Here is a 72,089-nt window from a genome sequence, read left to right as displayed (position 1 = left end):
CTCCAAATACACTGTTTTCTGGAATGACTTGGCCATGTCATGCTTTTCCAAAAACCAGCTCTGTGCTCCTCACCCTCTCTTGACCATCTTTCAGAGAAGAACCATCCCTCCCTTGCAGCCTGCTGTGAAATATCTCCCATCTGAGGCACGTGGCTGTGAAGGATTCTCATAGAAACTCTTGGAAACTTGAGCAATAACAAAAAGTGTTTAAACCCTTTTATGTAGCAATGTACTACAGTAATTTTATGCCAAATTTCCAGTTGCTTTCAAATCATTAGACAATGGTTTAGTGAGCTCTTTTTCATGTGGGAAAAAACACTTTTGAGGAATTTTTGAGGAACCTGCAGCCCTGGCCCTGATACTGAGCCTCTCTCTGTGCTGTAAGGCAAAATTACCTCTGCAGCAGTAACTGCAGTCTGGTTCTTGAAACTCTTCAACATGCTGCATTTTCAAAAGCTGTTTTTTAAAATAAAACTATACAGGGTTTTGGAGGGGGGTTTAGGTGGTGGTTTTTTTTTTTTTCATTTCAGTAAACACTATGCCACTACTACAGAGTTTAGATAAATTATGGACAGATGAATTATGTACTTTGAGCATGAAGATGGCTTTGTCCGGTTGGATTCATTTGTCTTCTGGAAAGCAGAAGAATGTAAGGAGGTCCTGTATTCATTTCTTCTGTTCACTGACAGTGGAAGGCATGGGACTTATCTTGAAAAAGCTCAAACATACATATCTGGATTACAGAACAGGAGGTCTCTTATATGTAAACTAATATCCTGATCCCTCAAGTGAGAGCATCTGCTTCAAATTTTTATCTACTCTTTCAAGTAAAGAAAATCCTGACACAGTGTCTATCTTTACATCCAGATTTTGATTAATAAGGCTCTTTGATTTTAGGGACTACAAATCCTTTGATTTTAGACCTAAACACTAGCTATTTTTTAGAAACTGAAGAGAACCAATTCTGATAAACAGACAACATTTGTTTCACTCTGGAAATGAGACAAACAATTTGGGCAGTGGTACTTTCCTACCTCAGTCAGAAAAAAAATAGCAGAGTCAAAATAACTCTTTTGCCGGTTTTTGGACGATTTCTGAAATATGTCTCTTTACAAGAACCTCTGTGTGTTTTTCAAGATTTAGAAGCTGCCAATTCAGAAAGATTACCATATTCAAACCTTAAAATACTGTATAAGTTTGTTGTTCCCTCCATTCTCCCCCCACACCTTTTTTTACATAAATCCATGAGTCAATTCTATTACCTGGGACCAAGATTCTTAGCCTAATATCTATTCAAGTAGACGGTGAGATGTCCACTAAAGCAAGCAGCTATTTTCCTTGGGTTTGTGAAGGATTTTTCTTTCCATAAGGAATTTCCAGTCTATCCTATTCCAGTCTATCTATACTGGAAGCTCCTGTAACTTCAGGAATCACATTGGCATGCAGCCCCTCAGCTGCTCGAGGTGCTGGCACCAGACACCTGTGCCTCATGAGCTCTCCCTGATGTTTTCCCTTGCATCCCATTCATGATCCTTTTAAGGCAGCATCCAAAAGTGGCCTGGGGAAGCCTTTCCTTTGGGCCATGGGGATGGGCCTTGCCCCCAGACTGTAGGGCCAGCCACCCTCCTGGCACAGCCTCTGGAAGAGGCAGATCAAGGTGCTCATCCATCTGCCAAAAATGGGTGAGCTTCCCCCACCCACCTTTGTTCCTTGATTCTTTGCCTGCATGGATGAGAGGCTTTTGTCACATAACTTAATTATTTTGTGAAGAAGGGAAGAGTTTGTGAGAGAAATCCAATTACCAGGATATGATTAGGTTTTTCAGATAGATTCATTAGTGGACTGAACAACCATAAAGTTATTTCACATGAAAGTCAAATAACGTATCAGAACAGATTCTACTCAAGCTGAATCTAAACTTACCAAAATAAAGTGAATTTCTATGATACTGCATTACCCTCTGAGCCGTGAAAGTAATCTCATTTCAAAGTATTTGTAATCATTTCTGGACACTGTTAAATTTTGTAGAAAGCAAATCAGTTACAGTTGTAGAAAAAAAATTTGAAATGTCAACAATGGAATCTTTTTGTTGATTGCAAAAGACATTTTCCATCTGGTCCCAAGCATGAAAATATCCTGAAGTGACCTGCATATGCCAGAGCTCAGCTGAACAAAATGGTAATGTAATCCTGCAAAAGTCTCCAAACAGGGGAAAGCCTTTTAATTTAGGACTAGCTCCTTCTTCCATTGAAGACAAAGCAGAATTTGGATTGACTCAGCAGGACGGGCCTCAAAAACATCCAGTAAAATTGCTTATGGTATGCAGCTAGACACACAGAGAAACTCTAGGGAGAAATTATACTTGGGGCAAACACTTGGCAGAGATAAAGGAATCTAGAATAGCATTCCATCCCATTGATATCTGGAGTTTACAGTCAGAATTCAGCCAAGTTTATACAGTGCACTGAAACTGTATGAGCTACAGTTAATAAAAAGGATTTTTTTTCCCATTTGCAGGGAAAAGGAGTAAGAGTTACAAAGTGGTTCTTAATGATACACATTTTTCCCCTCCTTATAGCTATAATTACATAAAATCACAATACATTGCCTCCTACAACATGCACACAGCAAAACCCACTAAAAGTAAGTCTGACAAAAATGCTCATAAGCACACCTATCTTGCAATAGTTGCCAAAAATGGATATAAAAATCTTCCTGTCAGCCACTGCACAGGTGGACTGAGACAAGGGTTGCATGAGCCTTATGGATATAACAGATAATATTTTTAGATATTAAAATGAGAAAATTAACTGTCATAAATAATAAGGCCTTAAATCTCACCATAATATAGATTTAGTGAGCTACAGTAATTTCTTTTTTTTTTTTTTTTTTGTCATTTTAGGTCATATTTTGAATAAAATTTTACATTTTTCAGCTCTAGCTGAAAATCTTACCAATTTTCCCAATTTTTTTCATTTTCCAAGAGTTTCATAGTACTGCATAGAGGACACAGCAGATGGTTTAGAACACAGTGCTTCTAAATGGGAAGAGACAGTAAATTTCTTCCCATCATCAGCAATGAATGATTATTTTCAAAGTATAATAAAACACAGATGTGCATTTGAATGAGGTATTTTCTTCAGAACTATTTTCTGCTGAATTTGAAGTACTAGGTTCCATATTTCTAAATTCAATTCTTTTCCAAAGTTGTATTAGAAACTGTGTGCTCAGAAGCTGCAGCACCTGTGCTTTCATAGACTAACCCCACACTGCTGAAGGCTGTATCACACCAAAACTACATTAATTGTTTACATATGCTTAACTAAAGAAGCAAGAGCCAATCAAGCTTTCTGATCACTCAGATGAGAAATAAAGATGAAAAACATAAAATGAAGTGACTATGAAAATATTCATCTCATCTATTATGATGTTACTTTAATAAATTGTTAATTGCAGGGTAATATCCCATCCCTCCAGGCATAGCCTTTGGAAGGATGTGGGATGTGTGATCAGTGTCCTGGGGGAAAAAGAGGCACAGCAGCCAAAAGCTTAATGAACCAGGCACGTACCCCTGAGACTTCCATCATGCTTAGGAAGGACCAGCAGGAGAAAATCAGAAGCATTTTTTGGGGTAGTACTCTTTGGAATCCATGCACAAATTTCCATGTACATGGGCTGACACATGGAAAGGCAGAACGAACTCCATTTCTCCAGCATTTTGTTTTGTGAACAATCCAAGTATTTGACATTGCCAAGACTCATGTCAAGTTCCAGTGCTAAAGGTCCTGGTAATTCTTCCATAGCTGTGTGAAGTGAGAGTTTTTCCTCCCTTTGGAGTCAGTCACAGTTAAGTTCTAAATTCATAACTGGAACATAATTCACACAGCAATTTACATGCACCAAGAGATTATGTGGCCTCACTCTGGAATGCTGCACCACAAAGGAAGTTTCTATAGTTATTTAAAGCAAGCAAGCCTTTCCCCAGCTATTAAAGAAATTTAATCTTCTTATCCTTATATGGAAGAAGTCTTTGTTTATATATATTAAAAAATCCCCTTGCAATGTCTTATCCCTTCACTATTAAGTTTTCTGCTCTTTTCTGCTTTGGCAAAGAAATTGTGAAAGAATGTGAAAAACTTTTATTAGGTGTTTATTATCAATTACCAGATAATGAAAACCAGCAAAGCTAATGGAAAGAAGTTATCCATGGATTTTGGGCTAGATTTTCCTTTTCCCATGGGAAACCCTGTAAGAGAAGGACAAAGGGGAAGCAATCTGCGAGGTTTCTCAGATGGTTCCAGTGAGGCTGACAGCTGGACAGAGTTATTTTCTACTCCCCTCCCTCGCTGAACAATTGGGGAATCTGACCCCTGTATCTTGTAAGCTGTCACATGGAATCAGGTGTATTCTTCAGCAGAATTAGCTCAAGCTTCCAGCGCTTCCTCCACTGGCTCTCAGAAGACCAAAGCACAAGGCAAGGCTGACCACCAGTGCCACAGGCAGCAAACAGAAGAACCTGCTGGTTGCTGTTAAATTCCCTCTTTGGCAAGTGGGCAAGGAGAGTGTTGGCAGGGAAAAAGACATGCATAAATGAATAACTCTGTCCCCAAAAAAGCTTCCTTGTAATACCTTTTATCTTGATTTCTCAGTGAGTTTGAGAGATAGATTGCCAGTTATGAAATCAGAATCTCTCTTGGATGTTTTACTAGGAATTGTCCCAAATGCTGTGTTTGTGTACAGACAGTATCCTTAAACCAGTGTCCCCATTACTATAAAGACAGACACAGTAAAAAGAATTTGTCATCTCTTCCACAAGAACTAATCATACCCTTCAAATACATCTCTTTTTTCAGATAGCTCATCTTGGAGATTCCTGCGATACTCCAGCACAATTCCAAGGAGAAATTCATCTTCTGTGCAGAGGAAAAGATATCCTATTTATAATAAAATTTCCATAACAAAATACCAAAAAAAGTGACCAATAATTAGAATCCAAAGTGCTTGGGAATGGCCATAAGGCTACAGGTGCGTAATCAAGATGTGTCCACTACTAAAGCTGATACTAAAAAATAATCTCTTCTATCAGAAAGATTCACCTTCAGTCCACTGGGTTTTTAACACTAAATATGTATGAGTCAAGGATCCTGCTTAAGAGATGAATGTGTTTTGGAGTTTTATGTAGAGTGGAACAAGAAGCAGTACTTGAAAAAGATCAAGCTCCCTTGACATCAGCACCTTTATAGACACAAAATGTTAAATCAGACACTAATTGTTAGGCATACCAAGGGGGAAAATAGCAAAGTGGAATTATTATGACATTGTGTGGATATTTTATTTCACAGATCAAGAATTGATCAGAGCTGAGATCGCTGATGTGAAAATATCTAGAAGGCATGTTTTACTTCCCAAATATTTTAATTTAGGCAATAAAAATTTTATCTTGATATGCATATTTTATTTTTATAAAGGGCAAGAGGTCCATATGCATTTCTTATCATATCCATATCCAACATTATTTCCCTAGGGATGAAGGGTCACAAGCCATCACCAAAAATAAAATGTCATTCTGAACATCTAGGATCTACAAGTCATTCAGAAGGGATCATCATGGGTTTCCCCAGGTGTAATAATGTAAGTTATGTTGATGGGGTTTTTACCCTTTATTCCAGTCTCTGCAGATCAGAAAATTTCGTTCTCTGCTGTCCTTCATGGTCTGATCAACTATTTATCAACATCAGCAGAAATAAACTATTTCTAGGCTTTTTGCAAACTGACATGATGTCTGTTTGATAGAGAAGACTGTTCTCATTAATCCAAGTTTTTCTTCAACCACCTCAGTTAGGAAGGATTTCCCTTTGCCAATTTCTGTCATCTGTGGCTGGCTACTGTTTCATTTGACATTTGGACTGCAAGAAAAATTATTTAATTTTCATCTAATAAGAGCTGAATGATAATAAGAACTAACAGAAAACAGGTAGAATAATTATATGATTGTAGGTGGGTGCTGCACTACCATGAAAGGCTTAAAGTATCAGGCTTGTGAGGAAGTGGGAGGAATCCCAGCCCTGGTGGGTGGTGTAGGAAAGGAGGGAATAGAGAGAGCTGTGGTGGGAGGCCAGCACATGGGTTGGTGGGATCAAAGGCACTTGGTTCCCACTGCAAGCATCCGACGGGAAGCAGCTGGGGCTGGGAACGCCACTGGAGGAAGGCTGCTCACAGTGACAAGTAACAAGGGATTTGTTCCATGGATCTCGTGAGGCTCTGGTTCTTGTCTAGGAAAGGAAGTGTAGTGGTTACTCACCACCAGCCCTGGTTGTGCATTACTTCTACCAGTTGGGCTTAATTTCACTTCTACAAGTACGGTTTTCTCCAAGATATACATCCTTCGTTTTCAAGTCAATAAGGGTACTTATTTTTGCATATCTTAGAGAACTTTCTTCAGGAAAGAAAATGGATGGTTACCAAAAATACATCTGTTAATATTTAGAGCTGTAATTACAAACTCAATAAAGAATGAACAATTACATTAAAACTGTGCATCCCATAGCCCAAACTTATTGATGGATGCTGCTTAGGTATGACGAACACTTCATCTCAGCTATACCTGGGAGACAAAGTTCTTAACAGAAGTAATACAGACTATTTGTAACCCACGAGATGTTTCCAGAGAACAAGAGTTCCTCCCAAAATCCCAGCCTCCCTGGGGGAACATGGTTGTTGCTGCAGGCAAGCCACAGGCCTGTTTCTGGTGTTAGCCCACTGGAGGTATTCAAAAGTCAAAGCTACAGTCACTATTTAAAACACTTGGGAACTCTTAACAGCAGGGTGATGTCAGAGCAGTTGCAGCAATCCCCTATCTGGGAAATAAAATTATCACACTCTCTGTTATAAATATAATGGGTCAAATGCACAGTGCATAAAAATACATTGCAATACATTTAATGAGGATGTTTCCCAGTGTTGTAGTGCCACATGTGTTTATGTTTTCTGGATGTCAGTCCACTTTTGTGCCTTACATTATTTATTCTTTCCCTTCCTTTTATTTCCCCCAGTCAGAAACAAAGGCAAGTAATGTCATGCAATCAATTAGCTCCTTGAGGATCATGAGAGAATGTCCCACAGATGGTTTGCAGACCAGTCACAGTAGGTTATGTTCCTTCCCCTCCACAGCTCAGAGCTGCAGCAGTCCTCGGCACACACAAACTTCCCAGGGAGCTTCCAGGGGTGTTGTTCCAATGTGGCATGTTCACTGTGCCACAAACACAAAAACCAACACGACATGTTTGCTCTGGCACTTGCTGCTCCATCCCCTCTTGGAATACAAGAGATGGAAAATGCAATGGATGCAGGGAGAGAGCCACTCTGCACCCAGAGCATAAAGAGACATAAACCTCGTGTGAGCCCCCTGCACTTGCTCCCTACACCCTTGTCATGTGCTTCCTTTTTATTCCAACTTATGGGGGCATCAACTGGCACAGAAGCTGACTTGGCACATTTCCTGTGAGGATACACTGCCAAGAGTACCACGTCCCATTTCTCATCTCCCAGCTCGCTTGTGCCCTTACACCATCAGCTACATGAAAGAATACAGGGTGATGTTAGTGATGCCTTGTGAAGGATGACCTAGAACAGAGACTAGATGGAGTTAAAGAATAAAGTAGGTATTTATTAAAAGGTCTCAATGGATTCACCTTGGGCAGCACAAAAGCCCAGCCAGGGCTGCACCCAAGATGAACCCAAAATGGTCACAAATTGGACAACCAGTCATGAAGTCTCACAATTTTTAAGTTCTGGTCCATTTGCATGTTGGAGTTAATTGTCCAATTATAGCTTTAGGTTATAAAGTCCCATCTTTCTTGTTTTTCTCTCCTCAGTCCGCATTGTTTATGGTCTTGGGCCTGAAATTTGGATTGGCTGTCCTTGGTCCCCAGCTAGAGAAGGAATTGTTTTGTCTCCCTACTCTGTGACAAGAGCTCACTATCCCCTAATATGAAGCTCAGACCCACGCACTAAAGCAGTACAGTATCTGAAAAATATAAAAGCTAAAACCTGAGGCATCATTAGTGATTGCCTCTATTTCAACTCAGTGTGACTTTGCAGTGGTTTGTAGTGGGAGTAAGGTGTCTGTAACAAATCAAACATAAATATATGAAAAGTGAGAAAAATCTTGTCATCAAGTCAACCTTCAGAATTGGAGCAATATAAAGCAGTTTCTGGTCATTTTGGAAGGAAAGAAGCCTTCAAGTGTGAGGGTAGAGTGCCTTCCACATCTCTCTTCAATAGAATATGGATGGCCAAATAGGATCAAATATTTGCTCAGTTGCTGCTCAGCACTGCCAGGGGAGGACTGTGCTCTCTCTCTGTAGGCTCCACTGTACCCAGAGAGTAAGCCAGTGTTTCAAAAGCATCACATTTTTTCATTTATTGATTTCAGAATTTGTCTTTATAAAATAAAAATTGCAGTTTGTTTCTCTGCCTGATTTAGCTGTTGGTTTTCTTGGGTTTTTATTTAATACTGTTATCCCATCCATCCCTCCCACAAGTAAAAATAATCTGAAAAATATTTGCAGCCCCACTGCTATTGTTTTAACTCTCAGACACCTCATCAGTATTCCTAAAATGCAGAGACATTGTGAAGAGATGTATTATAAAATGAATCAACCTTTCAAGGGAAAGATGTCAGGATTTGGCGTGTACAAACATGGGAACTTTCAAAGTTGTGTGTTGGGGTTTTATCTTCTTTCTTTAAGCTGGCTTCTGTCACCAATTCATCCCACATATGGTTCTTGGGTAAGCCACCTTTTTGTTGTTCTTTTTTGTTCCTCAAAAAGAAAATCTGTACCTATCAATCTATGCACAGTATCTATTTAATCTATGGCAAGGATCCAACTTTTTTGTACACAGCTTTCAGTTATTCACAGCTTGCTGTCAAGACTAATGCATGCCTATCAGTTTCTATCAATGCACAGTGGATGAATATGACATTGCATTTTTCCCAAATGCCACCAGGTTCAGCAAGTAAAAAGCTCAGAATTTAGGCTAAGTTATAGAACCCTGGGCTCAGATTTGCATAAAGTTCCTTGGAGGGAGGATGTGGGAACTCTTTGATAGCGCTGCCATAGCACTCTGCTTGTGATTTATTCCTTGGACAAGCATGAAAGTTTTGGTGTGCTGATTTGGGGCACAAAATCAATGCACCCAGGTATGTGAACCCAGGTAAAGTGCCTTGGGGAAAAGGTGACAGTTCTGCTTTCTCTCTCTCTAAACTGTCAAGGACAGAGGGGAAAGTGCCACACGGTGGAGATACTTTGTTCTTGTTGTGTCACAGGAAATTGCTTAAACCTGATGCCTTATTCTTCATCTAGATTCCAGATATTTCCTACTGGTTAGTTCACATTTTGCATCTCTCCTGTAATCTCATTCTGTTACATGCAGTAAGCGATGACTTCTGGTCAGTTCCAGAGATCTTAGTTGAACGGAAGTTAAATTCCTATTTTAGGGAATTCCTTCAGTTCAGTCTTTTTATATTGGGTCGGGATAGCTTGAGGATATTCATGGAGATGCAACTTTAAATGATAACCTATGAATACATCAACTTCCCTTCATTATTTGTTGCAATATTTCTACATTCAGTAGAACAACATGGAGCACAGAGATAATCATTAGTGACAACACTGATAATTTCTTCAGTAAAAGAAGTAAAGTGTAATAATTTTTAATAATTTTGATTAATTAATTATAAAAAATAATTTAAAACTTATTCCTAGTTTTTATACGCATCAATAAAAGGTTTTATCTTAGACTAACCTTATTTATTTATTTGTTCTTTTGCTTAGGTACTTTATTTTTTAGTTTGACTCCAGAAAGTCAATAAAGTCATTACACTAACTGGGAGAATAATTTGAAGAGATACTGTAGGGAATTCTGATAGAACATTTAATTGCACATAATTAAAATAAAGATAGTAAAACTCATTTGGTTGTAGCTCATGTAGTATTTCAGGTGTGGGAAGCATAAGCCAGAAAGAATAACCCTTTCTTTTACTGTATTACTCAACAAAGTATTTGGGGCTCAGGGTAAGAAACAAGAAGGTAAAGCTCTAAGGCCTATGGCTACCTCAAATTTGGAAAGAGTTGCATAAACCACCACTTGATGCAATACAGAAAGGCTGAATTTCAGCTGGATATTAAAAAATTCAGGCTGCTTTGGTTCTAATTATAGAAGATGAGGGATGCCATTTAAAATAGCTTAAAGGATCATATGTAGGGGAAAGCAGATGGCAGATTTTCCTGCTTCCTGACATCCTTGTTTAGTCTGTAGTAAGCCTTGGGACTTGCTTGCACTGGCAGATGTATGTTCATAGCCAAGGCAGCTCTGGAGCATACAATTCCTGAACAGTAATATCAAGGCACTATTCAGTACAACAGAAAAATTAAATTTATCCGTTGCCCAGAATGTTGAGCTTTAATATCATTCTAATTGTGTTCATCATTCTCCTGTAATATTGTGCTCATCATTCTTTTGTGCTCAGCACCATGGAAGAGCAGGTGGGGAACGTGGTGCTCCAAGGCAGCCTTGGCTGCAGTGCCCATGGGATGGGGTGGCTGGAGATCCCCAGGGCACTGAGGAGTGCACACAGCAAGCTCACTGCCCAGGACTCCAGGAGATCAGGCTTTTGCCTCTTTGAGGACCTACTCAGGAGAGTGAAAAATAATGGGCACAAAGGGAAAGGGGAAATTTAGGCTGGATATAAGAAAGAAATTCTTTATTGCGAAAGTGTTAGACACTGGAACAGGTTGCCCAGAAAGACTGTGGCTCTCCTGTCACTGGATTGGATGGGGCTTTGAGCCATCTGGTCGACTGGGAATTGTATTTAAGGCTCATTCTAATTTTTAACATTCTATGACTCTGTGATTCCTGCAGCCTGTGATGCAAGTAAAAATATTTCTTAAATGTATCATGACATGGCATGATTTCATTCAAGATTTGACACAGTGCCCTCAAAACTTAGTCTTCATGAATATGGCCACTGTGAATACACTGTGCCTTATAATAGTGGGGTATAAATGTATGATATAAATTGGAAAATTTATTTTGAACTTGAGTTTTCATAGTCTGAGGCAGGTTATTACAAAAGCTGTGATGAGAACATGAGCAAAAAGGGGGGGAAAAAGGGTTTCAACATACTTTGTCTTCTCAGTCTATGATTTCTCAAGATTCTGTTTTTAAAATGTACCTTTGCTAATTTGGGTTCATGAGGTTTGTTTCTTTAATTGTACTTCTCTGACATAGAGAATTTCTTCCTTTGCATTTCCAGCTTGTTTTTCAATGCAGATATCTTCACAATAGGAACTTCCCCACTCAAAGATCCATGACTCATTTCTGTAACTCTACACCTGTTTTGCAGGCATCCCATAAAGGAGCTGTTCCCAAGGTACTTAAACTAGCTGCAGTATTCAAAACTTCCCTCGGGCTAAATCTGTTCCAACAAAAATTTCATGGAAAAACTACTAACATTTTCCAGAGGCTATGAAACTATCATGACTATTGGAGTTTCAAAATCAGAATAACAAACAAGCAGAAATTGTAATTTCCTCATCTCCAGACCGAAAAAAAAAAAAAGAAATCTAACAAAAAAAACCACCAAAGCACCAAAACAACCCCAAAAAAGGAAAAGCATGGGTAATTCATTATGTTTCTAGCTTTGAAAATTTAAAGTTAAAAAGACAGAAGATAAACCATTTCATAACACATTTCATAACAAAATTTTCCATTGGATAAGCAACCTAATTTTTTTGTTTGTTGATGTGATCCACCCTCGGGAAAAGGGAAAACAAAAGGTTTTAACTAAAAGGGCAGGGTTTTAACTAAAAGATTTAGGGCAGATTTGGGAGGAAACCTCTGAAGGAGGGCCCTATAGAAAGCAAATTCAAGCGGCCCCGCGCCACTATTGGTTTGGAAAAGATTTCCTTGGAGAAAAGTGGAAAAAACCTGTTTATTTAACAAGCAAAGTACTCACAAACATGAAAAAATGAGTAACATTGAACAATGGAACCTCCCATTGTTCTGAAGAGATGGCAAATTCACCAAGCCTTTCTGTAGATCACAGAAAGTCCTTTTCACAGGTGTGGCCTCAGGTTTGTCTCTGTCTGGGGCTCAGGTCTGGTGTCCCAGCTGCAGTGCAGCTCAGAGAGCCCCTGGACAATAATCCTGGTGTTCCCAAACCGAACAATGGCTGAACAGCTAAAAAAAACTTCTGCCCTCAGATAACTAAAAAAAACCTGACTAAAATCAAAGGAGAGCTCTCTCCCACTGTCCATGCTGCAGACAGCACAGTCTGTGAGAAGGAATGCAGAGGAGCAAGTGCAGTTTCTGCAAACAAACCGCGAGCTTCTTCTCCCCAGCTTCGCTCTCAAAACCAGTCTTAATACCCAGCATAAACAGAACAGATGATTGGAAATGCAAACATCATAAAGTCACCCTAGAACACAGGGACATCAGCCCAGGCAATGTTTATAATATTGGTTTAACAAATAAAAATGAGTTTGTAATTTGTGAAACTGCAATTTTTTTTTTTGCCATGCTCTGTACAACAAGTAAAACTTTGACACAATCAAGTATTCAAATGAAAATGCTGCTATATGTATTAGTAGTTGGGCAAATGTTTATGTGTGTTTTAAATGCCAAAAGTTAGAACACTGTTGATCCTCTCCTTTAATTCAAAGCCAAAATATTTTAATGAAATTCTGTGCTATTTTCCAGTAACAGTCTTAATACCGTATCTTTTTTTAACATGAAAGCACAGTTGTTGTAATTAATTTTTCACTATATAATTATAATTTCCATGAAACTGTCTGTAAAATTAGTAGGCATAGAATACTTTCTCCAGTGCCTGAGTGTCTTGGAAGAATATGTTTAATTTTCAGAAGAGACAGAAGAGGTCAAATCATACTGACTTTCTCAAGGACAGTGACTTTTAAGTCACCTAGAAACTGCTGTCAACAGAAGCTGATTCAGCATACAAAACATCATGAAATGTCAAAATCTGTCTGCAGCACAGCCCTGTTTCTGTTTCTGAAGAAGTTACTCCATGCCATTTAGGTTTAGATTAGGCTCACCCACACGTTAAAACAACACATTTATAAGTGGTCTGGCCACTCTTGTTGACACTTAATGCTAATAAATAGCATATATTACTGTTAAAAAAATTACATTACAAGGTACCTAAATGTTTACATAAACATAATAAGCTCAAGAGAAGATCTGAGATCAAACTGAATACGGACATATGTAAGCAGTACCATGAGGGTAAGGCAGGAGTTCCAGCAATGCAACTGAGACCACTGAAAGGACAAATAGGTTGAGTCTATTCAGAAAAATATTGCCATAATTGCCTCTTTCAGCCACTTCTGAGCTTATCATGACCCAAAACGATTTGGCTGTTAGCATTCTGACATAGTTATTTTAGCAATAATTTTATCCTTGTATCCTAGTAAGACAGAAAGAAATAAGAAACTCAGTGCCTCAGATCTTAAGGCAATATTGTTCTTACCTTCTTTGCCTGAAGTGATTTAAATTGGCTTAAACCTACTTGTCTTCAGACCAGACAGGTCTCAGCCCTGTTTTAAGTTTTCATGTCCCAGATTTGTGTACTGATGATTCTCTCTTGCCATTGGCCCGATAAACTCATACTAATAGAAGAATTAGAGACTTGGAATAGCTGTAAAAATGAAAAAAAGCCCCAAAAAACAAGAACAACAAAACCCAGGACTGTTTGAAAGGTTAAAAGATTTGTTAGCAAATGATTTGTTAATTGGTAATATCACTGCAGATGGACATAATCTTTGTATGCAGCAGAGTTACTCATTTTGAGATGAAGGCTGAGTTACTTATTACAGGGAGGATTGCGATAATCTTGACATGACTTTAGGACTGTTTTTGAAGTTTAGATAGCAACTAAATCAAATATGGCTCTAATATTTCCTCTTTCTGGCATGTTGACATAGTTACAGTTCAAATGACTGATACTGAGTTTCTAACCCATGACAATACAATTCCTATATTATATTTTCCTAAAATGGCAATTTATTTTGTGAAAAAAATTATTACTACAGATTAATACAAATGATGGATTTATAACTGAGTTATACCTGTTCATTCTAACCTAGATCATGCAAAGATATCTGATTTCATATAGATTTGTGTGGAAAAAGAATGAGTTCAGCTGCTGATCCCAGAACTCTGAAAGGTTTACAGTTTCATGGATTAGTTATGAATCTAATAGTTTAATCTTTATGGTGAGATATTTCCTAATTTCTTTACCATTAAAAATATACTTTTTGAAAAAAATGTTTGGCACAGAAACTGTTTGCTTTCCTTAGAAACTCAGAATTTGCACTGAAAAATCTGATACATGGGCATATGTGCACACACACACCCCCACAAGAGTATTTTTCTCATCCCAAATGATGTCCAGGATGCCCTTTACTCTTTTATATGCTTGACTCAAAGTATAGACAATGTATCAATCAAATTTAATTTTCATGGTAGATACAACCATGTAGAATCAATGTAACTGTGATACAACCTTCCCTGTAGATATGAATTATTGGTGAAAATGCTGGCGCATCATTAATGATAATATCTCCTCTCATCCCATTCCCAAGATCACAAAAATGTGCATCTCTCTTACTCCCATGTGGGCAACTCATCAAGCCTCAAGAGACCCAAGCTGGAGAAATTCACTAAACAGATTCCAGGCTTGTTTTCTTCAATCCCCATATCAGGGTTCCTGAATAGTTTGACTATGGTCTTGAATAATTCATACCCAAACCTTTGTTGTTTCATCAGATAGTAGATTTCCGGAGAAGTCTGTCTCTGTTCCTCAGCTGGCTAAAATTATCTCTTGTGCATTCCCATCCCAGAAATATGTTTCTGATTAAGCCACATAATAAGAGTTTCCTGTGCAGGGGAAGAGATGGGGAAAACAAATAGTTTTTGAAAGCTGAAGTTTTATTCTATTTTGGCCTGTTAAAATCAAGCCTCATTCTGTTTAAAATAATGAATACAGAAAGAGAAAAAAAACAACTGTACATATATTTGTTGTTCAAGATGATCTGTAGACTTATCTTTGCCAAGGAACAAAATTCCCTTTCCTGAAATAAAACAGAAGGGCTTCCACCAGTGAAACTTATTTTCCATCACTAGTGGACAGAAAAAAGACCAGAAACATCACTCAAAATGGGCATATGAAACTCACCTGCTGGCTATGAAAGCTTATATTGGAGGATTAGTTTGTTATTCCATCCTTAGAGCAGCACTTAAGAGTGGAAACAGAGGGAGTCTGAGGAGTATGAATGCCCATCATTGGGACTCTAATTCAGCTTTCTAGTATCCTCTGGTTTTGCTACCTTCTGTCACCTACTAACCATTCCCATACTTTTACTTTCCTCATCCTTTGAAAAGCATTTCTTAAGCAATTCAGGAAATGCCAGTCCTACTAAATAGAAAATGGTAAAAAGAAATGACATGGTCCCGATGCCTCAGGATTTTCTTGCAAAACATGCAGCATGAGCTGCTCTTCTCTCTTCTTGATGTTCATTTCCTCAGTAAGTGTTTGCTCATGAAACATGTTTAAGTCATGTCAGATTTGGTTCAGGACTCACCACAGACAGAAAGTTCATTCAAATCTCTGGTTAGTCTAACAATTTTTGGAATACAAAGTTAAAGGAGAATGTAAGTTGTTGAAGTTGTTTTCTCAATCAAAATTCAAACAGGAAGATAATGAAACCTGCTCATCTGTTCATGAATAACTTATCCAGAACACTGTGTTATTCAAAAAATATCCTCTGGGCTGACACACATCCACATGTCATTGTACAGACAGAAGCTGACAATGTCAAATAAAAATATTGCTCTTTAAAAAAAAATTTTAAAAAGAAGGAATTAATACTTTATTTTCATAAGCATGTTATGGTTCTAATAACACCAGCAGAAAAAAGCACACAGAAGGTGATTTTTTTTTAATTTTTATCTCTGTTCCTTGAATTAAGTGCTATTATTTTTTTTTCCAGGAAAACAGTATTTTAAATATATGTTTCATACTGTTACAAAAGGATTCAAGAAATTTGTGCAGGATAGCACAGGGCCCTGCCAAATTAATGCCACCTATCCATATTCCAGGTCTAGTTGTCTCTTATGAGCATCTTATCAAAATGTTCTGATATCCAAGAACTTGTGCCAGTGAACTCTGTGCCTTGGCACTCAATAATTTTGTTGCGTAACACTGACTATATTAACTGCTTGCAAGGTGCAACCAAGTGTTAAAAAAAGAAATTTAATCTTAGACCTTAAAAATTTTGATTAAATTTGCAATAAAGGTTGTAATGAGAAATTCTTACAATGGGGAAGAGTGTATTTCTTGTTGCTACATGCAACTTTAGTATTATGGAGTATATATCTATTTCTGGCCAACTAAGAAACTTAGAGCAAAAGACACTCAAACACATGTGATTTTTTTCACATAAAAAGCAGGACTAGTTGTTATTCAAAGCTAAGTACAAGTGTTGAAAAATTGCTTGATTTTGACTTGATAATATTAAAGAGAGTGTCACAGAAAAGCATTCATCCATTCATCTCTCCAGAGAGTCTTAGATTTCTAAGTAAATGTTTGTTATAAGGAATGTTTTCTTTTGTAGCTTTTTTATCTTTTTTAATCTAATTATCTTTAAGGAATAGGGGAAAGTATCTCAAACATTTTTATCCTCTATTACATGGCCAGAATAAACATTCTTAAACAAGTTCTACCTTACATAAGTAACCCCCTGGGATACACTACAGTTTTCCACTGCCTTCAATGGTTTTGTTTTAAATTTAAGGTACAGAAATTCTTGTTGGTTTGGGGTGTAATTGGCAAAATAGCATTTGGACATGTGCAAAGAAGGTAATTGGTATTTCAATCTTTTGCTATGTGATGCCAAAGCTTCTATTCTGCCACTGTAATATTATAATTTTTCTGTGGTCTCTCATCAGTATCTTCTTACTTAAACATCTACATCTAATGTTAACCCCAAACCAACTGTGTACAGAAAAACATCAGACCAGGCTGTGATTCTTCCAGGAAGCTGTCCTCCTAGGTGTTCCCACAGACACTCTTCCTTCCTTAACACTAGAGTGCTATCAGGTGAGTCATGGTCCCTAACCCTTGAAAGGAACAGAAGGATGTCCAATATCCGAATACAGCTGGAGAACACTGTAATTGGATGTAAGAGCAAGCCAGCTGTCCATTAAACACTACATACAGCTGTCACATTCCTGCATAAGATCAACAGCACATCCCCCAGACCTGTATTTTATTTTGTATTTTGGGAGGGACTAGGAATCACTTCCCCTTTAATCCAACCTTCACAAGAGGCAGACAATTCCCTCCCATGTAATCAACAGTGTAATTAATTATAAGCATTCATTAAACATCACCTATCTAAGAGATGAACAAGCCTGATGTTGCTTATGAGTCTGGATTGGTCTTCAGCAAAATGTAAAATGACTGCAGGCAATGAGATAGAATAGGATAGATGAACTAGCTTGAAGCATTGATAGGTGGCTTATTTATACACATTTAAAAGCAAATTTCTGTAGTAAGGAAGACAAAATGTCAAAATGTAAGTATAGCAAACCTAAAGAGCATTTGGCTTTCAAAACATCTTTTGACTTAAAAAAGTTAACTCAAGTTACATCTCTGTTCTGTATAGAGGAAGATGAGCTATTTGTAGGCAGAGAGAACACACAGTACCTGCTTCCTTGATATATGCAGCTTACTGAGGATCTATGAATATAAAGTCAGATTTTGGTGGCAAGTCTCTCAAGAGAGACTCAACAAGACCATCAAAGGAATTGATAAACCTGTACTGAATTCACTGGCATATCCTGAACCAAATGGGAAAACAAACACAATTTCTTTGTTGTCAATTTGTTGTTACAGCAAACATTAAGGAGACATTTTCATTTAAAATAAAATTCTAGGCAGAGACATCAGTGTTTAATTAGTGAGCAGGAAGTATTGATGTCCTGCTGTTCCCTTCAAGCTTTTAAAACGCCAGATCATGGTGTGACAGGTCATGTTGTTCTGAAACATTGTTATAATGTTCTTTTTCTGCTTTTCGCTGCAACTTTCAGCAGTAAAATCAATGGGAGATTCTAAAAACAAAAATATTAAATGTGAATCTCCTTACGTATATGCAGGGAAATAATTTCAAACTAACCAAAGCTAAACAGTTAACCCTTATAAATTCAAGCCTTGTTACAGTTCCTTTAAATTTCACCAGTTCTTTTGCTTGCAATTACAGGGTCCATCTGATCCTTGAGAATTTCAGATTTTGAGCAACCTGGTCTTTGTAGGCTGTCCCTACTCATGGCAAGGGGTTGGAAATAAATGATCTTTAAGGTCCCTTCCAACCTAATGATTCTATGATTCATCATTCTTTGATTCTATAATTTTAATATAAGTGCCCACTAGGGAGTAGAAGGAGGCTTCCATACCCACAATTTGAATACATTTTTCTCTATGTCTGTCCTAGGAAAGGTCTTGTCAAGTGGGAACTCACTGAGTCCAGCAAGGCATTGCCTGAGGTAACTTCGACTGGCAGCTATCAGAATCCCTGGAAAGAAAGTAATCTACTCTGACCATATATATGAACCTTTTTATAACAGATCTCTGGGTTATTGCTGCACAGATTATGTGGTATAGTTGTGCAACATAAGAGCATTTCAAATAAGAAAAGAGAAAATTAGTTTTACCAGGCTGTTAAGCTTTCTGTTTATACTTGAAGACAGTCCTCTCTAGGTTTTTTAGCTATTTCTTCCTTAAGAAAAAAAAATAAATCTTTTTCATTTAGATGAGGAGATACACCTCTAGTGCTGTACAGTACTGGTCTCTTTTTTTCCCTTGTTTCTAGACCACCCCATGCTTGATAAGCAACATTTCTCTGGCATTCCGTACTCCCAGGGCTGGCTTTCTGAACGTCCCTAAATGCCTACATTTAGCCAAGGCAGGCTTGGGCTCTACTCCCAGAAGATACGGCTCCTCATGAGTGTGTTAAGAGAATCTCCTAGGTCCCACTGCAGAGCTGGAGTTCTGCACACTGTACAAGCACGAACAAACCAAGCCAGAGGTAAAGCCTTGAACAACAAAATCCCAGGGTGGTACCCAGAGTTTGGTTCTGAATGTTTATGAGCAGCACAATATTTGTATACAAAGTTTTTTATTCTGGCCCAGCTCAAGCAGCTGGAGAATGATCCATCCCTATGAGGTCAAGTTAATCTTTTTTGTTACTGCAAGTTACTCTTGTCCTTTATCATATGAGTCTAGATTGCATATAGTAATAAATAAAACCATTCTGTAATAAGGCTAAAATTAAAATTTTACAGTATGAATAATACATGATATAGAAAATACAGTGAAATTGTATAAAATATAATGAGTAGGCCCTCAGTTAACAAACAGGGATCACATCTGAACTAAACTGCCCTTGGCAAAACCAATTACAAAAGTATCTGCAAGGAAATATGCACTCTATTAATTTTGCATTTTGATGAACATGTTTTATGCATTTATTAAAATATCTTTTTTGGCTAAGTAACATTTTAAAGACAAAAAAGAGAAGTAAATTTTTTATTCAAACCAGTTGTGAACATCCAACATTTGCAATATGTGCTATGGGTGATTTAAAATTCATAAAGCTGCTCTGGTTTGTAGAAGAAAGCAACTTTGTTTCATAACAGGGAACTTACTCCAAAAAGTAAAACTAATTATTTTGCCAGTAAAATATCTTAAAACTGATCTATAATATCATAAAATCTGTATTTACATGTCTGTAATAACAGGTAAGGGTTTCTTTTGTATTTTCTTTTGTATTTTTTTTTCAATCACTGCTAAGTTGTGAATATTTGCCAGAATTTCACTGCCTGCCTTCTTCTTGTGCTTACCTCAATCTAGAGAGATTTGGCTAAAAATCTTTTTCAGGGTTGCCAATCTCTCTGCTTGGAGATTTACGTTTGAAGATTTTCCTTCATTTTGTTTTACAGAGTTTACTAAGACCTACTTTTTTTTTTTTTACTGTCTAGTTAAAATACTGTATAGCTCTTTATAAAGAACTATACAGTAGTTTGGAGGTACAGAACCATTGGTCCTGTACCTCCGAAATATTTCTTTCTTCTGACACACTAGAAGTCAGATGAGTATTTTGCCTAGTTTTCCAACATCCCTTAGAAGTCAGTCAAGTATTTGAGGACCTGTTATGTTACACAGTTTTTAAATGCTGTGCAGTTAAACTACAGTCAGATGCTGATTGCTTCCTCCTAACTTTTAGGTACAGCAGGGAGCAATGTTCATGCCCTGGCTGGAGAAACTGTATACAAGATCAGGATTAAGCTGAGGCTGGATCCATTTGGGAAATGGTAATTAGGGCCAGGCAGAATAAACAAATCTAAATCCAAGGCTGACATTTTTAAAAGTTACTTTAGCTTATGAGTAGGGTGAAGGGAGTAGGTTATGAGAGGATGTGTGCATCAACAAACACATGCAGAGGACAGGAGTGCTCTGATTAATGAAAGGCCATTTGTGTCTTCTCTTTAGAAGACATTTAAAGCTGTTCAGCTGTTGCACCTCTGATGCTGAAAATTCAAAAGTTAGAGATGATTTAGACTGTGGATAAAGTTGCTTTAAATAATCTCACTACTGTCTTTACTGAGACTATGGAGTAAGAATTTCTACCTGAGCCCTTTTCCAGGGTGTTTTCTCTGCCTGAAAACATCCACTGCTCCATCTCTCTTGCTCCCTCAGGTCTCCATCAGGAGATGCCATTATGTGTCAACACCAGGGCAGAGCGACACAGGGGTGGTGGACTCAGGTTTTAACCTGCATAATTACACTTTATCTCCATTAGGAATGCTTAACTAGGATACAGTGTTAATTTTTCTGGAGCAGTACTGAATTTGATATATACTATGAACAAAAGAGGAACTGACATTCTCATGGGGACGGTTTTGCAATATCTTAAACATTTCTGAATTTCTTAAGAGAGACTTGTTCCTATGTGAATTGGAGTTTTACAGGCTTTGTGAGACATGTTTTCAGTCTAATCTTAACTGTATTATACAATAAAATGTATATGTATATACATTTATATGGTGTGTATATATATATAGCTTATACACTATATACAGGAGAGAAAATACATGGAAATGACAGTTAGGAGAAAGGCACTTAATTCTCATTTACAAAAGTAAAATATGCTGAAGAGAGCAAAGAACGGTCAGTGTGAAGGGTTGTATGGGACAGGCACAGGTATGGATGAGGGAGACATGAAAAAATTCTTATATGATCTGTATAAATGAAAAAAAGTCAGCATTTTGTAATATGTGTGTCGTTTCTTCACATCTCCATTAGCTAGTCATAGCTGACTGGAAGTTTTCCCTCCAGCAGGAACTAAAACTAATGTCAAGACTGATAAGCTCACATGCACTATGCAAAAATCAGGACTGACCATTTTCATGCAAAATGTCTCCTCCATTGTACAAACAAAGCAAAATTAGTTTGGCTGTCTCTATTTCTGACCTTTGCCTTTTTTTTTCTTCCAACAAAAAGCGGTATTTATGTCAGCAAAATTATTCAGGAATTTTATTTTTGTCATGCATTGTTTCAGATTTTCTTAAAGTGGTTTTGCTCTATTTAAATAAATATCAGATGCAAGAGATTTTCCGTCCTTAAAATTAAGAATTACATTTATTGTATGCAGGGTTGTAAAACACATGCTAGCTTAACAGGGAAATAGTGTGGGGTGAGCAAGTGAAGACTGAGAAAGGCAGCAATAGACAAAGATTAAACAGATGTTTTAGTGCCTTCCCTTCCCACTGCCAGCAAATGAAGTTTCTTTAACATTTAAAGGTGCTGCAGCTTTGTTCTCTGATGGCTCTGTACAACCCCACATCCATCTAGATGTTATTGCAGGCCTAAGATGTGACTGGTTTTTCAAAGCTCTCAATTTTTACACATTGAGACCACCTTAATCATACTTCCAAACGCCTAGAGATCCCAAACCAGACTTTCAGGGTTAAATAGACAGCTCAAGACCTTCTTAGCACATGTGCTGCCAACATTCAGCTGAGGCTGGTTGGATCCTGCCTGCCTGCGCCCCCTCTTGTGCAAGGAAATCACCCAGGTAAGGACATATCTCACACCTGAACACAGAGGTGCCTGGGGCTCTGGACTTCTGCAACTTCACCACAGCCCTGGAGGTGCCAGGGCTCAGGTCTGCTCAACTTTACAGCACAAATTGAACTATGCTATTACTTTGCATTCCAAACAGTCAGGAAAACCTGCCTGCAATTTAGACTTATGACAAGTGCTATCTCAACTGCAAATGTAAATTTTACACTTCTTTCTATCATTTAAAGATTTTATAGTACAGCTATTTTTAAATTAGTGCTCCAGTTCCAGCAATACAGTGATAAAAAAATTCATTTTTTTGTTTTTAACAGGTAATTATTATTAATTTGGCTTAATTATTAATAATTTGGATTAATTTCACAGGATGTTTTCAGTCTCTCCTGATATTTCATTTTTTCCAATGTACACCTGGTCAAATGAAAAATTGTTTTGATCCTAACAAAACATCATACTGCATAGGTACCATGTTAGATTATGTGTTGACTTAATCAACATTTCAAAACCCAGTCTTGTTTCAGAACAAAGTTGGAATGTAAATCATCCTCTTTGCTCCTGTTTAATTTATAAATAATACAAAGAAATTTTTTCATCAGAATGTTTTCATTTCAGTGAAAAAGTACATCTCAAATAAAAGAAATGTCACTTTGGGAAAATTCTGTGCATTGATCCACATGGGATGACTTGCTCAGCCTTCTTTTATAACATGCTCTGTGTCTATAACAGCTTAGTGGTTTAATGGATCAATGATGGTGCATAAGTCAAATATTCTCACAAGGCAATTTTGTCTTTAGTATTTTAAAGGCTGAGGTTTGGTTTTTTGTTTGTCTTAAGTATTTTAAAGGCTGAGGTTTGGTTTTTTGTTTGTCTTAAGTATTTTAAAGGCTGAGGTTTGGTTTTTTGTTTGTCTTAAGTATTTTAAAGGCTGAGGTTTGGTTTTTTGTTTGCTGTTATTTTGGGCAGGGGGGCAGGGAGGGATTCATATACAGGATACAAGCTAGCTTTTTTAAAAAACTCTGACCCAATTTAACCTCGTGGTAGGTTTAAGAAATACCTATTTTCACACTTACAGTGATAAACTTTCCTACTCAATTGCCCCAAAAGAGCTTGAAAGGCTCATTCCCACATGCTGTGCTGTTTTTCAACCTGGGGAGCTCACTGTGCACAGCCCTGCCACTGCAGTTCCTGGAATGGAGGTTTAAGATCACAGAACAAAACTTGACTATAAAGAAGGGGTTCCCTAAATTTCCTAAAATTTCCACGTCAAATGTCAATCATTTAGTGATGGGAAAGCATGAAGTGGGAGTAACCAACACTATTCCTATCCATCTGGAATAGCTGCTCCCCAGAGCCCACAGTGGGAGTGGGGCTGGTTCCTCAGAGCCACAGAGTCCTGCATTTTGGGGCCTCTCCAATTAGTCCTGTAATTTACTGTCACTTAATGAAATGGACCAAGCAGGGACGGAAAAATCCCAGCCTCCAGCTGGGATGGGTGTTCTCGGAGTTAGCCCAGCTCTCAAGCAGGTACAAAAGGCGCCCACAGCTGAAGCTGGGGAGACAGAAAGGAGACCTTCAGCCCCCAATGAATTACACACCAGTGCCAGGCCCCAGGAACAGCAGATCAGCTCACACTTTGAAGGATAAATCAAAGCTTTAATCGGGGCTGTCAGTAAAGCAGGTGTTTTGACTGCCTTTATGGTTCATTTTTATGCAAAAAGGGTTGTTGGCAATACAGAAATCATGGGGGATTGAAAATAAATGGCAGTGACAGCACTGATCCCACCAGGCGAGGGGGCCAAAATTGGTCTGTCTTTTCACATTATGAAATATACCTAACGGCAGACTCTCGAAACCCTGCAAGCACAATGCACCGTCTGTGTGCTGGACACTTGCCTTTCTCTGTCTTCCTTTCCTCCCCCACTTTTTTTTTTTTTCATTTGATATGCCAGGGGCCCTTTTCTATTCTTTGGTAATGAACTGCCCCCAGCAGCCACAGCAGGTTCAGAATGTTAAAGAGCCGCCAGTCACCCGAGCCAACAAAAGGATCCCGCTTCAAAGGGCTGAAAGGACACTGTAGACACTACCCACGGCCCTGGTTTAGGGTAATGTCTTTTTCATCTTGGTTTTCCTCATTCAACGACATTAACAAATGAAACATCATAAAAACGTGTCCATGAAAATCTTCTATCACGGGAGGGGGCAAGGGGGGGTTGCTGTTAGGAGAGAGGTCTAGGCAAGAATGCCACAGGGATGTGCCACTCCAGCTCCTCTCTCCTGCCTTGCTTTGGGGGCTGATGGCGCACCCACCACTACCCAGAGTTTTACACTGTAAAACTGACATTTAACTACACTTAATTCCTAAGTCTCAATATGAATAGTGGGCATAATTTTAAAGTTATTTAAATTAAATAAAATATTTCAGCCCGTGGAAGTTGACGCATTGTGGCATCCTGTAACATTGAAGCTGGGTGACGAATGTTCTAATACAGCACACTGTTCCAGAAAGGAAAAAATTAGGGCCTTTTTCTTTGGTTCTGCTATAACTCAATACTTTTCACACTGTATTCTGTAACATAATTTGAAATATTACTGCAGGGTATTGCCAGTAAATTTCATTTATCATTTGCAAACCATAAAGCAGGCAAGAGAGGGAAAAAAAGGCAAATGCTTCCCTCCTGTAGTTTCACACAGTTATTCATGCCTCACCACTCATAGATGACAGTATTTCAGCAGTTTTACTAAAGAATTGATTCCTTTATCCTTCCACAGAAATAAAAAAATGTATTTATAAAAGCAACATCCATCTTGGAATGTACATCCTTAGAACTAATAACTGAGGATAACTTTTGAAAAACATAATATTGATTACATGTAAATTAAGAAATTCATTATGCTTGATTGCGATCATCCATACTGCTGCTTCTAGCCAGAAAACTTTGTTTAAATGAAAATATAATGGATACATCTTATGGCTTAGTTGCATAGGAAATGAGATCACATTGCCATTTTAAAGGCAGGCTGATGGCCTCAGGCTCCATAAAAGTTTATGCAGTTTTGACCCTCTAAACTACTCCTTGAATTCATGAGGAATTTTAACTATTGTATTAAAGTTAACCTACTTTCATCAAAAAATAGCATTTGTGGGCTTATTGCAAGTAATTTAGACTCTGATTTTCCAAACATACATTATCTTTATTTCTATAACAATTTCACCTAAAATAGTAAGATTTTTATACTTATAAAATACATACTTTCTATTTAAATTATAGGTATTGCACATTAGGACTGACATTCATGTTGCCTTCCTACCAAACTACATTTCAGTATAATTTCTCATGCCAATTAAGTTATTCCATGCCAATAAAATTCCATCTGTACCTGCGGTATTGAGCCTTGAAATTCTAATTTTCTCAAATATTTCAGTGCCACAGTTAATGCAAGCTTTGAAAACAACCAGCTTCCAACAGTTTGCTTGAAGAAAGATGATACCAGTCACTAATCGTGGCAAAGATTTAGGTTCTTGGTGATGTTGTCTGAAAATTCATTAACTTTTCTCTCTGGAAGAGTTGTTACGTTCAATAATATTTTGGATGTTTAGATCATTAGGTAATTGCATCATTTTGATTAAGTGTCTCTTCAGAAAAGCTCAAGAAAATTTAATTAGAGTTAAAAGTCTAATTCAAATTTGCCAAGTCCCAGTTCATGATCACCTGTTTAGCATTCTTGTGAGTCCACTGGCTGTTTGTCTAAGCATAATGTAATAAACAGCAATTAATAAGTAATACAACAATATTTATTTGCATTCATCTTCCACAGCATTGCAATGATTTTCCTAATGAGGTGCATTCTCAGGATCCAGTTTGCAGAGAAACCTACAAGTGTCTGCATTGTCCTGAGTAGAGATTCTTTTGGCATAAGAAGAAGTTTAAACCACTAAACCTTTAGAAATGCGCTGTTAACAAATGCTTTAGCTCTGAACATCATTTGTAATAGTAAAATCAAATATTCTCATTTTAAATTTCAGATCAATTTTTTTCTTATTAGCCTGCCTCAGATTTCTGCTTTCTGTCAAAGTTCCATCTCACTCACGGGTAATTCTGGTAGTGATAGATTCTCATCTACCTTGTATCAAAATGGCAAATGTTTCCATCATTTACCTCCAATAAATTCAAGTATGACTTAGAATGCAGAAATGAAACTTGACTCATATAAGCTAAAATACTGAAATACTGGGGTGAATTGGAGGTGAATATATTGCAAAATTGTAAATAAACTGGGGAATACATCAGTATAAATCTGCATAACTCAGTCTTGAAGACTTTCATAGATATACAAAGACAGGTTACAACTAGAGCTGTCTTTTGCCCACACTACCCTTGGTACAAAGATTTCCTTCTTCTACCTATTTCCTCCCTAGCAGCATGATGTGGCAAGAGTTTCTTTTGATCATGTGTTTGCATTGCCTGTTTCACACTGGAACATCTAGACGCTGCTGAAACACAAAAAATAACGAACAATAGTGCTAAAGATTTAGTCCTCCAATATTCTCAAAATCACTAAAAATTGAAAATTCTGAAGAGCTCATGTGACACCAGAAAAATATTTAAAAAAAAAGAAAAAAACAGAAATAAAAAAACCCAAAAAAAACCCCAAGAAAAAAACAAGAAAACACAAAGCCAGTCTGGAAGAGTGGATGAGGAGGAGAGAGTTTAAGAAACATTTGGACAATACTCTGGGCCACATGGGATGGTGCTGTGCAGGGCCAAGGGTTAGACTCAATGATCCTATGGGTCCCTAGCAGCACAGCATATTCTGTGATGAGTATGTCATTGTTGTTTTGGGTTTTTTTTTAATCTATTTAAGCCTCACAGACCATATTCAAATGTTCATTGGTTTCTAAAAGGATTGTAAATGCTGAGTTTGATTTAAACATATTGAAGTGGACAGGAAACCTACTTTTAAGAGGGTCTACCTCAACTGATAATTAGCACATAATATAGTTATGACCATGATCATCTCCCTTCTTCTAAAGAAAACCAGTACCTGCATTAGTCTCGTTTTTACTTCCTTGTAGAATCAGGAAGCCTCATGTACAGGCCAGAAGCCACGTACAAGGCCAGAAGCTCTGTTCTTGATTCTCAATTTAATATTCCCATTGAACTTGCTGTATCTAGCACAAATTTGTGAAGATCTAGAATGAAAATAGTGATGAGTAGCACCTCCCTCAGGTTTCTCAGAATTCTCGGGGTTTTGGATTTTTTCTTCCCCCAGTGGGGCCCTCATAGCTGTTGAATGTCTAGATATGTTGTGAGGCCAGCTTTTCCTTCCCTGTCTAAAAATAGAGGGAGGATTAGCAACAATAATTTTATAAATGGACTTTGTGAAGACAGATTAATTACAGTTCACATTCCTTTACCATCATTTCATGGGTTCTGTTTACATGCTGATGAATATGCAAAGAGTAGCAGAGAGTTTGCAGATGTTCTTTGGTTGTGTTTAGGCTTTAGTTTGAACAGGATGAAGCTTGCAAGAGCATGTAAGACTTATGGAGAATGTCAATAGCTCACTGACATCCTCAAATGGACAGAACTTTATCTCCTCCTCCCATCAGGTAGCCACGATAGTTTCCATAAACAGAAGCTAAGAGCAATCATTTCCCATAATTCAATTCGCAGTGCATAATGATTTGTACATAAATTTTCTTTCATTTATATTCACATTTGGTAGAGAATGCTGACCTTCCAATTAAAATATAAAATTTGAAACAGACAATGCAAATCAAGTGGTTTCTTTCAAGTGCTATTATGCCTCTCTAAAAACTAATAAAATTATTTCTCTTAAGAGTAATACAATTAAGCAGTTGGACTTACTGTCACAAACATGCTGCCATCATGTCAGAAAGCACAGAGACTTTTTTAGAAATATTTGTCTACCTTGGAAAAAAGCTCCAAGATCATTGAGTTCAACCATTAATGTGAAAAGTAAGACAATAACAGACAGTTAACACAATAATTTTATTTTTAAAAATATTATATATTGATGCCTCATTTAGATTATAATGGAATAGAGCATAGTACAATGAATTTAATGATGAAAAATAGAAAGAAGGTATTTTTGCATATATATTCCAAGTCATCAAATAAAAATCTTTGGCTATTCTGCTTTACCTTCATATTTTGTTTCAAAACACAAAAATAATATGTACATTTACAGGGTTTTTTTCAGACAAATATGTCAATAATGCAATTTGCTACTTATAAAAAATCATGAAAATATAATACAATTTCAACAGCTTTTGTAATTCAAAGTGGTTTGACATTGTGAATATTAGTTTTTTCACTGGAAAAAACTGAATTTTATTGCATACTTAGATGCTTTGGAACATAGACAAACACTAAATGACAAAAAATGTATATGTGGACCACTTAGCTCTCACACACATTCTACTTTCACTTCTATCAGGACACGTTCTCACTAAGAGGAGCTGGTATGTTGTGTGACTGACTATGAAAATAAGCATAAAAATTTTATACCATGCATATTATTCCCCAACTTGTTTGCCAGTTTCTGCTAACATTGCATTTACTTAAAATATTATCCAATTTATATGATGGTGAGTAGCAGTCTTTCTAGCAGTATAAGTCTAACACCATTCTTATTAGTCTGATTCATATCTGTGCATTCTCTGCCATACAGTCCATCTCGTTTTTATTTTGCTTGACCTTTATCTATCTCTTTATAATAAACCAATTGGTAATCTTTTGGGAGAGAAATGAATAGGTATAAAAACCTGCCATAATCTGGTAATAAATAACTAAATCAAATTTGGTGTCTTAGAGCTGAATATTTACAGAGAGCTTAACTAGATTGAAACCACAATACTTACCTGGTTTCATTTCTAATTTAGTAGTTAAAATTACTAATTCATGTTTTACAGGTTAAAAAAAATTCTCCCTATAATAAGATGAAGATATAATTATTAAGTAATATAAAGAAAAAGTGATAGCTAATAAGCATTTATTCTAATGGTCTTTCATCATGTTAGTGTGAGACTATTTACACCTATGCCCTATTTTCACCTATCTTCTCTGCTGTCTTTGTTAGGAGTCCTAAACTGGCCCCAGGAAGAATCAGAGTAAAAGTAAGAAAAAAAATAACATACAATATGAATTTTCTTTTTTAGAACATTCTAATATTAAACAGCTCTTTCTTTTAAGAACACTTTTACATATGCATATTGAGTAGGGATTTCTTGAGTAGGGGTTTGGGGTTTCCATTTTGGGAGGTTTCTTACCCCCATGAGGTAGAACAGTCTGTCCTGGTTTTGGCCGGGATAGTTAATCTTTTCCTAGTATCTGGTGCAGTGCTGTGTTTAAGATTCTGGATGACATCAATGCTGATAACACACTGATGTTTTAGTTGTGGCTGAGCAGTGTTTAGTCTAAGGCAAAGACTTTCCAACTCCTCAGCTGAAGGACACACAGCCAGAATAGCGGACCCAAACTGAAGGGAGGGATACAGTTCTTTCTCTCTGCTCACCACCACTCCAGGGAAAGGCTAAGGCTAGCTACTCATCTCCTGAGGTCAAGAAGGGAACTAAGAATATCCCATCAGACTGTGAGCAACAAGCTGCTTCAGGCACCAGTACAAATCTCCTGTGAGATCATGGCTTGGCTTGGAAGGGACCTTAAGGATCCTCTCATTCCAGCTCCCCTCACTTTACACAGGAAAGCCCTGGTAGAGTATAAAACTCTGAGTAATGCACTGAGCTGTCCTTTCATTCAAAAGTACCTGAGATCAAAGGCCAGCCTTCTCCAAAACACAGCAATAATCAGTTCATCAGTTTGGGAAGATATTGCAGCTGATATAAATCTGCTCAGTGATTATGACTTCAAAGGACACAGGCATTTTGACACCACAAAGATCACACCCACACTTCCTCATAAACTGGCGACTCTCAGATCTCACAGACATCATATGGTAACAATTAAAAAACATTTACTGACTGGAGTCTTGGAGAAGAGTAGAATATTTTTGTCATTAAAAGAAGACTCCAGCACAGTTTGGCTTCCTTAGCATCCACTACTTAACATTTCAAGATGCTAGAGTATTTCTTTAAAAAAAAATGCCTATCAAAAAAAAATTGCCTTAATCTTTTAAGTTGGTAATTAGTTCACGTCATACCTTTCACATCCTAGGATGAATAATTTACATTTTAAAATATTTTATATGTCTCTTTCTTTGTCCTACTCAAACATGCATACCCCATGTCATTTACAGTAACTGTCTGACTCTGGCTGCTTGGGACTGAATTTTAAATGGTCACATCAGCAACTACCTTCAGACAAACAGAGGGGGAGTGTAAGTATAACGGTGCTTGCAAAAAATTAAAACAGATCTGGTGGTTTCAGAGTAATCTGCAAAAATACTTAAAAACATGCATTTAAAAGAAAAAATTACTTGAACAAAATTCAACAGGGAAACAAAAAAAAAAAACCAAAAAATGCTTCTTTTCTGGAAACTGTAGTTGAGTGATTGAAAAAGGCTCACAAAATTACTCAGTCTTGAATTGCTACACATGTGACCTGGCTTTGGTGGCGGTGGTTACAGGAATTGAACTTCAAACCCAGAATAAAAAAAGAGCACAGAGCTGAACAGCAAATAATATGGGACAGAGGCAGGCAGACCTCACTTAGTTTAAAATTCTATTATTTTTAGCTGTCAGCTGCTTGAGGTGAGTCAAAGGGAATTTTCCCCTTTTCAATGAAACTTTCATATCTCTTTCACAATTTTCTGACTACTAGGTCAGAAGAGCTCAAGTCCCACGATTTTTCTGTCTGTTTGTTTGGGGTTTTGTGGGTTTTGTTGTTGTTGTTGCTGTTGTTTTGTTTTGTATTAATTTATTTTCAAAATTTCCAAATTACTGACAAGTACCCTGCTAGAGGATATTCTGGCCATCAGAAATTATCCAGGGCCTCACAGGCACACCCCCAGCATGGGAGAAGTACAACCCCAGGGAGGAAGGCAGAAGGGAAGGGTTTGGTTTGAGCACAAAGAGAGAACAGCTCTTGCAGCAAACCAGATTATCATCACAGCATTTGGTCACTTCGTATGCCGACTGAGTCAATACAAGCACTCAAATTCACAAAGTAAAGGGGTTTCCCATCTGTGTGAGCATCCCCCAGATTTTCCCTCCCAGTTCCCAGCATTTCAGGCACTTTCAAACTGCTTCTGGCTAGAAGTGACTGGGTGCGGCTCCCTCCAGAGTTTATTCATGCCATTTCCGAATATAGCCAGAGGGGACATGAGAGTGACACGGGATGTACTTTCCACTTCTTTCCTTCTCTGCTAGCACTGGAAAATGGCCTGTATAATGTAATAAGTATTTTCTGCCTATAATTTCCATCTTGTTATGCTTTGCAGAAACTGGATGAGCTGCTTATGCAGAGCTCCTTGCCAGTTTCTGGACCAAAACCAGTGTTCTGCTCTTTCATTTCTGCTATTTTTCTTTCTTATTTTTTAATGACTGTCATTTATTTTACTGCCTTTTGCAGTCTTGCAATTCCTCCAAGCTTCTAATTCCTACAGAACTTTCTTGCAAGTCCTGGAATCCTAATTTAAACCGAAGCCTTCATTTAAATTTAAACATGCATCTCTGTTACTCATCACTTCAGTTCCAAATTGCCTCCAGCTAAACAAACACATACAGAGAACACAAAATTACCCTCACTCTGAGTGGTACAGGACTATACCATGAGGATAGAACATTCTTCCTAATGTTGCCCCTGTCTCCTAACAAGTTACCATAATCCATGGTCGCTAAAGCTCTTAGCTGTGATGCTGTTCCATGATGCTGGTCCTCTTGTTCTCTGCTCTCTAACTGGTCAAAATGGTCCTGAGGTCCTCTCTTGGACTGCCAGCTGCTGATAGTCCAATATTCTCTTAATCATGCTCCACATCAAGGAACATACTTGTTTAAAAACAAATTCAGATGTGGAAGGAAGATGAAGATGTGGATTTTCCATTCATAGTAGTTTGGAGGTCAAGTTTCATGTTCAGTAAACCAGGTACCATTTTCCTTGTTACAGTTGTTCTTGAATTTGACCTAGGATACATCCCCTTCATTGTTTCTCAACCTTTGCTTTTACTGTTGTAAATGGGAGACAAGACATTTGAGGGTTTTGGGTTAGGGAACCGCAAAGCTTTTTATAAACTGCATCTGATTAGAGAAAAAAGGAGGGAACTAAAACCCAGTTAAGTGAAGAGTTAGAAGAGTTATGTTAAGCATATGGTCATTGTTCAAAATTATTAGGCACTTTCAATATCCAGCAGAAAAAAAAATATTCTGCCATCAAACCAGCCAAGACAGACTCTTACAGCACTAAACCCTCACAGATATCAATGTGTGGCTTTCTTTAAGCTACAGCAGACTCTGCCCTATTTCACAAAATACTTTTTCTTTAAAAAGGAGATATTTGTCCACTTTGGAGTTTAAAGTGCTGAGATATACTGCATCTGGCAAGTTTTTGCTGGTAAATTCCAGTCCAAAAATATCAAATTACTTCATTAGTAACACAAGTCTGAGGGAAAATTGTGTTTTTCCCAAAAAGCTGTAAAAAAAAATATGCTGCAGTTTCCACTACCAGTGACACTGCTTAGCCTAAACTGTCTTGAATTTTGTTGTGTCTTTGCCATTAATATTGCAGAACTACTTTATCTCCTAGACAACTCTGTTGAAAGAGCTTCTCACCCTGTTTCAAATATGGTTTGGAGTAGAAAGTAACCTGTTCATACATTAATTGTTTCCAGTTGTTTGAACTTCCCTATGTATCAGCTCTTACCTGCAAAACCTGGATTACTTCTTAAAAAAATCTCTCTAGAAATATGGGAATTTTATTCGTTTTTCTGTTAAATGAATTATATTAAAAATATTCTTATTTTATCTCCAGTTGAGCTTTTGTTTTCTCACCTGCCACTTGAAGTGATTGAACTATATTGAACAAAAAAAAAAAAAAAAATATATACATACACACACACATACATATGCGTGTATATATATACACACATATATATACCATTCTGAAAGGGCAAGAAAGAAATCTGCCTCTCTTCTGGTGCTAGCATCATCATAAACAACAAACCCATTTTATTTTCTGATGTAATTGGTTGTTGCTCTCTTTGCAAAACAGTTTCTGTCAGGGGCTGATTTTGTTGTACTGTTTTAAATCAGAGTAACTCGTATGTTTAAATAACCAGTGTATTCCCTCACTGAATCTCTCAAAATAAGCACATTTGAAAAAAGAAATCATTTTTGTAAAATTAAGAAAACATCCAGAGTAGCCCACAGTATTGATGTTCACTTTATGAAAACCACTTTAAACATTTTTGTATTCAGTCATAATTTGTTTGTCCTGCAGCCAATTCAATTTGCCTGGAACATAAGTTCTTCTGATTTTATTTTTGGTCTTTAACATACTCTGCATCAATCTTCTTAAAACACCACGAAAACAAACAAAACCCCCCAGTTCCATACCAGAAAAGCACAACAAAAGTAATCTAGAGAGAATACTCCTCTTACCTAAACAGATTGAACACTTTCTTGAATTTCATGTTGTGTTATAAGTTTGAGTTCTAGCAATACATATATTCTAGGTTATTTGCCCAGTAGATTAAACAACCATGAATATTGAGTGATTCAACCTCACAGCACTCCAGTGCTGGCTAGGAGTGACTTGCATGTTAACTGATCCTGGAGCTTTAGGACACCCCAGAAAATTGTGTCTAACTGAGCTTGCTAAAATAACCTAATAAATGAAATTTTTCTACATACTTAAATTACTGAGACTTCTTCAAAGTGATTAAAGCTCTTCATGGGTCACAGATGAATTTACTAAGGCTCTGGAGAGAAATACTGGGAGGTGCATGAGGCCCTTCCAGAGGGTCATGACTAGACCACCATCCCCAAGGAGGTTAGAATAAGACTGGAAAAAAAATTGTAACTGTATTGCAATTGGAATCTCTCTCTTGTAGATTATCTCTTCTGAAACAAGTATTTTAAAGCCTGAGGAAAAAGAGAAAGGATAGCTATGCTGTCCCCAAACTCCCTCACATTTACAAATTCCTGCAGAGATACCTCTGTCTCCTCTCTATTTCTGCTTTTAGGTATCATTCTTTCAAATTATGCTTCATGAGAAGTTATCACTGAAGTGTGTAATGCTACTAAACATATAATATTACCTCTAAAAAAACAATAGCAGCAATCTATCACATCTTAGCTAATTTCACTGGTCTTGTACAACGAGTCCCAGGCTCAGCATTAAGTAAATTGCCCAAAAACACTCTTGCAAACATGTAATGCATATAAGTAACTCTTCTGTAAATTGTCTGGGAACATACTGCAGAACAACTCTCAAGATGAGAACTAGAGCTGAAATATTTTCCCATGTACCCTCTAGCTGGGTGACATTCCTCTCTCTTGTTCAAGGTTTACCCCCAGCACAACCAAACAGACACAGTCCTTTGTACCCATGTTTGTTTGTGCTTCCCCTCCTGTTGATACTTATGAGAGCTGTTTCTGATACCCTTGAAGCATCATCCCAATTCTGGCAGCAGTTTCTGTGTGTTCAGGTTCCAAGAGGAATGGAAAGAACATAAGCTGTCTCCAAATTGAAGGAATCAATTTTCATTTCTAAAATCAGATGGGCTTTCATTTATTTCCTATTGACTCCATGGAGGGATAATAATAGTGTTGCTGCTTTCAGTGAAAAAGCCCATTACTGAGGACAATGCACTCAGTCAAAAAAGATGCCAGATCTCACCCTTCACTCCCCAATTTACAAGCTGGGCTTTTTCCAGAATCTGTTTTCTACCTGGCCAGCTCAGTAAGAGCCCCGGGGTATAAGGAGGATGTGAATATTTTGGGACATCAGTACAACAAGCAGAGAGGAAATGAGAGACTGAGCACAAGCCTCCAGCGGCAGCTCCCCACAGGAGCCAGCTGCTCCCGTCCCGCCAGCCCAAAGCATCACCATATGTTTGGCTGCCACCCATGCAGCCAACAGCCTTGGCTGGAGGCATCAAATCCATTTGGATTCCTCTTGCTAGTGGTGATGGACACCCAGCCTTTTCAGGCCTCAGCCAAGCTGTAAACAGACTGTGCTGGCACCACTGGGCTCATTGAACCAGCTCTGCAGTGACAGAATCTAGCCCTGTTCTCATCAGCCTCAGACAAATCGTACCTTGGAGGCAACAGAGCCCAGAAAAGATTTACCAGTCTCCATTCCCAACTCCAGCACAGCACCTGGCTTCAGAGCATTTAGCCAGAAAACCATGTTCCATGTCCAAACAGGCTCAGTACCTTCAGGGAGGTACTTAAACTGCAGAGCACAGTTGGCCTGGTCCTTTCTCTGCTCTTCCTTTTTCCTTGGAAATCTAGGATAAAGCAGAATAGCAATTGAAGAACACTATTTGTTTGATCATTCAGTTTTAAAATAAGTTGTTTGAACACCAACAGTGCCTTTTGGAGGTTCTTGTAGAGTTTCAGGGAAATGCTGTCTATTCTCATTCTTTTACAACATGCTAATTAAAGTTGGTACTGATGATACATGGTTTGCCATTCTACTGCAGCTTTATTTTCAATTATGCACTACCACTAAAACCTTATTCTAAACAGCAGTCTTTACGAAGTTTTTAGTCATGGCAATGATACCAAAGATGGACTGTAAGTAGATGAAATAACAGCATTCAAAAACCTACACTTTTTTTTATTTTGCCATAATATCTAACTTTTAGCCTTTTAACAAAGCCGAGACTTATGAGGAACGACTAAGGGAGCTGGGGTTGTTTAGCCTGGAGAAAAGGAAACTCAGAGGTGACCTTATTGCTCTCTACAACTCCCTGAAAGGTGCCTGTAGTCAGGTGGGGTTGGTCTCTTTCACCAGGCAGCAACTGAGGACACGGTCTCAAGCTGCGTCAAGGGAGACATAGGTTGGATATTAGGAAAAAATTTTTCATGGAAAGAGTCATAAAGTTCTGGAATGATCTGCCCGGGGAGGTGGTGGAGTCACCATCCCTGGATGTGTTTAAAAAAAGACTGGATAAGGCACTCGATGCCATGGCTTAGTTGAGGACTGCACTGGACTTGATGATCATTAAGGTCTCTTCCAACTTAGACATTCTGTGAATTCTATGACTATTTTCTCTTTTAGTACCTATGTTTCAATCTAAAAAACCCACTATATTTACTTGCAAAATAGTAGTCTGTTCCACATACAGATTCTTATTTTACATTTGAATTTATATACTTCTCAGAGATTATGCCATTAAGAACTCCATAGCAGGCAGTCCTTCACAAGAACATTTTTTTTTTCTGATTTTCAATTGCATAAAGTTTTCATGGATACCAGTGGTTATGCTTCATATTTAAACTTAGTTTCATTTTAGTGTAATTGCAAAATAATCCTGTTGGCTGTTTGCTGACACATTATATACATGCTTTCTTGTGTCTAAAACCAGCAGTTTAAGACTGCAGTTAATGACACCTGCACACCTTTTCCAGAAAGTAGTTTCACTGTGATATGAAGCAATGAGGTAATTTAATATATGCAAAAGTGCAGAACTATACAAGCCAGAAGCTGTCTCTCTGCACAGTTAACTTGAACTGCTGCATATTCTCAGAGAGTGTTTTGTTGTAGACTTTCATAAACAATGTTGAAGAAATCTGTCTTGAGTAATACGGGGCATCAAAATGGGCTACTTCTGTCCACCCACAATGGAAGGAAGCCACTGAGTCTTCAGTCTACAGATGTTTTCAGTGATAAATCTCTGCTATTTCCCATATGAAGTTATGTACTCCAACATGTGCTGCTCTAAGTGCTACAGAAGTGAGACAAGAACCATCAGAGATACCTGAATTTTGGCTGCCCTTCAACAAACACATCTACATTTGGGATTTTGTTTCACAGGTTTTTAGGATCATAAGGCATAATTGGAATGGCATGACTTGGTTCCTTAAACCAGTGCAAACCCCATTCACATTTTGCACCACTTAAACCCTAGATGCCCAAATTATATCCTCTTTCTAACAGTACTTAAAAGCTTAAATTACAGGACTTTTCACAGTCAAATCAGACACAACCACAAAAAAAAAATCCAAACATGAGGATGTATAAGGATTGTAATATCAGTCTCTAATATTTTGAAAAGATTATAAATAAATCATTTCACCACAAACATTTTTCCAGCCTGGATACAAATCAGCATGCCCTTTCTAGTTAGGTGACCTAATTAGTGCAAGAATTTAAGAAAGCCAGATGGGTCAAAACAAGCCCAAGTGATCTCAAGCCTGCCAAGTTGCTAAGCTTATGCTTCAGTTATATTTGAATTAAAAAATGTCCCTCATTCTTTGCCAGAGGTGCACTAAGCTGCTCTGGTTGCTTGTCACCATTTTTATACAAGCCAACCACATCACCTACCAGCTTGCAAATATTGCGGATAATGGGCATTACTTGAAGCAATGCCCATTACAGGCCTGATTAAAAAGAAAATTCAAAATTTTTAACCTATTTCTCTTTTTTTTTCTTCTTGCACAGTGCTATAGTAATTTGAATGTGGATTTTTTTCCACATATCTCTCACACACAGGGAGCACCTTCAGCTCAGTAGACCAGAAGACCCCTACAATTACCCTTTTTCCCGGGCAAAAGCTTCTCTTACTACCCCAGCCAGGAATAAACAGAAAGAATCTTTGCATATAAAATTATTACCAGGCTCATACATGCTTCCATGTCACCTATATTTCATGGCAATACACCTTCACACATGTCACAAATGTATTTTATGTGTAGACAGAGAAACCATTTTATTTCAAGATCAGCTGAAGCCTGTGAAAAGGAGACACAAACCCAATCTTCTCTCATCTAGACTTTGCTTATTTTCCTTGTCTTAGCTGTTCTAGCTGCACATAATAGTAACTGGAGACTCTGAATTCTCCTGAGATCTAAATACAATCATTGCTGAAATCTTACCTTATAAAAGGCAAGACAAGTTATTATAACCCATGTACCACATACGAGAGCCTTTTCTTTTCCATACACTGCAGAAAGAATACTTCCTTTTCAAGGCATAATTCCTGCTGCTAAGCACACTCCTGGAAAAGCTGGCAGCCCGTGGCCTGGACAGGAGCACTCTTTGCTGGGTTAGGAACTGGCTGGATGGCCTGGCCAGAGAGTGGTGGTGAACGGTGCTGCAACCAGCTGGGGCCAGTCACCAGTGGTGTCCGTCAGGGCTCTGTGCTGGGGTGTCTTTCTGTTAAATTCTGTTAAGTCTCGGTTTGGTTTCAGTTATGTCAGGTTTATATTAAAGGTATAGTATATATATTTATCTACCATAAAGGGATCTCCTTTGGATGCATAAGGGCATCCGGGTTGCTTTGTTCCCCACTGCTACAACTGAACATGAGCAGTCAGAACTCCAGCAGTGTGCCCAGGTGGCCAAGAAGGTCAATGGCATCCTGGCTGGTATCAGGAATAGTGTTATCAGGAATAGTGGTATCAGCAGGACCAGGGAAGTATGGTACTCATTGCAGTTGACAAGGTGGTGTTAGGTCATAGGTCAGACTTGATGATCTCAAAGCAATTTTCCAACCTAGCTAATTCTAGGATCATCTGATTATGTGGTGTCTGCTTAAATGTCCATGATGACCTTAGGACACTCAGTTGCTATGGAGGACACGAACCTTGCCAAGCAGGTAAAATTGTAATTCAAAATACTATTTTGCATTGAATAACTGTCTTGGGGATGGTTTGTGTCCCACAGCCATTTTTTGTGCCCAGAATTGTCACTGTAACTGCCACCACCACCCCACACACATTTGCTCCCCTCGCCTCCTGTCCCATGGCTCGGTAATATTGCGATGCGTAAAGGGTGGCCCAGGACCCTAGGGGTGTTGGAGGCCAGGGACTGCTCTTTTTCTGGTGGGGTGATAGACACAGCTGCCATACGTGACCTGGGGTCCTGCTGCCCTATGGTTTATTTTTTTCTTTTTTTTATCTTCTCCTTTAGGCACTGTCAGGGCCTGCCAGGCTGCTTCTCTGCCCCTCTGCCCTCGGGAGCCCAGAGCCGGTGCGTGCTGTGCCAAGGCCCGGGAGCTGGCAGCGCTCCGTGCCAGCCATTCCCTCTGCGCGGCAGCCCAGCCTTGGGACCAGCTCCTGTGGCTCCCTGTGCAAAGGAGTGAACCCTGCCCGGCCCTCGCTGTTTGCTGCCACTGCTTCGGGGTCTTTGCTACACTTTAACCCAACACGCAGCTCCTGCCATCACTTCGGTGTTAGTGCTTCACTTTGGTTCGCCACTGCTGGGCCAGCCCACTGTTCTGAGGCTACTGCTACAGCGCTGGAGTGGCACTGAGACTGGCTGCTCCCTGTGAGTTTACCAAAGGGAGCCGCCTCCTCTCTTTCTTTTTGCGCCGCCACGGCCGTGTGAGGGAGAGGCGGCCGAGCCCGCGCCACAGCGCCCCCTGCAGGCGCGGGGGAATCATCGCACCCGCCCTGCCCGGCCGGGAGCCACCAGCGCCCCTGCTGGCCGTGAGCGGAACTGCAGCGGAGGGGAAAGTGCCCGAGGGCCGAGAGAGGCTGCGGGGGGGTTTGGGCTGCGGCTCTGCCCTGCCCTGCCCCGCGGGGGGGTTTGGGCTGCGGCTCTGCCCTGCCCTGCCCCGCGGGGGGGTTTGGGCTGCAGCTCTGCCCTGCCCGGTGGTGGGGTTTGGGCTGCGGCTCTGCCCTGCCCTGCCCTGCTCTGCTCCGCCCTGCCCCACCCCATCCCGCTCTGTCCCGCTCTGCTCTGATCCGCTCCGCTGCTGCTGCTGCCTGGGATCCGTGTCTGCCTTGTGAGATCTTCTCTAGTAAAGAACCGTTATTTCTTTTTCCCTATCTTCATCTGAAATGCCCATAACTTCAAAATTATAATAATTTAGAGGGATGCGGGTCGTATTTTCCATTCCAGGAAGGTCCCCGCCTTCCTGGGCAGACAATAGTCTCTTAAACCAGGACAATAATTTAATACAAAAAAAAAAAATATTCAGGGTTATCACTGTCTGTATTTGCTGTGAAAACTCTGTGGACTCTATGTGCAGAGAGCTCTCCTAGACCACAGGAGACAGCACTGGCTTCCCAGTCCCTTTGCCCACCATTGCTATTTATTTTTCACCACAAAATCATTCAGTGCTTTAGTGAGATGAAGCTTATTGGCATCCAAACCATAGAGAGAATGAACGACAACAAAAAAAAAAAATTAAGGAACTATGTGGATGAAACAAAGTAGAGCTAGGCTTCCTCTCACACTAATTTTTACAGCAATTGAAGGCTAAATGCACACAACAACATATGTACCTTTTAAATTGTAGGATCTATAGTACTCACATGCTTTCTGTGCAATACATGGGAAAAACTTTGTGTTTGACAGCAGATGTCAGACCTGAACAAACCACTGAGAAAAGCAGATTGTGGCAGTATGGATTAAACCTCAAGTCGATGGGAAAGCTCACCCTCCACTGCCATCTCCGAGAGGCCTGGATTTTATGACTTGAATTAAATGCCAACATTTAAAAAAAATATTTTTACCTAGAGTTTTATTTTTCTTGAATAAAATCCCACCATTATCTCTGCTATCTTCAGGACAAGAGCATAGAACAATTCTTACTAAATGCAAGTATATGAAATTACAGTGTATACTTTTGTCTTTCTCTGAGGTATGAGACAGCCCAGCTTCAAATCCCTTTGTGTTCACAGGAAGCTTCAAATTCTTGTCAAAATTTCAATCTCTCCTAGCCACTACCCTACCACACAATTTCAAATTTTCCCATTGAAGCTGCTGCCTTTATTTAATGCTTAAAACACATATTTTTGGCCACGGAGATCAAAAAACAAAACAAATGAGAGTTGAGGAGTGACAGGCTGAAAGGGTAGAAAATTGCTTTCCAATGTCTGGCACAGCATGCATCCCTCCTTTTCCTGTTCCTGCATTTCCTCTGGAGTCCAGTCTTGCATGTGGGTTCAGAGGAAAACTTTCAGAGCACAGGGCTGGGCAATAGATTGCAAAGTCATGCAATGAAACTGGATGCCTGATGAAGCTTTAAATACTTCTGTGAGCCACAAAACTGTTTGCACGGTCATTTCTCACTGTGTTTCCCATACTGATCCTTGGGCAAGGGGTTGGAGAATCTGTGCACTGGTCAGATTCCAGCTTAATTGTTACCCAGTTTTTCCAGAGTTTCCACTGAGTTTTAATTAAAACAAAGTATTATTTACCAGTTCTCCCGTAAATAGCTTTTACAGTACGGTTTAAACTGTTCCTGCGTGTCTCTTCAGAGAGGCTTTTTTCAGTAGCAGGTTACTTGATCCCAGAATATTATTTTTTACAAGTGCTCAGTCATTTATGATTTACAGCTCTGAGGATGCAAAACACAGCACAGTTGTTAATTATTAATATTCTTATTGATTGAACTAATTATATTATCACTTCTTTTTTATTATTGTTTGTTTGTTTGTTTATACTGCATTGTGGGAAATTTTGCAAGCCAAGTTTTGCATGCAGGCAGAGTTTGACCCTGGGGTACAGAAAGGAGAGAAATTGTGCCTGAAAATGTAACAGCCTGCATTATTGAAAAAAACCCACATGTATAGTGAAGTCTGCTAGGTCAGATGCTATGTTAACCTAATGCTAAAAATGGAGGCTTCCAAATCCTAATCCTGGGAAAATGAAATCCTCTGCAGGTTGCAGGGAAAGAAATTAAACTTATTGGCATTTTCTATGAATTCCAATATTACATTTAAAAAAGGTAAGGAATCTGTAAGGGCTAAATATTTTGTGGTGGCTTTTATTTGATTTGCTGTTCTACTGCAGGGTAAAGAATGCAGCCAAGACATTATTGACAGCCACATCCTCTCAATGTGTTTATCCTAATGGGCACTTAATAGCAAAGTGTGATGCAGCAGTGACACAAATGCTTAAACACAACTTAAATAAGTGGTCAAACAACTCTGATCATTATTTCAGTACATTTTTTAATGTAACCATTTCAGAAGTGAATATAAAAAACTTAAATGCACATGGAGAAAAGTAGTTGTTGAACATCCATTAACTTTGTATTTGCTCAAAAGTCTCTGTATTTCCAAATATAGAAGGAATACCAGAACCACTACCCCATGGAATTGTTTGGGTTTGGCCTTAAAGATCATCTCATTCCAATCCCTTTGCCATGGTCACAGACACCTACCACTAGACCACTCAACCCAAAGCCCCACCATACCAGGCCTTGAACATTTACAGGGATAACCAGTATTTTGGTAATTACCATTTGCCAGTTTTCACAGCCTTTTCTGTCACTATACCACCAAGCATGAAAAAACTAGTAAGGATTTAGAGAAGTTCTAGGAACTTGTGTTATTGGCAGGACAATCATCATCATGTTTGGTGCTTAAACCACACCAGCAACCCCTAACTCTCTATTAGTTGTCAAAATGCAGCAAATCCAGATTTATGATATATTTTGTTTAATCTGCACACTATCAGTTTTCCCTGTTCTTTACACAGAAGAGATTTGGTGCTAGGGTTTTATATAAGTGTACATACACCTATATAAATATTATATAATTTCTGTCATTTATAAAGGAAGCCTGAGAAAAAGAGGAACTCTAAACCAAGCAGGAATAAGAGAGATTTTTCTCTCATTTACAGCTATCCACAGATCTTTTAATAAACTTCCTATCAATAACAAATACAACTCAAACTCCAATGCATTTCAGATACAATCTAAGTAAACTTTCCTGCTCCTGGAGACTGGTCTCTTTATATGATAAGATTCTTGCAGCAATGCACATACCAAATACTATTACTGTATGTTGGTACAGAAATCCCCTCTAGGAAAACCTTACGTGTTTTATGATATTTGGATGCCTAGTGCTACCAGAGAAATTCGGTGCAATCTACTTTTTCTAGAAAGTCTCTGCAAACAATGGCTCTTTAAATCATTGAGACTATCCATGTGACATAGGCCGGCAGGCATAAACTGATTTAAGGGTTTTAAATTTAAAACAGGTTTGGAATCCCTAGTGGATGATATGACTGTGAAAATGAAGCTTATCAGGCTGTCCTGCAAGCTTGTAGACAGAAAGCAGTCTGAGCATGAATGTCTAATATTTCCTCCTCTAGAAATGAGGAGAAACAGCTATGTGCATGTATTTATGGAGGAATCTACACCATTCAGAGGGGAGTTTCATATTCTGCTGCTGATTTTGTAGCAGACAGCAATGTTTTATCAGGTCAACAGAAAAATAATCCACGAGTTTAATAACTATTTTCAAACTACTACCTTGAATATTTTTAACATAACCACCAGTCACCACATACACCTCACACACTCTGTATGCCCAGGCAGGAATCACCAGGCAGGCATGGGTTTTTTTCTTCAGAATTGCTTTCCTGACCATCCCACTTCTGTGAAAAGTCAGCAGTGGAGAGGCTTAGCCATGCAAGTCAGCCCTTTCCATGCTGTACAGGCACCCAAAAAAGGCATTGGGTGTAGAGGAATTCAGGAATTCAGTGGAGCTTACAATTACATTGTAATTACAATTACACATCAAAAAGTCAGGGCAAGGGAGGATTTCAGGGATGTGCTAGCTAGGTCTAACTAAAGAGATACTAACTGGGAAATTCAGTCATGGGCAGGGTTATTGGGATACTAGATACTCTGTAAAGATGGGGTCTGCAGGATTTGTTTGTGGGTCAGATTTTAAGGGAAATGGAGTGAGAGAGCCAGGAGGAGTTGACATGGGGTAAAGGTGAGGGAACTTGAAGAACCGAAGAAGAAACTGCAAAGGGAAGGCTGAGATGAGACGGAAACAACCTAGTTAAGGAGGAGGAGGCATAACCTAGTTATGCCCTTGTGAACTTTAGGACTGCTACAGCATCCTGGCTTCAGAGTCAGCCTGATGCTGCTGCTTTAAAGCATCAAGAAGACCAGGAGCTGAGAGCAACCTCAGCATGAGCAGTACCAGGAGCTGAGAGCAACCCCAGCATGGGTAGTACCCCCACTGACAAAGTGCAACTCTACAGAACTCTCAGCATGGCAAGGTGACAAACCAGGATGAGGATCCAAGGTCTCCTGTCAGCAGCAGCTGGATATGGGTTGGAGGCACAGCTGTGAAGTCAGTCCTGAGTCGACCCTGGGAGCCAAAGAGGACAAACACTCCTAGAACAGCTTCCTGCTCCAGTCTGAGACCCTGGAGTGAAGGGGAGTGGGAGAGTGGGACCCAGGTGAGGTTTGTGGGGTCAATAATCCCTATTAGTAGGAATGAAAGGTAAAAACAGGGAATGGGTGTCAAATATTTAATGAGGTGTTACAACTACCTCTCATTAACTCCCTCTCAAGTCCTGTTGACATTCAAAGGTGCTGTAACAAACCTCCCAGTGTGAGGTCCTGGTATTTCTAACCAAAAAAGCATAGCCTGAGATCCTGATGTGTAAACTAGGTGAGAACCTCTCCATTGTTCAGGTGTCAGCAAATGCCTGCACATCTTCAAATGTCCCATCTACAGCCCTGTAAAACCAATAAGGAGATTAAAGTTTCCTTGCATACAAAGAAAACAAATGGAGCTTGTGCATGCAACAAAATTTTTGCTTTTTGGGGGTAACATTAAGCAGGAATTTTTCTACCTAGCACCAAAATAAAAAAAAAAATTTCCAAGATGCTTTGCAAGGGTGATTCTCCAGAACAAATGCATCATTTTTATGACCTGGATTATTCCAACAGTTTTCCACAGTTCTGGCAAAAAATATATATATCATATAAAATATCCATCTGTATAAATGTCAAAAAATACAGGTTTTTACAGCCATCTCTTAACACTCCTGCATTGAGCACGGGGGGTTCAAAACCCACCCACATTTCTCAACTGTAAAATCCATTTGTTTACTACTAAAAAGATCTCCTTGTGTATGACAGGCTGACAAAAAATAGTTTTGAAAAAGGGAACTAAAAGGATGACATTGACTTTGATCTGAGCAATATTAGTTACATCACCCCTCCCCCTACAGCAATGGCATCATAATATGAATGACTTTTCACCAAGCTTCAGGACAAAGAGAAGCCCCACTATGGAAGGATGGGATGCAGCCAGAGCATATGTACCTGCTGGCTTGCCCTTTGCTAGGAAGTTCAAACATTTTTGTATTGCTTTGCAAACAAAAGACAGGCACACTTACAACAGAGAATATAGCTCATATAAAAATGTAGCTGGTGTGCAAAGGCAAAATATAACTGTTTTTTTGGAAGATGCAACATTGCTTTTATTTTGGTGTCATTTACAAAGACAAAGCAGTTCATTGCAATTTTTGTATTTACATAAATTCAGAATTCAGCTTGAGGTGGGAAAAGCTGATTTTATTGCTGTCTTTCAAGTATACACTGCTGACTTCAACTGGCTTTGCAGTGTAACAACAGCACAACAAATTTACATTTTTTTGCAGAGATCACAGTGGAAGACCCATCACAGAATTCCATTATTTGTTCACTGGGGAAAACACTTATGTGCCAAAGACAGGAAGACTTCAGCCTGCAATAATCCATTACTTAAATGAGAAAATGATTCTATAGACCAAAAGTATCAGAATAAAAAAGGACATTTTAGGTTTCGTGGGAGTTACAATTCTTTATTATAAGAATAAAACATTGCAAAAAAGGTGTTGGATCATTTACTGAAACTAACATTTTGCATAACTTTTTTAGTGTTTTGAATTTGTATCTGAAATATTTGAAAGAAATAATAAGGGAAAACAAATCTTTCTTGTTTTTTCTTTTCTTTTTTTCTTTTTAACATGCCTGTGTGGCAAGAATGCTCTAAGTTTGACAAGGGTGGTACCATCTATATACATTTAGGAAAACATGCTTGCTGTGGGTGTACAAAAATAAAATTTATTTGTTAAATTACACATAAATATAAGGTACAAATGTATTTTTAAAATACAGATAAAGATAATCACACTTGCATTGTGTACATATGAAAATACAGTATTTTAATATTCAACATACACAGACACATTTATGATAAATGCAACTAGTTGGCAATGCCAGTTCTCCTCAGTCTATTGTTTGTTCTTTTTTTTTCCCCTTCCAATTTTCCATAAATATGGAAAAATAGGCTTTTGAAACAACTAGTTCTGCCGGACATCTTGCAGCAGCTTGTTAATTTCTGCCACCAGCTCACTGGCATCCATGAGTTCATGTTTGCCATCGCTGAGGTGGTTGAGCACATTGTCAAAATCATCCTCCTCATAATTCTCCGGGATCTCCTCCATGGCCGGCAGCCATTTGGACGAAGGCTGAGCGCCCGAGTGAGTCCCCAGAGCGGGCCCGTTGTTGGCAGGGTTCTGGAAATGCGTGCTGGCCGCCCAGGCTGCCACCCCCGGCGGATAATTTACATTCTTGGCTGGCAAATGTCCCTTCCTGCGCTCCAACGAGTTGGAGCGATCCATCTCATTGCACTCCGTGTAGGCGTCCAACGAGGGAGGCAGCAGGCGCTGGAAGACGCTGCTCATTTCGGAGAGGAGGGAGGAGGTGCAGGTGTCCCCTGGTTCCTCCTCACTCTGGCAGTCCTTCCCAAATGTTGAAAAGCTCTTCTTCTTCTCACCGGCGTCGGCCGCCTGGGCATCCTCCTCGAGGCCCTGGTGATGCTGCTGCTGCTGCTGCTGCAGGTGCTGCTGCTGGGGGGACTGGAACTCCTCGCCAGGGATGAACATGTTGCTTCTGTAGTCGGAGGAGGGAGAGGGCAGCGGGGGCATCCAGCACTGGTCGGAGTGGCCCAGGACCCTGCACTCCTCCGTGCACAGGCGCATGGCTGCAAGAGAGACACGGGAGAGTGAGCACGCCCTCCTGCTGCACACAGCACCTGCGCTCGCAGGGATTCCTGTCACCAGGTCTGCCCTTCCTCAGGGGTGTTCTAATCCGGTGTTTGGTTTCACCTTGTGTGTGCAGGAACACGGCACACACAAGCAGTCTGGTACCTCCACTGCCAAGAATGAGAACAGCCAGCGCAGCTCATGTAAGAGAGTAATGCGATCTCTTAACTAAGGCTGAAGATAAACATGTAAATTCCTGGTGGAAAAACAAGCACTTGTGGCTTGAAGCCACACAAACCCTTTGTACAGTACTAGCTCATTAAAAAACAGAAAGTAAAAGGAAGAAATTTCTATCTCCAAGCACTCACTTGAGTTTGAGAGAAGTCTTCCACATGCAACAAGTGAGGCATATCAGAGCAATCGAGTGGGAATAAATGGACAGGGCAAATAAAGAGCAAAGAATAATAACATGCATAGGGATCTCCTTTTCCATTAAACAACTCCTTTGTTCTGACAATGAAGTGTATGTAGAACTCAAGGTGATCCACTGCCATATTACCTTTTTAACGAAATCAGTTAAATTTTAATCCACTATTAGAATACCTAAGGTCTAATTCCCAGCCTGTGTGACTCTGGGTGTTTTTACTGGATTTATACTCTCAGGTGCACTTGCAGCTCTGTAGCTCAGCTTAGTGGCCCATGCTGGCTCAGGCCTTGGCATAAGGAGGGTTCTAACCCACTGGATGGGGATCCAGGTCAGCCATGAGGGCTGAAGAGCAGAAGAGAACAGAGTTGCCCTCTCAGCCTCTTGTTTATTGACGTCTCTCAGGTAGAAGCAATAAGATGGGACAAATGACTGCAACCCTGAGTGCTACACTGGTCCAAACTGGCCCACAAAGGGGCACTGCGAGGGTCCTTTGCAAATATTCCAAGAGGTCTGGGAATGGTTCCTGGAAGCAGAGACAGGCAAAGCCCAGTTTGACAGACCTGCAGAGGGGGATGTGCCAGGAAAAATGCTAAATTTTCCACCCCAAAGGGAACTGAGTGTAGGACACAAGGCCTCGCCTCGGGCTGTGTGTATGTGTGCCTGCCAGATATGCTGGAGAAGATCTGGGTGCTGCTGGGGCCCCAATGGGTCTGAGTCACCAACTTCAAAAGACAGTTTTCAGAAATGAGACTCTGCATTATGCATATTTTGACCATAAGAAACTCCTGCCCATATCACTTAATGGTTACATTATCCCACACAGAATAGAGTTTCTTGTTTTTTCTCAGCATATACTGACTGCAAAAGAAATGTTTGCAGTCATGCCCTGGAAGTTTTCCTTGCTCCCTCCAAACATTTCCCATCTGGCTCTGGATCCACTCCGTTTATCAAAAAATCTTTTTGCAATGGTGTAAGCAGAACTGAACAGAGTATTGCAGTTTTGGATGTACTAGTTATTTATAAAGTCCTGCTCTCATACTGTCAGCACTATATTTTTGCACTATACACAGCCTATCATGCTGTTTGCTTTCCTAATGGCCTTGCCATTCCTAGGAGTATAAACTTTCTCCATGTCATGCATGCAACAGTATGAATTTCTTCAAGATTACAAGCTCAGCCTGGATATTGCTCAATCTATTGCAAAATAACTGCTGATCCAGGAAGTTTCAAACAAAAAAAGCAAACTAGAATATATCAGTGGCTGAAGTTTTGATACAAGTGACTGAAATGCCTGCAAGTGTTTGTTCCCATGTATGACATTTTACTGAAAATGCCCAAGAGTTAGAACTGTCAAAAGACATCTAAGTGATCCATGACCAGTTCTCAAGTCATCCCAGAAGGTGAGGGTTACACTTCTAATTAAGAAGATTCCTTTAAGAGTCCTTTAAATTCATTAGATACTTTCAGTGGTCTGGCATTTCATTAGTAGCGAAGTTTGTCTTAATGACAGTTTTTCAGCTGTTGTTATCAAGAATGGTTTTGGTTTAAAATATTAAATTATGATGTTCCTGAACATAAGATCAAAAGATACTCTGAAGTAACTGAATGATGACACAAGCTATCCTTAAATCAGCAATAAATTTAAAAATGTCCAGATGCACAACAGCTTTTTTTACTTCCTTTTTTTTTTTTTTTTCTGAACTTAAGGCTTGCTGCTTAAGATTTAAAAAGAAAAAAAAAACCAAGTCTTTCAAGGACAGCTATGGAACTTTCCACTCATGTAATTTGTGGAGTTTTGTTCCACCTTAAATAGACAAACTGAAAGGACCTTCCCACAGCATTTTTGCCTGTGTCTAGACTGACAATGCAGAAACCTTTCAGAATGGAGAACAGGAAACTTTCAGGAAGTTTTCTTTTCCTTTTCATATATTGGGATTGTAGATCAATTCAGGTCTCCCCTGGAGAGGTTCAACAGACTTATCTGAAGGATTAAGGCCACGCATAGCAATAAATGGACAATCTGGGTGAGACTAAATACCAATCTTGATAGCCCAACCCAGTTCTGTCTGCACTGAGAGGAGTTTCCCTTACTTTGAATTTAATTAGCCTGGCATTTTTGGAAATCCTATCCTTAGGCTTACTGTTTAGAGAGGGAATTGTAAGAGCTGAAAATGGGTCATGGGCATTTCAGCCAGCTAAGAGGACAACCATTCCTGTCTGCTGGCAGCCCCCAGTTGCCCACTGTAAAGAGATCACTCTTCCTTGGCAGCAGCAGGGCAGGATGCCAGTGCAAACACCATTGCACTCCAAGTTACCCAGGCCAGCTGAGAGCTCCAGTAGATCCCTCCTGCCTCCTTGCTAAAGCATAGGAGAGAATGAGACATGCCTCATGCTAGCTGGCAGAGGAATAAGTAGTAGGAGTTAGGGAGGATGAGGATAAAAATATATTAGAAGTCCAGATTTAGGTAAAAGATTCTGAAAACAGAGTAACTCTTCAAGGCCTCTGGTTTTGAGCACATTTGAAGAGGCAGGTGAATGGCTGGGTATGTGATACAAGACCTAGACTGCAGCAAAATATGCACAGAGAATTTTAAAGTTAAAATGTATATGAAAAACAATTTGAACTTCTGGTGTTCTGTCTTGTCTAGCATAACAACCCTGGTTAATACATGGGGGTCACTTTAGGAAGGCCATGTGCTGCACCACCCCCCAAAGCAAAGGGCCTCCATTTATAAAATTACTTTACTAAACTTATTAAATTTATAAACGTGGTTCAGTGAACCCTACTGAAATTATCTGGCCCTCTGGTTATACAGAGAAAACTAAATATGATCTGAAGTAAGAACAAGATCTAGGGTACAACCAGAGGCTGTATAATTATTAAAGTAATTACAAAATTCTTCTATCTGTACTAAGCATGAATTCCCATGACCTTTTATTCAACTTTTATTTGGGCATAAATTTAAAAGCAATACTTCCTACACATGAATATGTATATGTGTGTTTATCCTACTGCCACTCACCCTTTTCTAATTTTTTTTTCTTTTCTGCCCTCTGCCCCTGAATTGTACCTCTTAAGCTCTTGCTTCCAGAAACTAGGGTTGCAAGATTTAAAATCTGGGAAATATTTAGAACCTTCCCTTGCTACTCAAGTTCATTTTTCAGTGGGAAAAACACTTTTTCTTCTCCATCCGTATTTCTAGTTCACTTTCACACTCAGTTTCTAAATGGTAAAAGTTTGTGTTATATGGATCAAATCCACTGTGGAAAACCTATCTCCTAAATTATAGGTCACTGTATTTTTAACAAACCACAACTGCCTGGCTTTGCAAAAACATCCACCCAGTCATTAAAAGTCTAAGGACTTGGAGTAGATCATACTTTTAGGAAGAATCTGGAGCCAGCTCATGATGTGAGTAACAAAAAAAGTAGGCATTGCTCTGGGTAGATTTGCAGTTGGATCTGAAGTTTCATTTTAGTAGATACATCAAGGCTTCAACTCAGTATTTATCATGAAGTAAAGTAAAAAAGGAAGGAAATATAGGACTTGAAAGCTAAAGAATTTTTGCTTTCTCAGTAGTAGTTTTATCAAAGTGACAGCCAGGCAGAACTGTAAATAAACTGCTCAGCTTCCATTTTGCTCTTACCTGCAGGAATTCTTCCATCTGTAAGGAAAAGGTCACTGAATCCTTCCCCAAGAAGTCTGTCAATTGGAGACTCTCTCCCCAAATCATAATCACTGTCTCCAGCTTCACTGTCACCCCGGCCACTGTCTTTCAAGCTGAATTTATCCATATCTTGTAGGGCATATCTGTAAAGAGAATTGTGGAGAGCTACATTATCTCAAGTACGTTACAGTCCACTTTTGGTTTAAAAAATACATATCTCTATATTTCTGATCCGTGTAAACTCATATGTAGCAGAACAAACTGGATTCTTACCTGTAGCTTCTGGAATATTTGTTTCCTCGAAAACTTGGCCTTGGTTGATACTGGCCCTGGTGAAGCATCGAGAGAAGCTGAGAAACCTGCTAAAGAAAAGGTGAAAAGACTGATTCCTTGAAATGAAAGCTCAAGCTCCTAGGTGTAAAACCACTAATTTGCTTCTCAGGTTTGTTTGTGGTTTATTTTTTTCCCCTTTAAGATTTAATTAAATCAAATTCCTGCACATATGTAATGCAGTATGATAGACTATTTGGTAGTGTCGTGTCTGACACAGAAAACATCTGAAGACTCTGTAAAATGAAGTTCAATGCTGTTCATTAGCCTCTGAATTCATAATAATCAATTCCTTAACAAGCAAAGCAAGCAATTAAACAGAGGTGGAGTTTTGTTTTGGTTTACTATATTAGAATCAAGCCTTTAATATTCCAGGATCCTAACTCAAAACAAAACAGCCTTACTTGACATGTAAAGAGTTACCAGGACACAGCTCCCATTTATTTAAGCTATGACCCAGCATTTGCAGTAAAAACTGAGACAGGGAGTCTCAAAGTTTGAGTTACAGTGCAGCTGTATGTTACTGCAGTTGAACTCAAACTGTGTCAGAATGTTTCAGTTCTGCACACCCATTAATGAAAGAGTTTCCTGGATTGTTTCTGGATATAAATATTCAGATGGAGCTGTACAGAGAGGAGGGAGAGGGAAGGCAAGGAAAAAAGAGTGAACAGTTAACCAGTGCAGAGCACTATGTTCCACTCTGTTGTTTTGCCCTTACGGAAAGAACCAAAGAATAATGCTATTATTAATAGATTTAACCCTGTTCCTCAGGGCAATGGAATCTGTTGATATTGGAGTAAAACTGAAAAGCTGTGACATCAAAAAGAAATCCATGACACATTCCCATGAGGCATAGACCTGGCTGCCTCTTGCTCTCACAGACTGCACACAGGGGTGTGTGCAGGCTTCCAAACGAGCGTCTGCATAAATGGATGTGCAAAACCAAGGTCTGGACCTTACCTCGACAGCTGGTGTAGCATGGGTGAGTTCCAGGGAGAAATTTTCAGGCACATGGTTGGAGGAGATGGTCACCAGGCTGTTCAGTGACTGGTGGCTGTGGTGGCTCTGCCGGCTGCTCATCTGACCCCTCTCCAGGGCCGGGGAGGATGATGGCGAAGCTCTGTGGTGAGACCTGATGGGTAGAGTGCCATTAACTGTCGGCACCAGTGTGATGTCCCCTTTGTGGATCTGCCTGGAGGGACGTTTTGGATGGTGCTGGTAGGTTGATTCGGCCACGCGGCAGTTGTAAGACCTGGTGTCCTTTTTCTCTCGATTGCACCTCGTGGCAAAGATAACCATAATAACCAACAGCACTGCACATATAGATCCTAAGGATATAATCGTTATCATGGAGATGTCCAGGGAGGGCTGGCTTACCAAAGTTGCTTCTGTGCTTGAAAATGAATAAACATGCTCCAAAATGGTACATTTCAGAAGAGCTTTCGTACTGAGCTGAGGACTGCCTTTATCCTGGACTATTACCAAAAACTCCCATTGCTTTGCTGGAACTGATTCAACACTCACATTGATAGAGATGTCACAAGTTTGGGGATCCATCACAAAGATGTTGTTCTCCTTGTCAGCTGCTATGGAGCAGCTGAGCTCAGAGTTCATACCAGAGTCCCTGTCTGTAGCCCTTATCCTGGTGACAAGAAAGCCAATTTCAGCATCTTTAGGGATTGAGATTTCTGCTGTGCTGTTGCGTAGCGCCGGCCCCACGATGACGGGAGCGTTGTCGTTCTCATCAATGATGGTGAGTACAACCGTGGTGTTGCTAATGAGCTGCTGGCTCCCTCCATCCCTAGCTTGGACCATGAAGGCAATTTGATTTACTTCTTCATGGTCAAAGGTTCGCAGGGCATAGATCGCCCCGTTGGAGGGATCAATGGTCACATAGGTGGTTATAGAGCTTCCCAAAACAGAGTTCTCCAAAATAGTGTATGTCACCTGCCCATTGTCACCTAGATCTGGGTCTGTGGCTGTGACTGATGTGATGTATGCTCCAGGAGAGTTATTTTCCAAGATAACAACTTCATATCTGTTTGTCTGGAAGCGGGGTGGGTTGTCATTTTCATCACTGATTTGGACAGTAAAGTGTTTCACTGTGGAGAGACTTGGCGTTCCCTTGTCCTCTGCTATTACAGTCAAGATGTATTCAGATCTCTTTTCCCTATCTAGAGTGGCATTAGTTAAGATTAAGTAGTTATTTTCATACGTCTTTTGAAGTTTAAAGTGGCCATGCCCATGGAGCTTACAAACGATCTCTCCATTCACACCAGAGTCCTTATCTTGCACTCTGACCAGGGCAACAAAGGTGTCCAGGGGTGACCCCTCAGAAATGCAAGCTACCTCTTCTCTCTCTGTGGACATCAGATTTAAGTTGATTTCTGGCTTGTTGTCATTCACATCCACAACTTTAATTATAATTTTGCAGTGAGCTGGAATGGAATTTGGCCCCATATCCTGAGCCTGAGCATCAATTTCATAGGATTTGGTTACTTCGTAGTCCACTTGCTTCAGCAGGGTCAGGTGACCTTTTTCTGGGTCTATCCTAAAAGTTTCTAAAATTTTGGCAGACACATGACTGCTAAAGGAATACACGACCTTCCCATTGGCGCCCTCGTCTGGATCAGTAGCATTGAGGTCTATGAGCAAAGTCCCAATAGGAGAGTTTTCCAAGAGCTGGATAATATATGACTGCTGCTCAAACACAGGGCTGTTGTCATTGGAATCAGAAATGCTGATTTTCAGGAGGGATGACCCAGATCTCTGAGGCACCCCTTTGTCAGAGGCAGTGAGTTGGAGTTCGTAAGTTGACTTCAACTCGCGATCCAGCTCTCTGACCACAATCAGCTCTGCATACTTAGCACCGTCAGTCCTGGTTCTCACATCAATGCTAAAAAAATCGTTTGCAGAAAGAGAGTAAGTGTGAAGGGAGTTGTCTCCCACATCTGGATCAAAAGCACTGTCCAAAGGGATCCGAGTTCCTACAGCTGCACTCTCTGATATCTCAATAGGGATAAGAGCTCTGGAAAACTGAGGAGAGTTGTCATTAATATCCAGCACTTCAACTTCAACATGGAAAAGCTGCAGATGTTCAGTGGGCAGAGTGATCACATCAAACTCTATGGAGCAGTTTAAGTTTTTCTGGCACAGTTGTTCCCGATCAATTTTAGCTCCTATGCTGATTTCTCCATTATCCTCACGGACTACGAGCAAGGGAGAATTTCCCCTCTGCATGGCTCGAAACCGAACTGAGGAAGGGTTAGGCATTTTTAATAAAACATCAGCAACATCCTCCGATAGTCTTGCTATTACTGATCCGACCCTCTGCTCCTCATAAATCCTGTATTTCAAATTCTTGCCCATCACAGCATTATTGCAAGATATTACGATCAGTGCAAAAATGAATAAAAAGTGCATTTTACCGTTGATTCGATACATTTGTAAGTTTTTGCAATTAATTTCTCCCAATAAGTTAAAAAGCAATTATTTTGCCTTCCTTCGGTACCTTAAATCCAAAGCACATCTGGTCCTTTCCAGCTTGAAACGCCTTTTCTAGCCAGCCAAGTATTAATAACTCACAGATCAGAAAACTTTTGGCTTTTTTTATACACACCGTTCCGGGACATCCAGATACAATCTGTAAGCAATCCACGCTCGCTCATTTGACTCAGCGCTCCTCTTCCAGGCTGAGATGCTCCGGGGCAGCGTGCTCCTCTCCCACCCTCAGCATCCAGGGACGGCCGGGAGCCGGCGGGATGGATCTGCAGCCCGTCCTCCCGTCTTCTCCGCACCCGCCGCCGGACTGAACGCCCTCCCTCGCCGGCTCCAGCCTAAATTCCTCCGCAACTTCACTCCAAGTCCCCAGACAAAGCTTTTGCCCGGCCTGTGCTGAGCCCAGTGCAGCCAATCAGCCGGGGAGGGGAGGGGAGAGAAGGGGAGGGGAAGGGAGGGGAGGGGGCCCGCAGCCCGCAGCCCGGCGCGCCGGGGCGGGGGGAGCGGGAGCGCGGGCGGCCTCTCGACCAGCACCCGCCAAGGATGGGGGCTGGCGGTGCAAATGACTAATGGGCAACTTTAAATCAACGTCTCTCCTCCCCACCCCCCGAATTTTCATGGCAATTTCGAGCGGGGTTTTGTGATTTTAATTCCTCCCCTTCCTGCCAGGAGAAATGCGATCGCGCTCCTTATTTACATACTTTAGGTTACCCCTTGTTTAACTCGCTGCGAGCTTTTAAGTGGGTTTGCTTAGTAAAAGAACTGGGGCTGACGTCTCGCTATCCGTGCCGCAAGAGCGTCTTCTTGCTGCTTGTTTACCTACAACCTGCCTGTGCCCAGTATATGTGCTCCTGTTCGGAGCCCTGCGAGAGCTCCTCCACTCCACAAAACCTGTCCTCCTCCTCCTTCCCAAGTCAGGAACATTTTGCATTCTCTGGCTGCCTCTCGCAGCATCTCTGCCCTCAGCGCAGCTGCCTCTGCCTGAGCCCCGTTCCTCTCTCTGTGTGTTCATGTGTGCGATTGTCTCGGAGCTTTTTATTTGCTGTTCCAGTGCTACTTCAGATGATCTTTTTCATCCTGTTTGAAATAGCACTTCATGCTCCACCGTGACAGTCTGTGCTAAGCACACCTTCTACATGCCAAGTATTTTAAAGGAAAAGGAGCCACAAGACAGATTGTTTAGAAAACGACAAATTCCTCCCCTCTCTGATGTCGCAGAAAACTATTTACACTCCCACACATTTGCACACAAAAATATAATCTTGTGTCTGAGTCAAGCATGCATTTTGTGCAAACCAGAATTGTTACAGATCCATGTGTGAGCTTCAGGCTGCATCCATGGAAGCTGATGCATTCCTCTCACTTCAAATGTATCTATTTATGTGACTTCTACTTCCCTTTTACATATGCCTTTATCATTTTACCCACAGGCTTGCTATGTTTCTCTTTGTTTTTCTGCTAACTTTGTCCATTTGATTATTAGCATTGCCCATAAGGATACCATCACTCTTTTATTGCTCTTCTCCCTCTCTTATGTTCCCCCCACGGCATATCCCAAAAATGTAAAGAGTAAATCTCTTATTTGCCCAATTTACTTGCTCTCAGCAGAGCTCAGCCAAAGTCACTAAGAAGGTTTTTGCTGAAAAAGAAAGCAGAGGAGGCTCAGAGTGAACTCTCCTTCTTTTTAAGCATTCAAAAGCATTTTATAAGCCATTGTCTCTTTTTTTTTCTTCCACAAACTAGCACCGTGTGGCAAATTGTGCAGAATAGAAATGCCCATAATGAATGTATTTAGTACTGGGTCACGCTGATGAACATTCTGCCCCCATGAATAATACTGTTTTACAAGTTTGCAGCCCTTTCAAATTGCTGATCCCCAAAACCCTATAGGCAAACTAGAAAAGCTAACACAAGCAACTGGGACTTTAGAAACCCATAGCCATCTGGCCTAAATCTCTAACAATCCAAGCCAATAATTATATCAATTCAGGCTTTAGTGAACCCCTTTGCAAACACCAAAAGAGCAAAGAAAGGAATTAGTGACCATTCTAAGTTCTGGTGGAGAGAATTCAAAGATAATATAATTCCATTAGTTCATGGACAGCTTTTTTTGCAGCTTTGATAAATCTTCCTAAAACATTTTTCCAAAGTACAAGTGTAAACTCTTTTCTGACGATAATTGGGGAAATAGGTTCAATTAAATGCTGTTCTTAGCGTCAATAAAAAGTATTTGTTAATAAAAGAAGTCATCACCCCTTTACATGATGAGTACAGGAGATGAATAATTCATAGTAAAAATAATTCCACTGCTTTAAAACTATTATGTATACTTTTAAATGATTACATATTCTTCCAAGGAGCTGTTTAGTAGACTTAGATATGCAGAGCTTGCTTTATGCAATTTTTATCACTTTCCAAGTAGTAATTCCACTTTGTCACATTGGTCTTTCTCAGAGACACACTCTGTATAATAATAGAGAGCAGGATACCTACCAACGGGAGTTACAGTACCTCTTTTCTTTTTTCCCTTTTTTAATTTATTTCTTACCTTACAACTTTATTAGTCATATTACATGCCATATTATCACTTAAGTCCTCACTGTCTTGCAACTGACCACTGGCACTGATGATAAAATGTCATTGTCACAGTAGTCCTTACCTGAATTCTGAACTAAAGTGAGGAAAAAGTCTCAGTTTTCTTTGTTTTATATTTTTTCATTTGATAAGCTGCAAGTGAGAAGGCTCATATCTTCTGATTGTTTGCTTAGATGGAGCAATATTTAAGCATCTAGCACTTCTGGAAGTGATGCTTCTCTAGGGTGCTTAGGAGCAATCACAGCACTCCCAAGGTTGCTATCTCCAACATCCAGTGAAAGAGTTTTGTCTGAAAGTGTCTTAAACTCCAGTCCACCTTTGACATGACAGCCTTCCCTCACAAAGAAAAGAGAGAGTCCCACGTGCAGGCAGCAGATGCTTCTTAGTGAGCGTGGCATTGTGAGTGCTCGTAGGCACATGACCAGAGTGCTGCTGGCGTCCTGGAGACTAATCTCAGTTATTCCCACCTAAAAGACCTATTCACCACAAGCTTCTTCCCAAAAGTTGCACTCCATTTCTTCACTGATGCACTAAGGAAAAACAAACTGACTCTAAATTGCACTTTCATTTGCCTACAGTACTGCTTCAGAAACCACAGCTGCACAACAGATTAATTATTTTTCACTTAGCTGAAAGGAGGTTTATTTCTGTGGTCGATACACTTTAAAGTCTGTCTTGTTACTGTGAGGACTTTTACTGAGCTCTCAAGCCTATATTTTCTTCTAAAATTTTATGAGCCCCTAGATGCACAATATATATGCAAAAAATAGGTGAAAAATAATTTTACTTTGAAGAATTATTTTGATAAATAGTCCCTCAGCAACAAAGGGAGAGAAGAAAAATTTCTTAACAATGATAGAAGCACAGTAAAATTAGCACTGTGCCATTTGGTTCATTCCCCTCCTCAAGACACATACACAAAATGAGGTTTTATTCACTTCTGTATGATTTATTACCTTATGTTGCATTATGTTACAAAATGTCACAAGAGCTATGCTCCAGTGCACAAGACATTGCAAGATAAAATTTGATTTGACACCTGTGCAATGAATGTGAAAGACAAGTCTTCCTTAGTCAGTAGTGTATTTTAAAAGGCATTTCCATCACAATGAACAACAAAACTGAGGAGCTTCATCTTTCCCTCTTGCTTTTATCCCTTTGCTTCTTTCTTCCTCTCTCCCTCTCTCTTCCTCCATCCCTCTTCAACAAACCTGTTTCCCAAAGTAAAAGTATTATTTCCATCTGTTGCAGCCTGAGTCCAGACTGAGTGAGGGGTGTTCTTGTAGGCAAATGAGTGTTGCCATTTTATACTCACTCTTGGGCCCAAAAAGCTGATCAGAAGTAAATGTGATGCTGTTCTTTGGACTGGGTGGAAGGAAGCTGACATTTCATTCCATTTTTGCATAGACAACGAGATAACACAACTCATCACAAATTAATGCTGTATTTGTCCAATTTACTATCTCATCAGTCACACTTATACCTGATATTATTTTCAGAACTGAGGAACATCAGAGGCTGCCTTACTTTAAGGGAAATTAAAGGCAGAAAAGACCTTTGAACTATCAAAAATGTGGTTTCTGGATCATGGCCTTCTTAGTTAAGACCAAATATCTCAAGCAGAGCACATGTTTTTGATCTGTGGAATATTAAACAACGTGTCTCAGACATCAGTTACCCAGTTCCCATGAACAGGCAGTCAAAAATTGGGTAAGGGATTCTGGCAGAAAAATCAGAAAAGCAAAAAGACCACGTAATATTATCAATCCTGACCTCCACAAAATCTATATCTTGACTACATACGTGTATACCTAAGCCTTACAGTACTTCCTGCTGAAGATAATCTGTTTTAACAGTATCTGTTCCCACCAAAATATTGCCCCTGTTATGCAGTGTCCTCCACAAGCTGTCTCAAAGGCCACTCTGTCACCTCACGGACATCCATAAGACTTTAGGTAAAGGTAATAGCTGTACCAGGAAAAAGTATTTTTCTGGCCTAACAAACAGACAGTCAAAGCCCTGGAACAAAATCCAAGACTCAGAAGAAGCAGTAAACAGAGAAATTTAGTTCAGAGCCCTGACCTATAATTTTCATTTTTTCAACTTGCTTAAAAAAACATGTGATGGGTTATTAAAATACATCAAACCACCAAATTCTATACACCTGCTGATGGGAGAGAAAGTTTTTGAAATGTGAGTTTAAAATTAGGTTTTACATTATCATCAATCATCGTAGCAAAGGGCAGGGGATCATGTTTTCTGCTACATGAGTAAATTTCCAAGGCAGTTTTGCAATGCAGCATTGTGTACATAAGTCGTGGGTTAAACCCATTTACGTTCCATGCATGGTAAGTACCTAGATATTCAGTCTCTTTCTGCACCAATAAAATTTTTATCTCTCAAAGATTTACCAAGTGAAAAGAGAGAAATATGCATAAATCTTACAGTTTAGTAAATCTCTACTGTAAACAAATGCCTGCAATATATCAGCAGATGCTTTTGGATTTTTTTTTAGGATTAGTTAATATAGCAGAGTATACAATGGAAATTCCATTGTTTGATCATTTTAATGCATTTGTCATTTTGTTTAGTTATTGCCTTGTAAAGTATGAAGTAGAATGTCTCTAATTGATAGCTGTTTACCCAAAACTGCCTTTTAAGAGCAATACATACGCTAGAGCCAAAAGAGGTTTTGAGCATTCTGTATGTTTGGGAGAAAAGGCACCAGTCAAGACTGTAACACATCTCTTCCCCACTGCCCCCAAGCCAACAAAAGTGATGTTGTGTGGCCCTGTTCCATTCCCTTACCAAGCCACTCAAACCAAGCTGTAGCTCCTGTTGTGTACAACAGATATAACTGTCCATTTCCTAAGGCGTATTTTTTTCTTTCTTAGTATCCCTGCAACTGAAATACATAAAATGCAGAGAGCCAGAGGCTTCAGAGAGCAGTGGCCAGAACCTTTGGTTTGTGCAAAGCAAGGAACAAAGGTGTTCTTTCACCTCCTGTGCCCCAGTGGTGCAGCCACCATGGGGCTGAGGTGGTCACCACTGCAGGCAGAAAGCCCAGACCTCTTTTTTCCCTACAGGAAAACCACCAGCAACATGCGTGCTCTCAGCCTGAGATATGGTAATCAGTCCTAAAAGGTGGTGTCCTGGCATTAGATTTCCAACATCTGGTTTTATTCCAGATGTTAGTAAACTCATGCACCACATGCACTGGAATTTGAAATACTTCATATGAATAAATTTGAAAGGCTTTCTGTGCCTTAAACTGCTGCTGCTCTGCTCTGACAAATGTGTTGCTCTTGTACGCTGCAACACACTGTCAAGGATGTGATGATACTTTCAAGGCAACTCTTCATAAAGAGCAGAAAGAAGCTGCTGCATTTGAGATACTTTTCTTTGAAGGAGTGGGGTTTCTGTGAAATAAAAGATTTGAAGTTTGGTGTTGATGTGAATTTAGTCAGGGCTGCAGTACCTAGTCTGTCAAATTACTGGCTCAACCCAAGCTTTTCATGGAGCTGTAACATCCTCCATTACCCCTGGGAGTTTAATAAAGGAGCATAATCAGTGGTTCAATGTCTTTTTACCAGAAAAAGCACATGTGCAGTCTTCCACTGACAGCCTAAGCCAAATGATCCACATCCACTCGTGTACCTACTTCCAGCAGCTGCTAGTGACTAAAATGTTCCAAGGATATAAGGCTGTCTCAAGTAGGAAATGAGTCAATCACATTCAGCACAGCCAGAGTGCAGTCATGTTCAGCCAGGGTGGAGCCAGAGGTAGCTCAGAGTTTTTAAGATGCTTTTGCCCTCTTTGTGGATATGGTGCTAGTGGATCTGCCAGCTTTAGGTTGATAGTTGGACTTGATGGTCATAGATGCCCTTTCCAACCTTACTGATTTTATGATTTTAATGCTGAGGCTGACAGGGAACCAGCCCAATGCCCAGAAAGATTTTGAACAGCATCAGAGTCAGTTAAAAATATCTTGGAGAGCATGAGCCCCACAGGACTAAAAAGCTGGACACAAAGTTTTGTGGCAAGAAAGGACATTTCATCAGATTTCTCCAGAAACAACTGCTATTGGGCAAATATTTCCTGGAAGGATCTAAACCTCTCTCTACTGCAGAATTTAGCAAGCTTGCATTTAAAACTATTGTCTTTAAGGAACCCATAATTGCCTTTCTCTCTTCAAATCCCCAGGCACAACCCACCACCCAGCCTGCTTTGTGAATAAGGAACAAATATGTTGTCTATTTTATTTTACAGTAAATATTTATACAGTACTCCACATGGGTATTAGCATTTTTTTCTTCTTGACTTTTCTGGGAAAAAAGGAGGAAAACATGCTCCCTGCTCCAGTGTAATGGGAAAATATGTGAAAATTTAAACCTGCTGGAGGAAGCAGACACAGTGGGAGCTGTAATGGGAAAAAGGCAAGCATGGTTTTTCAGAATATTTAACATAAACTGAACATCTGGCTTCCCAAGTAAGTGATTAGCAGTGCTCAATGAAAATATTTCTCTAAAAAGAATCAGATATTTCTCTTTTTTTATTTGGTCACTAGCTGCAGTGTGGTAAAACTAGTGCCATAAAGTCATTGCAAGAGACAGCAAACAACTTTGTTATCATAATAGGCACTTTTTTCCCTCCTTCTTTTTTCAAACAATGGCTCTAGCAGGTGGCATGTGGCTGAGACCGGGTCTATCACCATCTCCAGGGTGCCAAGACATCCCTCAAAGTTTCTGTGGGAGGAATTTGTTGGTGGGATTTGGATTGTAAAGGCACGTGAGCATCTGCTGCCTGCTTGGTCTCATTACCATTGACACAATTAGCTCCTGCAGCTCTTGGCCAGGCAGCCAGAGCAAGGACTCAATTTTCCTGCCTCTCTGACAATGCTCATTATCATTCATTTGAACCTATGGGTTCCCCTGCCTCTGAATCTGGGCAGGGGGCTGTGAAAACAAATCACACAGGGGAACACTCAGGGAAGGAAGAGCAAATTGAGATAATAGCTACAAACAGCCTAAAATCAACAGCCTTGCAAACAGCACTGGTGATACACTTTCAATATTCATAGTAGTTTCCCTTTTCCCTTCTGTTGCTTAATTCCTGAAAATCACATTCTATGGATCTGTGTAAGTAGCCTATAATCTTTTTCTGTGATTCAGCAGTATTGTGTGTAATAACATCACTATTGCCCTTCTATATTCCCAACCACTTGCTAAGTTCTGAAAAACTTTTTTTTTCCTTTTTTTTTTGTCTTAAAGATATGCAGGAAAAGTACGTTTCCCACCTTTGAGTTAATTTGGAAACGAGACTAAAAAGTAAAATTTTTTGCCTCTTATGGAAAGTGGGACCTTCTGTTTATTCACATCTTCCTCTGGCAGCCAGTCTAAACAAAATGTTAACTCACATCTGCAGATAAAGACTTCACATTCCTCTCAGTGTCCTCACCCCACATAAAACTGCAATTATTTTACATTTCCTTACAATAGAAGCTGCATAATTCCTCCTTGCTGGCCTTAAATCCTTTTATTGCTACAAAAAACCCTTACCCCATAAACGGATGATTAGAAAAGTCACACATTTTTCAAATAAATCACTTGTCTAAAAGCAGCAAGGAGGGGAGGGAGGAAGAGGGAGAGAATTTAAACCAATCCATCTCCTGTATATACGTCAAGGATTTCTGTCTGTGAACAACAAAAACAGAAGGGCTTCAAGGCCTGAATCTGCAATAATTTTGTAGTTTTCAAATGTTGCATAGCTAGTGACTTGTGACCTTGCTGGAGAATATTAGATTAAAGCAGAAATACTTTTACCACAACACATCTTTCCTGAGACTCAGCCTTTACTAGTCTTTGCAACATAGGAGAATGGAAAACATCACAGAGAGCTGGAGGGGAGGCACGGGCATGACATTTGCTTTCAGATGTTTTTAAAACTCAAGGAAGTGTTATTGTTTCCATAAATCATGACTAGAGGTTTATTTTCCTCCCCCCTTGCTGTCTTGTTAGAGAAAACATAAGATGGGCATTGGCTTCGCTCAGGGCTAAAAAGAAATAAAAGGGAGCATTTTTAAAATTTTCCAAAATGATGACTGTCACAGTTTTAAGCCCAAATTCCAGGCAGTACAGAAATTGTGCAAGCTTGGAGCGCTGAAGAGAGGAGGGACAAGGCCATCTCCCCCACTGATAATGTCCAGAGCCTATGCTTGTTTGCAGAAGTGCCCCAGTTCCCCAGGCTTTGTCATGGAAATGTGAACCCTGAAAGAAAAGGCTACTATGTCAAATTACAAATTATATTATAGGGTTTTAAGTAATTGTTTGCTGACTGTTGTCATGCACATGTGGTTTGTTGGAAGATGATGTAATTGTTGTGGCAAATTTCCACCAGCAAGAATCAGCCAGGGTGAAATCTGAAATCAGCTGCTGTGGGGGTTCACATCATGCAATTACTGGGTGAAAGACCAGCATGTACACCCTTCAAAGTTAATTTACACAGACCCATTTTAGAAGGAGAGCATTATGTATTGACTGTATGAAATGTACTGTGGACATACTAGCATTCACAAAATTTATTAGGAGCCTGTTAGCTCAAATGAAAGAGCTCTGCTCCTTTCACACTATAACATTTAACACCTTTATGGCAGCAAAAAGATATAAAGTATATAGAAAACACAGCAAAACCATAGGGCATGCTTTTCTGGAACCATTTAAATAAAGTTTTCCTCTATCAGAATGATTTTTGTTTCAATTGAACGTCAATTGAAATAATAATGTAAGACTCTTCCAAAATAACCTTAACCTACTGGAATGCATTCTCTCACCAGGCTGCATAAATATGGGTACACCCAAATTTTTTCTTCAATACTATGGTCCAAAACATCACATCTTGGAACACTTCAGTATGATGTAATGAGGCAGCTGGCATTTGTTTTCCATAAATTCACTACACCAATAAATAGTAATACTGTGGTGATTGGAAACAAGCATAAACTGAAATATTTGCTTTTTAAATATAGCTATGTGGACTTTTCCTTGAAATAAATTGTGGTGTGTATATATATATATATATATATATATATATACACACACACTCACACACACACATACATATATATATATATCAATCACACATACATATACATATATTTGTATTTCGATGTATTTATGTATATATAAAACTTTTAGATAAATAAATGCAGTAAAAAAATCTAGAAATGTATCTTGATAACCTGCCTTTACAGTTTTCAGGTATTTATAATTGTTGTTCATGGCTGCTTTTCCTTATGACATCCATGTTTTTAAGATATTGGTCTCCTGTTAATTCTTTTAGACTTTTTGTAGACTTCTCTCCCAAAATGAAGCTACAAAGAAAATGCAGAATAAATGAAACACTCCCAGTATGACATATAGACAACTTCCATTAAAGAAGTTGAATAAATAGATAAAAAAGGAAAATTGGTAAAATAAATTGTAGAGTCTAAGTGGATTTGCTGTATTACTATCAGGATTAGGTGCTACACAAGTTAAGCTTCACTACAAAGGATAGTATTTTTACTAGGAGCAATCCAGCAACTTCCAGCCAAACTGTGTTGTTTTAGCACTGATTTCTTAAAATATATTTCTGTATCTTCTATAAGATAGCTCAAATATTATTTTTTTTAGTTCCTTAATAAAGAAATGATTCAATAGTTAACAATAAAAATCCCTCAAAATTTGTCACTTGAATTCTAAAAGCTGTGAAACCAAGTGATAATTGTACAAGCACGTATTAAAAAAACTTCAGTGTTTTTGATACGTTTGAGGGGGTTTGTTGTTTACTTTGGTTTATGGTCACTTTAGACAGCACATTTGCACTGATTTTAAACCAGGTAAGTAATATGCAGCCTGCCATGCATGCTATATAAGCCATCAGCATGTATTTCCCCAGGCCTGTTTGAAAAGTAAACCTGGGTGCTTTCTTTTTCAGCTGTGCAAACCTTTATCTTAACCAGTAATTATTTTTCATTAGGGATCACCTTGGCTCATTTAGAGATGTCAAAGAACCTTTTCCTAAGATGGCTCTAACACCAGCTTTCATTTACAACTAATGAAGATAAACTCCAAAGTCTTTGTTGATCTGAGCACGAGAAGGGTGGAATCTGTTGACTCAGATATTTACAGGCACTGATGAATTATAATTTCAGCCAAAGTGCATATCACTGAATCCTGATAAAATTTAAAGGTGGCTCCTAGATCATATGGATGTCTCATACCTGCAGCCAATAATAACATTTTAAGAGTATAGATTTGAAAGTTATAGTTTATATATCCTCTTAACTAAGTGCTGCTCTGATGTCCTCCCGGGTCAAGCAACATTCCGAGGACATTATTCTCAGAGGTGCTCCTTAAACATCCTTGCAGTTCATTAATACCTGATGGCTTGGGATGATTGGACTTCCTTGTGCCATTAGGGACCTCACTGGAGGTGAGTCCCATTCTCTGGCTTTGGTCTGACTTTGGATGTAAAGGGCCATCTCTTCAGTTACAGGGAGTAAAAGAAAATATCCAGAGGCTGCAGAAGGAGCTACTGTGCTTCTGGTTTCCCTGGACTGTATATATTAACAGAATGTCTGAATACCTGAGTACCTAAATGTCTCTAAAGTCCACGTCCCCAAATATATGCTACTGGGCCAAATTCTACCAGGGAGCAGGCAAGGTCTCCTGGCAAGGTCTCCTCCTTTTGAGAGGATTAAAAGAAGGAGATAAAATGTCTTCCACTGTGTGACTACTGATGTGGGCCAGATTCAATTTCTCTTTTACCATCTAAAAGTTTAACTGAACAGATATCCATTTTTTATAAATTAATTTCCTTGAAAGACGAAAGAAATATTGGCACTGTAGCAGCAATAACACACTTGCTAGAATATATCTTTTTATAGAAATAAAAAAGGAAAGAAACCCTGAACTTATGTAAGAGCTACCATGGAAAAGAGACCAAACAGTCTGACCTCTGTTCTCACCTGAGGGTGAGCCATAGTCTACTGATTCACATGTTGATGAACTGAGGACACTTCAGTGGCATTTCCCTTCAAAAATTACTAGCCCTGATCTCTGTTACTGAGTTTAACTTATGGTGCTTCAAAACACAACAGCTAAAGGACTACTTCTTTTTTAGTAGATATTCCACAATTGTGAAATGGGTCTCATGGAGATGAGAGCCCTGGAGGTTGTTAGGTTTGTCACTGTACGAATGCACAAACAGTGAGAGAGAGAGAGAGTGGAGAGGGGAAGAACTCTTCTCTGACATCTCATCATTAGAATTTTGTAGGGCAACTAGCCTACTGTAAAATCAATTTGCAAAATTGAGTAATTTTATCATGAAAGCCTGGTGTACTTCCAATCAAATGGCCACACTGCAAATTTAAAGCAAGAATCATGACTACCCCAAGAGGAAAAAAAATAAAAATCAGTCTTGAACTAAAGACATTACATAAATATAAATTTCCACAAGCCCAATAAAGCCAGCCTGGCTTTGCTAATGGATAAGTCCTATTATGTTATCTTAGTCCCATTCTTCCTGACAAAAATTCCCCTAATCAGTTGTTTTTTATGAAAACTGAACAAACTACTGCCTTATAGCAGTTTTCAGTTCTCAAGCTCCCAGTTGGTACATCTACCTTACTACATGACTGACCATGTGTTATTAAGCAAAATAATAACACTCTCAGTATTCTTGCCATTTATTACAATAGTAAGGAACTGATAAAAAAATTGAAGCCTGCAAACATGCAGTCCTAAAATCTTCCCTCAGTCCTAAGTCTGTTCCTAGATGTGATCTTGCTTCTGAATGTTCTCTGCTATAAATGCAAGTGGATATGGTCTGCGATAGCTCCCAGAATTGATGGTTGAGTCAGTTCTTTCAGCTTCATCAGCTTAATACTGAGGTGCCTGATGGACTTAGTTACCATCAAACAATCACAGAAGAACATTCTTAAAATATCAGTTTCTGTAACTAATCAAACTGATATAGAAATGGGATTAAATTCATTTGTTTTAGTGTTTGTGCTGGTTACAGAGGCCCTAAGAAGGAATATCTTTCACAATTAATTAGAATTTTCTTTCCATTCAGTGTGAATTTTCCCATATCCAGTTAAGTACAAAAAATTCAGACCATTCCTTTAAACAATCTCTTTTGCTAAATTACTACAGTGAATGACAGCCTATTATGTGACTTCTAGGGTTGTTATGGTACACAATTGTTGTGATCAGTAACAGAGAGAATACCTACAAAGTATCAACATCTACCTTGAATGGAAAATCCCTCGGAAAAATACATACATCAGTCTTTTCCTTGAGATTTGAGGAAAAAAATAGTTCCTTTTCCCATGATTATCACTATATTTGATCTAGATGGCTTACGCTATTTTTTGTTTTATCAGAGAAATTTCTTTTGCTGTTTCTCTACTGCTCATTGTGACATGTTTTCTGAGCCAGAAAAGTAGTTTATATAGGTGTAGATATATATATATGCACACACATGTATCTTTCTAAAATTAAGTACATTCTTGACTGCGCCAACAGAACTACATTTATTTAAAGTGTGTGCCACACTTGGGGCTTTCTCCCTTTAAATTTTTCTAGTAGAAAGAGTAGATTCTTTGTAAAAACAGGTGATTTCCATGCAGGACTTTATCAAGTCTAAAACTTAGATTTTGGCACCACATTTCAAGGGAAGTGAAGAGAGAATGGGCAACTGCAGTGCTGTTGTATCTGTACAGCTACAGAGGGAATTTGCCATGTTCTGAATTCAGTTCCTTTTTCAGGGCTGATTGACAGGCAAATATAGTCCAAAGAACAAAACAAAACAAAACACACAAGACATAACAAAGGTATGTCAGGTTTCATGGCCTTGCATAGAGGAGCAGAGCATCAGTTCTGCTGATGCAAGGGCCACGGGCTGGGAGCCAGGACAGGTGGGGCTCATTAACTCCCATCCAAGTTACAAAGGTTTTAAGCAGGAAAGACCAAGATTTGAGCAGTGAAACACTTAGGAAGAGCCCACAGGTCAAGAAAATATTTTGATTGAAAGCTTTGCTTTCTAGAAAGGCAAGGGAAAGGGAAAAGGAAAGGGAAAGGGAAGGGGAAAGAAAGTTTATCCAGTCTAAATGTATTTTGTCAGTAGTATGAAATTCTTCAAAAGATTGAAGAATCCACATGACTTGGAGGTCAATCTAATAGAATATATGAATAATGTCATATTTCTTGTACAAGGGTCTGCTATGGCATATAAATTATCTGTAGAATGCATCAAGATTCATCTTACATTTGATGTGTCTGTATGTGCATATATGTATACATTTGTGTACACATATGAATAAAATCTGTCTTTCTGGTGGGAGACATTGCAGGTCCTTAGAAAGAATGAGTAAAGTCATAAGGTTAATATATGGATAGAAAAATGGCTGCTTTAATATTTTGTAAGGAGTTTATTTTGTTCAGAAAATGTGAGAACAAACACATTGGCAAAAAAGAAACCAGCCTTGATAAATCAGCTTTTTCAAAAAGTATGTCTCATTAAAACAGTCCTGAATTACTGGATTTAAGAGCAATAGAAAATCTAGACGCAAGTTTTAACTAGAGGAAGTTAAGATCCAAATGGAAACAAATGCCATAGTGTGGAAATAACGTTAATGCCGAGACTACCAAAATCTGACTGAACCAAAAAAGTACAAATGACTAGAAGAAATGAGGGACATTCGATACTTAGCAGCAGTAGCCAGTTCCCATTTCTTTAGTCCACATAATGGTTAAAACTGACAATGTGCAGTTGTTTTATAAAGCTTATATTGCTTAGAGAAAAAAACAAACTCAAACAGCCCAAAGCCTTCATGGCCAGCCTGATGTTTGTCTTTGGACTGACCCACTGGAGAAAACCCTGTTATTTAAATACCAGCTCAGTCTTTGTACCTCAATTATAATAATTGATTCCTTTTAAATTTTAAAAAGAGGTTCCTGTCTTTCATTTATACAGCTTTAGTTTTGAAAAAATCTATCATTCATACTCCAGGTCAATTCCAAGAAACATGATTGTTGTTATTCAAAACTAACTCCCAGGGCAGTTCGTGCTGCCCGGGGACTCACAGCCTCACAGTGGCACTTCCATGGCCTTTTACAAAGTCTACTTTTTGCCTACCTTTATTTTTGCAAAACCTAATAGAACATGACCCAATTTTTCTACATACAGGCATGTATTTAACCTCAAGGAATAAGTTGCCTGAAATAAAAACACCCTGCACATCTCCTTGACAAAAATGCGACTTCAATTGCAGAGCCAAGCCAAAAACCCACTTGGGCTGTGACGGAGAAGAGGGATTCAAACATCTCTCTATTTCATACATATTTAAGGACTCATTTACACAGCAGTCACATAGGTATATTTTTTACTCTAATTTTCAAACTCACCTTTCCAATGACTCCTTATTGATCCAAAAGAAAGGTGTCTAACCTGAAAATCCACTTTGTCCCTATGTGGTGAGATAAATGGCAGATTAAAAAGCAATCATTTCATTAGAGAAAAATATACAGGGAGTGGAGAACTTCTGTATCTGAAGATCTTTCTTTTACACTCTAGGGGAAAAAAGAGCATTTATAAGAAAGTATTAAAAATATAACAGATATGAACAAAATGTAGGACGTAAAATGCATTGCTAGAACACATTGCATTTGCAGTTGTTGCATTAAGTTGCATTTTCTCCAATAAATCAGTAAGTATGATCTTAACTCTTTGTTTTGTGTTATGACACAACTTCTCAGTGAAATTTCATGCTGCATTATATTTATTATTGTGGAAAACAAACCCAAATGTCAATAATAATAATAATAGTAATAATAATAATAATAACAACCACAACACATAAATTGCTTCATTGTATAAGAAACTATTATATCAAGGGGCCTGATAATTCTGATACTTTTAATTTTACTAATACAAACTCCTGATACAGATGCTTATATAAATATATCTGTTATTTCTGAACACTGCACACTATTTGTCACCTAAATTGCACTAATTTTTTGCTTCTGCAATTTTAAAGATTGGCTAAAAAGAAGATAATCCTTCTTTACCTTTTTTGTAAATATGTAAATATGAGTACATGAATACAAATAGACACATATATAAGCAGCATTATACTTTAATTTTGTTAATAGTTGCACTTATAAGTTATCATGAAGCCAATTAAGTTACAATTGTTTTGAAAGCTATTTTTCATTTTTTTTTAAAGGAACTCAGATTTTGTCATTGGAAAACAGAAGTCGACATCTTTGCTTTCAAATGCTTATGCCCAAATTTTCCCCAGAAAATCCATCACTGTCTTCTAGCAGTCCCCAGCAACAGCATTGGGTTCCAAAACAATTATGGAAGGATAGAACTCAATGGCAGGTCAGATTCAAGGGCTATTTTCCCTGATGTTTTTGTACCTATATCTCTAGGTGGACAGGTTGAGTTTATTCATCCAGTCAGTTAAATGTCTGTGACAAAATCTATGCTGAATGTAAAAATTTTGTCTCTGTCAAAACTTCTGCATAAGTAAGTGTATATATATGTATGTACAACATTGCAAATGTGCTTTTTCTGCACACTGAGCTATATTCCATAAGGCCTTTCTGGAAGGAGCAGCCACTTTATATTCAGTTTGGACTCAGCTTGTTACAGATAGATGCATATTGGGACACCTTACAGGAAATTTTTCCTTGTTATTTCTGTTTAAGCAAACAAAAAAAAAAGTTAAGGCTATGAAAGTGTACACTGCTCACGGGATTTGAAAGTTTATGAAAGGATGGAAGAAATTTCCTTTTGAATTCTGGACACAGAGGAAGCAGCTAGGAAAAAATGTTTCTGTGGTAGGAATGTGTTAAATATCTAAAGACACAGAGTTATTTATTATAGAAGTATACATAGTTTCTAGCTAGGTACAACTGTCTCTTTCCTACAACTGGGTAAGAAAGAGACAGTGTCCTAGATTTGCATATCAAATTGAATACACAGTTTAGTGTGCTAAAGTAACACCCCTGAAATATTAAATAAAATAATTAAAATTTATACATAAAGTCTAGTTTTCAAGGGAGCTTCTCTTAGTCTGGAAAACTGGTGTGGGGTTTATCAATGCAAGTGGCCCTTTTGTTAAGGAAACACAGTTTAGGACACCTAAGTATCAATAAAAAAATCACCCAGTCTTCCCTAGAAATTTCAAAAGTAAAAGCAAGTTTGTGTCTAATTTCAAAGTGTTCACAGCCTTTTATAGCAGCTTTGGGGTGAAATTTGGATAAGGTTTTCAATTGCTAAGCTGCAAAGCAGTGAAAGCTGTCTGTGCCACCAAAGTGATGGGCCCAGTTCTGTTCAGGAGCTGGCACTTCAACTCACCAGCTGCCGTGTCCTTTTTAACCATGAAGCAAGACCTTCACCCCTTCTCCTTCACC

The 72,089-nt window shown here is 39.1% G+C and overlaps 1 protein-coding gene across 1 annotated transcript; it reads right to left on the bottom strand.

Moving 5' to 3' along the window:
- Positions 1 to 45,968: 45,968 nt before the first annotated feature.
- On the bottom strand, positions 45,969 to 54,975 carry PCDH18 (protocadherin 18; the record flags this gene model as incomplete). Its single annotated transcript, XM_084204071.1, has 4 exons — positions 45,969 to 47,105; positions 51,181 to 51,344; positions 51,475 to 51,563; positions 52,492 to 54,975. 4 exons carry the CDS (start codon positions 54,973 to 54,975, stop codon positions 46,423 to 46,425), a joined length of 3,420 nt encoding a protein of 1,139 aa, XP_084060197.1. The 3' UTR covers positions 45,969 to 46,422.
- Between the last annotated feature and the right edge of the window lie 17,114 nt (positions 54,976 to 72,089).

This window comes from Fringilla coelebs (assembly GCF_963513975.1).
Source record: "Fringilla coelebs genome assembly, chromosome: 4".
Taxonomy (NCBI): Eukaryota; Metazoa; Chordata; class Aves; order Passeriformes; family Fringillidae; genus Fringilla; species Fringilla coelebs.
Note: the sequence above shows the minus strand (reverse complement) of the source record. Positions and strands in the feature narration are given on the sequence as shown.